The 72,089-nt window shown below is 38.7% G+C and overlaps 1 protein-coding gene, 2 non-coding genes and 1 pseudogene across 3 annotated transcripts; 3 read left to right on the plus strand and 1 right to left on the minus strand.

The window, feature by feature from the left end:
• The first annotated feature begins 12,407 nt into the window (after positions 1–12,407).
• On the plus strand, positions 12,408–12,514 carry LOC145580494 (small nucleolar RNA R71). Its single transcript, XR_014099523.1, has one exon. It is a non-coding gene; the product is annotated as a small nucleolar RNA R71 (small nucleolar RNA).
• A 6,675-nt stretch (positions 12,515–19,189) lies between these two features.
• LOC145580453 (small nucleolar RNA R71) lies at positions 19,190–19,287 on the plus strand (annotated as a pseudogene).
• Positions 19,288–31,394: 12,107 nt separating this feature from the next.
• On the plus strand, positions 31,395–33,677 carry LOC145579074 (elongation factor 1-delta-like). The gene is made up of 7 exons (XM_081636350.1): positions 31,395–31,532; positions 32,237–32,326; positions 32,450–32,566; positions 32,676–32,763; positions 32,874–32,997; positions 33,123–33,236; positions 33,344–33,677. Exons 2-7 carry the CDS (start codon positions 32,241–32,243, stop codon positions 33,505–33,507), a joined length of 693 nt encoding a protein of 230 aa, XP_081492476.1. The 5' UTR covers positions 31,395–31,532; positions 32,237–32,240; the 3' UTR covers positions 33,508–33,677.
• A 36,765-nt stretch (positions 33,678–70,442) lies between these two features.
• On the minus strand, positions 70,443–70,548 carry LOC145580393 (small nucleolar RNA R71). The gene has a single exon (XR_014099448.1). It is a non-coding gene; the product is annotated as a small nucleolar RNA R71 (small nucleolar RNA).
• Positions 70,549–72,089: the final 1,541 nt, after the last annotated feature.

Here is a 72,089-nt window from a genome sequence, read left to right on the forward strand (position 1 = left end):
CAACAATTAATATATGACAAACATAATAAAAAATCGTTAGAAAATTAATAGAAATAAAAGGAACATGATTCCTTACTTTGATTTTGTTTGCTTCCAACTACAAAATAATAAACGCGTTAGTAACTTCAAGGAAATTAATAAAACAATAATTGAAATTAAATTAAATTAAGGTTGATTTGGGGCCAAACCCTCAAACAGTTTGTTCTACCTTTCACGCCTTGGTTTAACGATGGAACCTCGGGTAAAGTATGGACTCCTTGGAGTTCTTGGGGGAAGTATTGTGAGAGAATAGGGTAAGCTAGTGTTTAGGCTAGAGAATAAAAGAGAGAAGAGAGAATTATTTGATGCCCCGAACTGCAGAAATGAAGCTCGCATTTATAGAGGAAATGAATAGGGGATGCACGGAACCCTAGAGATGCAGATAAACCCTAATTTGGGCGCCGTGACACGGCAATGGGCACCGTGTCACGGTATTTTCTACCGTGGCGCGGCACAATGTTTTGCACTAAATACGTCTAAATTGATAAAGCTTGTGAAGGGTTGTAGGCGGAGTGTACGCAGAAAAATCCCGTGTCAAGGTATGTGTACCGTGACACGGCAAAGGGCACCGCGACGCGGCACTGTCCACCGTGGCGCGGCATGTGGCACCATGTCACGATGTACAGTTTTTCTAGAAATGCGTCCAAATTCACTCTTAACCTAATTAAGCTCGGTATTTTTAAGTGTCGTTTCAGAGTTTCGGGCTATTTAGGTTTATTATTCATTAATCGGGCTCGATTAATAAATCTTACAAAAGGAATTAAAAATGGTTCGGGCCAAAATACAAATTGGACTATGCTTTGACTAAACATTAGGACTGATCCGTTGACTATTTTGTGAGCTTAGTTTGATTGAACATGGATTTTAAGCACTCCCGGAATTAAATACTCGACCCGACCAATAGTGGCGATGAACGATTGTTCATCATCGGGTTTGGTTTCGGGGAGACATTTTTAGGTGTCTACAATACCAAAGCAACCTAAGTTATGCAAGTGAAACTTAGTTGTTTACCTTAGTGGATGACCTTGCAGCCTTCTAAAAATGTTCCTTATAAATCTCACCATAGAATTTGGTTTTGAAGTTAGACCATATGTGTATACAACAAAACCTAATATCAACATTACGCACTACACTTTTAAATACATCCAATAATTCTTGCAAACAACAACTTGTAACATAGTTATGAATGAAGTAAGGCAAATACAACAAATTAACTTGGCATGACAGATTGAGCTACTGAATCAAACATTTTTTCTGTCAAAAATGTAGGTCAAAGCTTCATTTTCATGCACCCATGTGACAAATGGAGCAACTGGTTCTATGTCTTTCACCATTTTCAGACTCAACTACAGCCCAAGCAACTGGGAATATGTTGTTATTCCCATCTTTTCCCACTTCTGTCAACAAAATACCAGGATAAGGTCCTTTCAAATGTCCCCATTAACACCCAAAATTAGCTTGCATCCAGCAATTAACCCTTCCTTACAAGGCAACAAACATATGTACATCCTTTGGAACAGGGGTGGAGGGTTTTCTATGCCTAGAACCTTGACAACTGTTATACTACCAGGGTTTACATTTGCAAATTGCAGCTGCTTAGTCCCATACCCTCTCATACTCTTCTACACCATCACCAAACAGCATTCTCAGTGCTAGTTGTATAGCTCTTTAAGCCTTATGATACCTTATCTCAGCTTGTACTTCTCTGGTTGCTATGCTGATGAATGTTTTCATCTTCATAATTGGATCATCTCTCCAATCTTCAAGGTATATTTCAACAAGATATTGGGAGCTGACCTTTGGATTGACATGTTGATGTCCACAAATGTGTTCAGGCCTAAAGCTCTTAATCTGAAAGTTATCCTCTCCTTTCACTTTCCTGCAATGAACCCTAAATCTACACTTCCTCTACACCCCACAAACACACTTGTACAACTTCCTATTTTTCTGCCATGGGCATGCACGCCTCTTAGCACAAAAAGCAGAATCTCTCAGCTTTGTGTTATGCAAAAAATAGTAATCATAGCTATTTTCAATGGCATGGTTCCTCAAAGCTTTTCTGAAGCATGTGTTTGATGGAAATTTAAGGACGAATTTGAAGTCTATTTTCTGCTTAAAGTCTACTATTGGGTTGAATATGGGGTAGTCTATTCCCTCATCATCAGATCCAACTATTCTCACAACCTCACCATCAGTATCATTAAGCTCATCATCAGGTTGCATGTCATTTATGTCCTCCTCATTATCTTCAAATTACTCTCTATTCAACTCAACTGCTATCTTTTTAGACGCCCCCTAAACTTTCAAACACTCTCTCACTAATACCAGCATCAACATGTTCAGCAAACAAGTCATCATCACCTAAGTCTTCATAGTCATTTTCACTAAAAATGGCATCACTATTGACGCGGGTGAAACCTAGGTCGTTGGTTACTAAGATTCCCCAATCAAAACAAAATTTATAAAACCAAACCCAACCTAGGTATAGGGGTAAGTTCGAGTCGAACCCAAGGGAATGCTGTATTTGTTAAGGTCTCAAGCTAAACTATTCCGAAGTATTTAAACAATGGGTTAGTCTAAGCTATACTATCAAATCAACTCCATCAAAACTTATCAAATAGAATTTAAATATCAAAGCACAAGGGAATTTAGGATCCACATGCACTCATGATAAACTTGCTAATTTGTCGGGAATTTGATCGATCAAGTAATGCGAGGGAAAACGATATTTGCAATCAAAATCACTCAAAGAGCTATTTTCTAGGGTCAAGCTAGATGTCTCTACAAATGACTTCAAAGGAAAATCGCAAAATAAGATCAATCGATAATAATAGCTCCCAAATCAATTTTTCGTGTCATTGAAAACTACTATACAATCTAGCTTGAAAATCAAGGTTAGCTACTCCTCTTCAAATCAAACACATGCACAAATTTCATCAACCAATTTAATCACATCATCAAATCAATCAAAAACCCCAAATTAGCTATAGATTATCACTTGTACGTGCTTCACCACTTCCCTATCAAAGAAACTACTCACTACACATTGTAAATTTGAAAAGCATAACAAAAGTAATCATCAATTCCATAATCAACATTGTAATCCCAAATATCAACAATCAAATCAAACAAAACTAATGAAATTCAACAATATATCAAAATCAAACATAAAATTGCATTGAAAAGGAAAGAATTCTTACAAAACTTTAATCAATATCAAAGAGGGATGAAGATCAAAATGTAGAAATCATCAACACCAAGTTTCTCTCTTTACAATCTAAGAACAAAAATCTCCAAAAGTTTGAACTTCTCTCTCTAAAATTCTAATCAAAATCTAATTCTAATTCAAAACTAGCTTCATTTTTTCTATAGAAATGAAGAAATTCTATATATAGTAAAACTAACTAAGGAGAAGTTAGTTAGACATCCAAAAAGAACCTCAAACGGCGTGGCCTCTCATCCCATTGTGCGGCCGCAACAAAATGGGTACGGAATAGGGGGAAAGGGCCTGCACGGCCGCTCCCACCACCTGCGCGGCCGAGCCACTACCTTACGCGGCCGCTCCTTCCTCGCGCGCGGCCGCGCCTGGGAGCAGGGGAGAGGCCTTCCTAGCGCTCGCTGATGCTCCCGTGCATTCCACATGATACATGTTGGGGGAGGAAATCACTAGAGGCCTTCACGATGGGTTCAACACTGACTTTGATGTCCACGCAGCATGAGAGCGCGGCCTTGAAGACTTAGCTTATGCACTCCTTCACTTTTGAGCTTCAAGAGGAGGACCAGGGTTGCATCCTAAGCTTTGTATACCCCGAGAGAACGCCAATGAGCTTCTCGAACATCACCATTCCCCTAAAATCAAAGAAAAGCAAACAAGTAAAGGAGAAAAGGCATAATAAACTAAGAAATGCAAGAAAATAAGAAAACAACTAAGGAAAATGCAAAATAGAGAAATTACAAGTAAAACTAAAGAAAAAGAGATAAAAGCAATGAAAAATCATCCTAAAAGAAGCTAAATGAGTGCCATAAATGACACTCATCAAACTCCCCCAAGCTAGACCTTTGCTCGTCCTCGAGCAAAACAAAAGCAAGAAGAAATAGCATGAAAGATTTATTCAAACAAGAAAAGATAAAGAAAGAGATAAGAGTGTACACTAAGACTCACTTTCTTAGGAATCACGGTTGTTTTTAGCTACAACAAGCCCTTTAAACCCCGACGCCAATGAGGACGAGTGAGGTCTCGTAAGGGTATCCAAAGAGTTTGACCCATAACTCTTGAAGGTAAAAATGAGGCAAATCAATAAAAGAAAGTAAAATCAAAAAGGAAAAATTCAAACAAATAGCCTTTGAAATGGACTTTTACAAATGATCAAATGCAAGTGAATAAACAACTTTCTATACAATAAGGGTATGCACGTTCCAAGATATCTAAGGTTGATTGAAACATAGGATATGCTAAGCATAGAGAACTAATGAAACACAATTCACCTTCATCTCACACATTCTTACCACGTTCTCCCAATTAGCTTCAAATCCACCTTTAGTGACCATCTCAATGATTCTACGAAGGAACCGGAAAAAGAAAGAGATTTAAGGCTACTCGACATCTTGACTAATGCACATCGCTCTATAGGCTTAACTCACATCTCCTTCCACCGACTTGTGACTCAACCACAAAGGTCAAAAGGTCTTGAGAAGATTTGTAATGTAAGGGCGAAAAGGGTGAAGGTAGGCCAAAATTTTGAAATTTGTTAGTACACCTAAATTGTGAAGCAAAAGGTGATCAATCCTCAACACCATAATCAAGCAATCACCAAACAAAAACACCAACACCCCCAAGCTTATTCAAAGCCAAAATCACAAACACATATACAAAAAGTGTAAGAACGCTTCCCCCTAAGCTAAAAAGAAGCATTGTCCTCAATGCTTAAAATAGGGAGAAAAACATTTACATCAGAATATTTCTGAACTTTTCATTTTTCACATTTTTTCATTTTTACTAAAGCTTTTGAATTTCCCTTGCTTTTCTCATATTTTTTTTTTCATTTTTCAAGTTTTCACATTTTTTCAATGTCCTCGCCTCTTTTAACTATGGACGGCTTTTTCAACTTGGCATTTGCCTTTTATTCACAAGATATTTACAATACAAAATTTCATTCATTATAAGAACCAATAATCAACTATCCACCATAATCTCCAACAATGATCAATTGCTTCACAAAAACTAATAATGGAAACAAGAATGAAACAAAGGGCTCAAAATCTACAAATATGGCTTGAAATGAAGGTTTATGGCTCAAATGGTTAGCAAGTAGGAAAATGAAAACCCAAAATAAAGAAATTGAAAAATATCCTAGAAAAAGAGAAATCATCACCCCGAAAAGATTCTTTGTCCTTCCTAAATGGCTCGGTCGCGATCTCGAGAGACAAGAGTCAAATTCTAGATAAAGCATATAATAGTCAAGGATCCATGTGCCGCTCATGCAAAATATGTAGAAGGCTTGAAAAGAATTGAACCTCACATGGTTGTAGCAATAACTCACTATTAGTTTCAAATTCACCAAAAGGGAGCAACACCAACTTCCCACAAACAATTAGAATCTGGATTCAAGGTCCCAAAAGTTCTAAAGACACTACCTTAGCATACTCTATCCTAGAGTCAACCAAAGATACTCTCAAACTGTGCACACCGATACCACATAGAAACCATTCATTCAAAAGCAAAAGTTCGGATGATATTATGTCCATAACATAAGCATAACACAAAAAGAAAACGAAAAGAAAGCCTCAAAATCATATTTTTGGATTTTGCATTTTTGAAAAGAATGAAATGAAAAAGGAAAATAGAAAAGAGAAGAAAAGGAAAAGAAAGGAAAAGATTAAGAAAAGTGCAAAGATGCATGCATGTCATATAAATCCCAATCGTCAAACAAGTGGTCATTCGACAACATCGCTAATGACCCCAAATACCATTGGTGTTACAAAGTAAACATCCTCGAACCATTCAACTCTTCCTAAACTAATCCTATTCTATGAAAACAATGAAAGAAAAGAAAGAAAAGAGGGAAATAAGAAAGATCTCACCGGGAATCCAAGCTAAGCTAAGAAAAGCGGGGTAACGAAAATACCACCTCCATGAAGCTCCAATCAAGCATAGCAAGAATTGTTAAAACCGAGTGAGAATGAAAAAGAGAAAATGGAACTACATACAAAGAAAAAGGTTAGTAACTTCAAAACAAAATAATAAGAAATCAAAATCAAAAATAGAAAAACAAAGAAGCAAAATCGAACTAATCAACAAAATCAAATCAAAACAAACCAATCAAAGTATCAAAAACAATTATACACTTAAAACAGCAAAATCAATTGTACACCTAAGCTACAATCATTTGGATCAAAGGGATTTGGATTCAAGGGTTTTGGATTTAGGGATTTGGATTCAAGGGAGAAAAATTACCAACTCATCATGGAAGAGAAATCATCATCAAAATCAATCATCAAAATCAATCATCAAAAGATTTTCAACAAGAAAAACATGATATGATCATGGAAAACAACAATACTCAACAACATCAAGTATAGATCAAGACAAGCAATCAAAAACCATCAAGACATGAAAAATCAAGGACATCCAGCAATAACAAAATTGGCCACCGAGACCCTTCTATAAGACTAGTGTTCCCCCAAGCTAAACAAAAATACATCTCAACATCCCATCAATACAAAACTAGTTACCACTAGGCCCGACACCATCATCATCATCCTCCCTATCATATGAGAAGTCGGATGGGGGACCATAAGGATCCCATCCCCCGGTGTAGCCGGGTGGCCAACCATAATGACCCCTAAAGTTATCTTGTTGCCAAGGGGTCAAGGGAGTAAATTGATCGGGCAACTCAAGCGGCAACGGATGGGTGGGATCGACATAGGGGTAGTTAGGATCACCCCTATAGTCACTCCCACCGGGCACACAGTAATCATAGTTATCGTGCTCATTCTGAAATGAGCGAGTCTCGGTGTTGGACCCTTAAGGTCCTTGCCAATATGGGTAGATAGCCCTCCCATCATCTCCCCAAGAAGGTACGGGACCGAGTTAAGGAGGAAAATACGGGTAATTAACCGGGGGAGTGATCTCCCCACTGTTAACACTCGCATCATAGAGGTTTTGTTATTGGAGAAACATACCTTGTTGCATTTCGGAGATGTCTCTCATTTGGTTGTAGATCGCCTCAAAGTCTTGATCATACATCCCCTCCAATCGAACTTGCATGCCCGCCATTTGGGCACTCAAAGCCTCCATGTTGTGGTTGGAGAATCGATATTTTTGAGGTTGAGGCACGTCTTGCTCTTATTGTTGTTGTTGTTGACGTTGATTTTGATTTTGTTGGATTTGTTGCTCTTCGTTGAGGGCATCTTGCATGTCTTCATCTTCACCGGGGATGCGGTTGCTAATGGGAATAAACCACACATTCGGGGCATGTCGGGGGAGGGAGGTCAAGGAGGGGTTCGAAAGATAACACCGATGAACATTCCTCACTAGCCAATCAAACACTTCATCATCATTGCCCTTTGCTATGAATTGCACTTGCCGGAGTTGAGTAATGTCGAGGTAGAGGGTGTCGGCGTCCCCCACCGGAGTGCATGAAATGAGATATCTACCATAACCAAAGTTGATAGCCAACCTAGTCACCATGCTACCACAAGGGATATCTCCCGACTTCTTGCCCCGCATATCCATACAATTCCTTAAGAATATGTTCCTAAAGTTCAACCTCCCATGCAACTCTTCCCTAGTTGCCATCCAAAGAACTCGCAACTCAGCTTGCGACATCTTTCCCAAGTCTTGCTTCAGGAAAATCGAGTAACCCAATAACTGACGAAGCACTCTAAGGCACGGTTGGAAAATGTCGCTTGCAAGAGAATAGCGAGCGGTGAACTCATCCAACCCCGAGATATCACGCCACCATGTATTTTATGCGTACCCATCCAAATAATCATGCTCGGAGAAAAGGATGGCCGCATTGAATTCGGCCCCCGGATTGAAGTCAAGGGCCGCATGGCCGCATTGAATTCGGCCAAAGATATGTGATGCTCCACATTGAAGAGTTGGAAGGTTATTTAGTAGTCCTTGGTACTAGCCGGAATAGTAATCTAAGAAGCCAAGAACTCCCTAGTTGGCTCAAGATAGGTTCGGTAGCGTTTGTTGGCGAAGCTACCCAACCTAAGGTTGTCAAATAAGACCCATAAGTCCTCATCAATTCCCAATTTAATCATGCTTGATTAATGATAATGTCGTGAGGGATTTATGGTTCTTTCCTTGAATTCATTCCAAAGTGGTTTATGGTTTGGATTGACGAATCATGTTTTGGGTAGTGGAAGAGGGTCTTCATTTTGTGTTTGGGAATAAGGTGTGTTTGATGGAGAAAGTTCTTCAATTGTAAAGTTTGTTTTTCTCTTTTTGGAAGTGAGGGCTTTCATGATCTTAGACATTTTTGCTTCACCAATTCACAACCAGAAATCAATCACAACTTCTAAATTCACCACAATCACAATACAACCACAATACTACCGCAATACTTGGTTCAACCAACCAAAACTCCAATTACCACTTACTACCAACAATACCAAAATTCAACCTTCCACAAATTGCAACCAAATTTCACAAATAAGCTACACAATCAACAACAACACAATGTAAGGCAAATTTAATCAACAACAACACATATAATCAACCAAATTACTCAATCGATCATCAAAATCGACCAAAATGATACTACTACTATTCACAAGTATGTACAATCAAATTCTTGCTACAAACTGATATAATAATGTAAAATAGAGGTAAAGAAGATGATTATACCATACAAGAAGCAAGATTGACCAAGATTTAAGCACCAAAAATTCACCACACCAAAAATCCTCAATTTGCTCTTCAACGGAGGAAAGAGATTGGAGAAGAAGAAATGGAGGAAGGTAGTATGATTTTTAATGAAAATGATGAAATTTAAGTAGGAATTTGTTGATTTTGAGAGTTATTTGGATGATTTGAGAGATGATTTTTTTGTGTTTGAGGAGTTAGGGTTTCGGTTTGGGAGAGAAAGGGGTGCGGACAAGGATGAGGTTGAGGTTGAGGTCGAGAGTGAAAATAAGGAAAAAGAAAGGAGAAAGAAGAAGAAGTAATGCGGCTGGGCACCTGTGCGGCCGTGCAGCAAAGGTACGCGCCCGCGCAAGAGGCCCGCGCGCTGCTGACATGAGAGAGTCGTATCTCCTAACCAAAAGAATTACCTAAGTCCTCTAAATAAAGTAAATAGGGAAGTAGGGTCGAACAATAGGAAAACAAGTCAATTTATTCCCAAGTAATTAAAATAATCTAAATTATTAAGTAACCAAATTATTGTTGTAAAAAGAATTAAACTAAGGAGATTAAATTAAGGGGAAATCAATTAATAAAGACCTAGGGTATAGGTTGACCAATAAATAATATTCTAGGGTAAAACATAATAATCAATCATCAATGCATCAATTAACCAGATCATAAAGGGCTTTCGCTATGTATTACAATCACAGAATTAATCTACCGGTACTGAATCGCGTCTCTCGAATCTTGACTAAACCATTTATAAATTAATCTGTCTATTGAAACTAAGCCTAAACCTCAATTCTCATCTCTCGAATCTCGAATCAATATTGCAAAACTCATACAATTAAACCATACCTAATCTAATTGCATAGCATTAAAACAATCAATAGGAAATTAATCAAGCATTGACAATCAACAATAATAAATTACCCCTTCATATTATTTATGGATCCCCACAAACCCTAGAAAGAAAACTACTCACACATAATTAAATCTAAACTAAGCGAAGCAAATAAACAAGACATGATGAATTGAAGAAATTAAAATATTGAAAATAATAGAGAAGAAATCGTTACCAAAGTTAACGGAAATTATGAATTGAATTAAAGAACAAAGTTGTGGAGAGAGAAAACAAGAGAGAAGTTTAAGCTAGAAACTAAGTAGAGAGAGAAAAGCTAAGAGAAGAGATAATTGTATCAAAACAACTAAAAACCTATTTATACAAAGCTCCTAAAATCCTAATTAGAAACTAAGTAAAATCGCCGGAAATAATCCTCCAAGACACGCGCCCGGTCGGGCTAACCACCGCCCGGCCAGGCCCGCCTTTTTTTCTTCATAGAGCATCTCTCGCGCCCGACCGGGCGCGAGACAGGGCGAAGTATGCCCTTCTTCCTCTTCCGCCCCGCCCGGTCGGGCGCGCCTTTCGTCGAGGCCCTATCCGGACGGGCGAATGCCTTGGGCTTCCAATGGACTAATGATTGGGCCGTGATACTTAACCCAATACAAATTTCCTCTAAGGGGCTTGAATACTCGGTCTATAGCCTCGGCTTCTCATGTGTCGAGCCCTTAATCACCGGTTTGATGACTCCAACCGGCCTTGGGCTACGAAAGGTAGTCGTGCTCTTCCAATGCTCGTAGTTGCTCCAAATAATCCCGGAAAAATGCTCCAAGTGTGCAATTTCCTATAAAACTCAACCAAAACTACGAAAACACTAAAAAACACAAATTAGTAACAAAAGTGGCTCTAAAGAGCCAAAAATACTACTAATTATGACTAAGGGACGGGGGTAAATGACTATATAAAATAGACATATCAAACTCCCCCAAGCCAAACCTTTGCTTGTCCCTAAGCAAAGAGCTCATCAATGAATAAATAAAATATGCCTCACCCCAAATAATCAAAATCAAGAACAACAGATTCAAGGCAAATCTAACAAACATGCTTCAACATCAACCAATCTCATCCATCCAATCACTCATCCTCCCTAACAATTGTCAATTAGAGCAAACCATAAGAGCATAAAGAATTCAAGACTAGTGCTCACACACTCAACTCTCATTTACGTGGCGAGTAAAAGATGTATTCGATCGCTCACCATCCAACCCCTTTAATGTGAACAATGCCCTCCCAACTCACGCACTCGTGTGTTTAAGAAAACATGCACTCAACCTAATAGCCGACTCAAAATATATCAAATTATTCTTTGCATTAATAAACAACTAATTTGATATATTTGATATATTTTGAGTCGGCTATTAGGTTGAGTGCATGGGACTAGTAGCCAATGGGGCTAAATCGGCTTGTAATGCGGCTAATAAACAACAAAAGGTCAAGGCAATAACATGGGTAGCAAGAAGGGAACAAATGTATCTAATTTTCTCTAAAGGCCTCCTAAAAGAACAAATGCCTTCGTCCTCCTCAATGTGCATAATAATGAGTCATAAAACACCACTCATAATTGCAAATCAATACTCAAATTCATTGACATACCAGGAACTAAAACACATTCCTTACCAAATCAACTAGTTAAGCACTATATTCACAAGCAGTTGGACAAAATTGACGCATGTTATGGCATCTAAGCAATCAAATATCAAATCATGGCATCCACAATGTTCATAATCATTACCAAGATTCAAGACAATTTTTAAGTATGGGGCACAGGGAAGCATGATTTACAATTCATTAGAACGTATTTTTGTATTTTTTTTATTTTTTAATTTTTTTGTACTTTTTCATTTTTTCAAAGCAATGAAATCTATACTAAAAAAACAATAACCTATACTAAAAATATCAAAAATAAAAGAAAAAGAAGAAGAAAGATACCATACCTCAATCCAAAAACTCCCCCAAGCCAAAATCAGCAATGTCCTCATTGACTTAGGGATTAGCCTAGTATGGCTAAGCGCCACCTGCTTTAGAAAGAGAAAAGGTAAAGAGGGAAAAAGATAAAAAGAAAGAAAAAATAAAGAAAAAGGAAAAGAAAGAAAAAAAAACAGAATGGGGGAAAGGAGGGGCGCGCCCGGTAGGAAAGATATGGATGGTTCCGGAGGCCAGGATTATAAGTGTTAGAGTATGGGTTATTTTTCCTATAGGTTTGGAAGGCATTAACTTGCTCCATGGAACTCCTACAATCTTGCTCCCAATGTCCTACAATCCCACAATTTTCACAAAAAGCTTCATTAGTATTATTGACAGCAAAAACATTAGCTACAGAATTAGGAATAGTAGTAAGATTATCTAGTTTTTGGCAAATAGATGATAACTGAGCCTGCAAAAAGGATAAACTAAGCCTGGAAAAAGGATACGGAATCAACATTATGTTTTCCTTTGTTAGCAAACCCTCTAGGATTCCCATATTGGGAATTATGAATTACCATATCTTCGATAACTTAACCCGCATTATCAACATTAAGATTCATAAACCTCCCACTAGTTGTAAAATCTAGAATTGTTCTAGATGTGTTTCTAAGCCCAACATAAAAAGCTTGAATCAACTGCCATTGTGCTAAATTATGGTGGGGGCATTCTCTCTGCAGATCCTTGAACCTTTCCCAAGCCTCATATAGAGCTTCATCTGGTTCTTGGGCAAAGTTTTGAATTGCACTCCTTAGTAAAGTTGTTCTTTCTACAGGGTAATATTTATTATAAAAATTTATAGCAAGAGTTTCCCAGTCAGTAATACCAAGTGCAATTCTATTCAAACCATTAAACCACATTTTAGCTTTTCCACATAAAGAAAAGGGAAAAAGAATCTCCCTGATTTGGTCTTGCGTGACCCTAGCTTGCCTAATGGTATTGCAATACTGACAGAAATCTGTAATGTGAAGATTAGGATCTTCACCCTTAGCTCCACTAAATAGCTTTCTTTCTATCATCATGATAAATTGGAGCTTGATCTCGAATTGCACTCCATCAAGAGCTGGAGTAGGAGTAAGATATGGAAAATCCGTCAGTGGCGGCTGCGAATAATCGCTAAGCTTGCGAGCTAGAGGAGGTGGTGGTGCCGTCATCTCTAATTCAGGTTCTGAAGAAACTTCCGAATCACTAGAATCAGATGGGGGTTCCAAAGGTGGATTACCTTCAGAAGTGTCTCGTATCTGTCCGTAAAGGTTCTTCTGTCTATGAAAAGATCGTTCGATTTCAAGATCGAATGGAATGTAGCCTGATCTATAACTCCTAGGCATAAACACAGAACTGAACAAACAAATATGAGAAATTTGTCTCAAAGAACTTGTGTTCTCTGAGACGGGAGAAAATAATTTAGACTACAAAAAGAATCAGAAATAAAAAAAAAACGGTTTCCTCGGCAATGGCGCCAAATTTTGACAGGATAGAGTCGTATCTCCTAATCAGAAGAATTACCTAAATCCTCTAACTAAAGTAGATAGGGAAGTAGGGTCAGACCACAGGGAAACAAGTCAATTTATTCCCAACTAATTAAAATAATCTAAATTAGTAAGTAACCAAATTGTTGTTGTAAAAAGAATTAAACTAAGGAGATTAAAGTAAGGAGAAATCAATTAATAAAGACCTAGGATATAGGTTCACCAATAAATAATATTCCAGGGTAAAACATAATAATCAATCATCAATGCATCAATTAACCAGATCATAAAGGGCTTTCGCTACGTATTACAATAACAGAATTAATCTACCGGTAATAAATCGCATCTATCGCATCTTGACTTAACCATTTATAAATTAATCTGCCTATTGAAACTAAGCCTAAACCTCAATTCTTATTTCTCGAATCTCGAATCAATATTGCAAAACTCATACAATTAAACCAGACCTAATCTAATTGCATAGCATTAAAACAATCAATAGGGAATTAATCAAGCATTGACAATCAACAATAATAAATTACCCCTTCATATTATTTATGGATCCCCACAAACCTTAGAAAGAAAACTACTCACACATAATTAAATCTAAACTAATCAAAGCAAATAAACAAGACATGATGAATTAAAGAAATTAAAATATTGAAAATAATAGAGAAGAAATCGTTACCAAAGTTAACGGAAATTATGAATTGAATTAAGAACAAAGTTGTAGAGAGAGAAAACAAGAGAGAAGTTAGCAAGAAACTAAGTAGAGAGAGAAAAGCTAAGAGAAGAGATAATTGTATCAAAACAACTAAAAAATGTATTTATACAAAACTCCTAAAATCCTAATTAGAAACTAAGTAAAATCGCCAGAAATAATCCTCCAACACACGCGCACGGTCGGGCGAAGCACCGCCCAGCCGGGCCCGCCTTTTTTCTTCATAGATCATCTCTTGCGCCCGGTCGGGCGCGAGACAGGGCGAAGCATGCCCTTCTTCCCCTTCCACCCCGCTCGGTCGGGCGCGCCTTCAGGCGAGGCCCTATCCGGACGGGCGAATGCCTTGGGCTTCAAATGGACTAATGATTGGGCTGTAATACTTAACCCAATACAAATTTCCTCTAAGGGGCTTGAATACTCGGTCCATAGCCTCGGCTTCTCATATCTTGAGCCCTTAATCACCGGTTTGATGACTCAAACCGGCCTTGGGCTACGAAAGGTGGTCGTGTTCTTTCAATGCTCGTAGTTGCTCCAAATAATCCCGGGAAAATGCTTCAAGTGTACAATTTCCTACAAAACTTAACCAAAACTACAAAAACACTAAAAAACACAAATTAGTAATAAAAGTGGCTCTAAAGATCCAAAAACACTACTAATTATGACTAAGGGACGGGGGTAAATTACTATATAAAATAGACATATCACTTGCGCCCCTGTTGCTCTTCTTCCTTTCTTGCTTCTTGTTCTTGGTGCGTTCATCTATAGTCTTAATGATCTTTATCATCCCGGGATTATTAAACCCACTAAACGCATCAGTTACTAAACCCCTTGACAGTGGGTTCAACATCCTAAATTAATAAGAGCACCATAATGAACCCACCAAGCACAAATTTGCTTCTCATTGAAACACAACTTTTCCAATCTTACCTCTTTGATAGCCTTACCCATTCAACTCGAAATTCAATAATATCGAGCATACTCTCATCAATTACCACGAAACACCTTCCCATTGTGCTCATGCTCGTTTGAGGGGGGTCCAATGCCCATAAATTTAACCTATTAATCCAAACACAAAACAAGTGAAAGAAAGAAAAACAATTGAAAGAAAACTAATAAAGATATATAGAATCAAAAGAAAAAGTTAGAAAACCGGGTTGCCTCCTAGGAAGCGCTTACTTAAGGTCCTTAGCTCGACCCTTCTTCCAAATCATGGAGGGTCAAAGAACACCATCTTGTTCAAAGTGGTAGAGGAAACAAACTTCTTTTCATTCCTTGGCAAATTTACACCATTGTTGGATGTACTCTCATTTGTTGAAAATTCCGAAACAAGTTTACTTTGCTTCAACTTCATTTTCTTCTTCATAAAAGCTTTCTTTTTCTTCTTTGTCTTCTTGTTCCTTCTAGTGGACGGCTTCTCACCATCAACACTCTTGGAGTCAATCTCATCCTCTTGAGGGTAGAGCTCAAACCATGGAGGAACATCAATCACCTCCTCATCCACAAGCTTTGAAGGCTCCTTGTTGTTTTCACTAACCTTCTTGCTTTCAACACTCAAAGGCACATCATCAAAAACCTCAAGAACATTGTTAGTTGAAGAAACAATCATGCATGCATTATCATTGGAATGAGGTGAATTGATGCACAAAATTCCATTCACAAGAGACAAAGATTCATGCATCGATTTAAGCTCAAAACTAGCCTTATTGTTACCAACCCTCAAAGTAATAAGGCCACCCTTCACATCTATCAAAGCTCCTGAAGTAGCTAAGAAAGGTCTCCCTAAAATGATAGGTATGTTGTCATCTTTCGCTATCTCAAGTACAATAAAATCAACCAAAATTGTGAACTCTCCTATCTTGAGGGGGACATCCTCAACTCTTCCCTTTGGAAACTTAATAGATCGATCGGCCAATTGCAAGGTTATGTTGGTTGGAAGAAGCTCACCTAGGTTAAGCTTCCTAAAGACCGAATAAGGCATGATGCTCACACACCAAGATCACATAGAGCATTTTGAAATAATTTTCCATTGATTTTTCAAGGGATAGAGAAATTACCCGGATCTTTCATTTTCTTGGGTAAATCATTGTGAATCAAAGCGCTACAACATTCCCCAACCTTTACCGAGTCAATCTCATTGCACTCTTTCTTGCCACTCAAGATTTCCTTAAAGAACATAGAATATCTTGGCATTTGGGTCATGGCTTCGATGAAAGGGATTGAAAGATGAACTTCCCTAAGCATGCACTACTACAAAAATTGGCAAAGAGACCCGTTGAAATATGCTTGATAGACCGCCTCACAACGGGTCTCTATCTCAGGGGTCTGTTTGGTAAAGAGACCCGTCATTAGTGGGGGTCTGTTTTCGATGACAAAGAGACCCGTTGTAAGTGATGACAGGTCTGTTACATGAGTTATAAATTTAATAAATTTGAAGAAAAAGAAACCCGTTATTAGAGATATGGGGTCTGTAAAGTGGTACCAAACAGACCTACCATGTCAAATAACGGGTCTCTTTGTCCATTTAATTTAAAAAAATATATATTTTTTTTTATTTGGTACGGTTTTGGACGATTTTCATTTGAATTTTGAATATTCTAGTTAAATGCTATGTAAAAATTGGCGAATTATTTATAAATTGTAAATTAAACTCTAAGAACCCATGAAATAGCAACGGATTAAATTAAAATTGATACAAACAGATCATCCAACATAAATTTGCAAAAAGATATTAATCCTATGAATTTGGTGAAATTTTACAATTATAATAACACCATATTTTCTTGAATACTCCATTCCCAATCTCCTCTGTTCGAGAATTTACAACTCGTATGACGAAATCACACAAACCTGGCAAAAAAATAGAAAAAAAACAAGACAAATTACTCTTAATGAAATTGATATAAAACAAAACAAAACAAATTCATTTACAAAACAATATACTACATGTATAACATAGTTAGTTACCCACTTGAGTATAATCTCGGTGGACTCCCAAAAAATACAACAACTAGCTCCGCAAAACCTTCATTAATCAGCCCATCAGAGAAATGACCCGAAGGTGAGACCCGAAATAGGACTACAACCAAAATTGAAGATAAGTTGTAATTAAGAGCCGTAGCAAATGTAATTCATAGAAATACAAAAAAATTGTAATACTTTCATAACATTCAAATCATAAAATTTGTTCAATTTGAGAAAAATTCAATTCAAAAGTTTAATAACAATTAAATCATAAATATAGAGACAATTTAAACTGAAAAATCAATGTATGGATCGATTACCGTAATTTTAATCGGAAGTTCAGTCATAAATTAGACAACAATTCTTCATTATTTGCAGATCTATTATCGAACATCATCGGAACTTAGCAAATAGCGATATTCTCAAACTTCGCGAAAATAAGAGGATAAAAGGCAAGCATGTAAGAGGAGAGAAATAGCCCATTTTCACCATTCTTTGAATAAATGTAGTGTTTTGATTTAATGAAGAAGAAGGAGATAATATTGTTTTAATGGAGAAAGGAAGAAGTGACAGCGGCATATTCATAAGGAAATGATGAGGGTTTTAATTATGGGTTGGGCTTGCATTGGGCGGAGGATTTAAAGAGTGAGAATAGGTGAATGACTTTTGGGAAATAATGATAAAATAAAAATATAATGGTCAGGGCAATCTACTAGCATGAGTAAGAGCAAAGCTAAGAGACCCGTCACACTAGTCTACGGCTCTTTCAATTTCCTTCTCTAATCAGAAGTGTGGGACCTAATAAAATAAGAGACCCGTTAGGAATGATAACAGGTCTCTCATTTCTCTCTCTCTCTTTTTAATACACATAAGAGACCCGTTATAATTAATATTGGATCTTTTATGTCAAAGAGACCCGTTGGTTAAATAACGGGTCTTTAATTGGGGGTCGTTTTTCCAAGTTTTGTAGTAGTGATGTCAAGAAATCTCCCAAATTATTCATCAATTTTGTTTCTCAAAAACTTTTGGGGATATGGAAGTTTGGGCTTGATCGCCTCCTCTTGCACTTTTTCATCACTCTTCTCTTCCTCTTGGGCTTCTTTGCTCACCTTCTTTGACACATCAATCTCTTTTTCCTCACTTGAACCACTCACCTTCTCACCTTCCTCACTCTTCCTAGAAACTCTCTTCAAGCACTTTCCCACTCCTTGTGGTGATAGAATACACGGGTTTCTTAGGTTCAACTCCTTGTGAGAGTAAAGAAGAAGGGCTGGCATTCACACTCTCTTTCAAGGTATTAGCTAATTGAGTGATTTGTGTTTCAAGCATCTTGTTATGTGTCATCATCTCATTGAACTTTTTGTCACTTACCGACATGTAAGTGTTCAAAATTTTAGTTTGGTTCTCGATGATCTCTTCCAAGGTAGTTCTAGAAGATGAAGGTTGAGCATAGGAATTCTCACCATTACCTTGAGTTCTTGGAGCAAATCCGGGTGGGGGTCCCCTTTGATTGTTGTTTTGAAAATTTTCTCGGTTTTGGTTGCTCCAATTACCCCAATTTTTATTTTGGCCATTGTTTTGGTAGTGGTTACCATAGCCTTGACCTTGGCTTTGATTATTATAGCCTTGATTATTATAGTTTCCTCGGAAATTTTTATTTCCTTTAGTTTCTATAACCACCGTTGTTATAATTATCAAAGTTCCCTTGTTGGTGAGCATTTCTATTCCCAAAGTTCCTTGGACCATCAAAACTTTGTCCATTGTTGTTATTTGAAACAAAATTCACTTGCTCACAATCATTATTATCAACATCATCATAATTTTCAAATGCATGTGGACAATTAGAAGCATCATGGTCATATGGCCCACATACATCACAAAACACACATCCATTTGGCATATTATTCGAAGTAGAAGGAGGAGTAGAGTTAGAAGATGTACCTCTCCCCTTATTGTGGGAGGGAAGAATTGGTGCTTGTGAAGAAGCACTTTCAAGCTTTGCCTTAATTGAGGTCATCTCCTTTCCCAAGTTTGAGATTTGTGAGGACAAATTGTTTATGGCATTGAGCTGGTCGATTGAATAAACCATTGAACCGCTTTTGCTTGTTGACTCTCTCTCACCGTCTTGGCAATCCATGTGATATCTTACCACATCTTCAATTAAGTCCACCACTTCATCCTCCGTTTTGTTCATGATAGGGCCTCCGGCACCAGCATCTAAGCAAGACTTTCCTACTAGGCTTAGACCTCCATAGAAGATTTGGATGATTTGATAGGTGGGAATCCCATGGTGTGGGCACTCTCTTTAGTACTCCTTATACCTTTCCCATGCCTCATAAAGACTTTCATTTGGCTTTTGCTTGAAGCTTTGAATGAGAGCTCTTGCTTCGGCCGTCTTCTTTTGTAGATAGAACCGAGATAAAAACTCCTTATTCACATCATCCCATGTTCTCAAAGAATTTGGTTTCACCTCTTTGTCCAACCACTTCAGAGCACATCAATAAAAGAGAAAGGGAAAAGTTTAAGTCGAATGAACTCTTGAGAAACCCAATTCACCTCGATGGTATTACAATACTTCTCAAATTCCTTAAGATGGTTGAGGGGACTCTCATGCTTGGCTCCACTATATTGACGCCTCTCTATCAAAGTAATCATCGCCGGTCTTATCTCAAAGTCATTTGCCGGTGTCATAGGAGGAGCAATTTCTCTTTCAAACCTAAGCTCCCAGAGTTCCCAACTCCTTCAATGCTACTCTCGGATTAGCACCCATGCTTTCTCGTTCTTCTTCTTCTTCTTGATGGATTTCCTCTCTTGGGGAACTTGAGCTTGAAGAACGATTAGAAACCCTTATCCTTGTTATGGTCCTCTCAATTCCCGGATCAAATGGCACTAAATTTCGATCTCGTGCCCTACGCATACAAATCTCAAAGTAAAATATCAATAGCACGGCTACAAATGTATCCTAAAAGAAAGAAAATATTTTTGTATTTTTCAAATTAAATGGAATAGACTCAATCAACAATAGCAAATCACCATGCCTTCCTTATAAACGGCGCCATTTTTTACGCAGGTGAAACCTAGGTCGTCGGTTAGTAAGATTCCCCGATCAAAATAAAATTTATAAAACCAAACCCAACCCTAGGTATAGGGGTAAGTCCGAGTCGAACCCAAGGGAATGCGGTATTTTCTAAGGTCTCAAGCTAAGCTATTCCGAAGTCTTAAAACAATGGGTTGGTCTAAGCTATACTATCGAATCAACTCCATCAAAACTTATCAAATAGAATTCAAATATCAAAGCACTAGGGAATTTAGGATCCACATGCACTCGTGATAAACTTGCTAATTTGTCGGGAATTTGATCAATCAAGCAATGCGAGGGTAAACGATATTTGCAATCAAAATCACTCAAAGAGCTATTTCCTAGGGTCAAGCTAGATGTCTTTACAAATGACTTCAAAGGAAAATCGCCAAATAAGATCAATCGATAATAATAGCTTCCAAATCAATTTTTCGTGTCATTGAAAACTACTATGCAATCTAGCCCGAAAATCAAGGTTAGCTACTCCTCTTCAAATCAAACACATGCACAAATTTCATCAACCAATTTAATCACATCATCAAATCAATCAAAAACCCCAAATTAGCTATAGATTATCACTCATACGTGCTTCACCACTTCCCTAGCAAAGAAACTACTCACTACACATTGTAAATTTGAAAAGCATAACAAAATTAATCATCAATTCCATCATCAACATTGTAATTCCAAATATCAACAATCAAATCAAACAAAACTAATGAAATTCAACAATATATCAAAATAAAACATAAAATTGCATTGAAAAGGAAAGAATTCTTACAAAACTTTGATCAATATCAAAGAGGAATGAAGATCAAAATGTAGCAATCATCAACACCAAGTTTCTCTCTCTAAAATCTAAGAACAAAAATCTCCAAAATTTTGAGCTTCTCTCTCTAAAATTCTAATCAAAATCTAATTCTAATTCAAAACTAGCTTCATTTTTTCTCTAGAAATAAAGAAATTCTATATATAGTAAAACTAACTAAGGAGAAGTTAGTTAGGCGTCCAAAAATAACCTCAAACGGCGCGACCTATTATCCCATAACACGGCCGCAACAAAATGGGTACGGAATAGGGGGAAAGGGCCTGCGCGGCCACTCCCACCACCTGTGCGGCCGCGCAAGAGCGATCCTGCTTGGGAGCAGGGGAGAGGTCTTCCTAGCGCTCGCTGATGCTCCCGTGCATTCCACATGATACATGTTGGGGGAGGTAGTCACTAGAGGCCTTCACAGTGGGTTCAACACCGACTTTGATGTCCACGCGGCCTTGAAGACTTGGCTTATACACTCCTTCACTTTTGAGCTTCAAGAGGAGGACCCAGGTTGCACCCTAAGCTTTGTGTACCCCAAAAGAACGTCAATGAGCTTCTCGAACATCACCATTCTCCTAAAATCAAAGAAAAGCAAACAAGTAAAGGAGAAAAGGCATAATAAACTAAGAAATGCAAGAAAATAAGAAAACAACTAAGGAAAATGCAAAATAGAGAAATTACAAGTAAAACTAAAGAAAAAGATATAAAAGAAATGTAAAAGCAATGAAAAATCATCCTAAAAGAAGCTAAATGAGTGTCATAAATAACGCTCATCAACTATCTTCACTGACACTGCCCTCTAGCTCATCACTTTCAAGTATGATGGCTCCTCACTATTTCTTCACTCACACAGGAAACAAGAAGCTTACCCTTTATTTTGGACAGAATTAGGAGTTTTTCTCTTCTGGGTGGGGGTATTAGATCTGTTTTGGGTATATGATTTGTTTGAGGCAACACAAAAGAGTTATCCTGAAACTCAGGGTTTTCAAGGGAATCTTTTCTTAGTGGAGTCCGGCCCCCACACTACTTGAAGATGTCTCACCTAACTCAATCCCTCCTTCTGCTGACTCAACCAAACCAACCCCTCCTCCTGCTGACTCACCCAAACAAACTACTGACTCACTCTAACGTGATGACTCATCCTTGGTAAAGGTCCCACTAGACAAATCTAAATCAGTGTAAAAATCCACCCCTGGTCCATACCTAAGTCTTGCATGTTCACTAGCTAAGTCTTTGGGAGGATGGTACAAGTACAGTAAGTACCAACCATCTGGTTCTTTTACTTCTAAAAAATGTGGTACATCATCATCACTTAAGATTTGTTTTCTGCCAAAGTACAAAGTACACCCTTTCCTCCTATACCAAATCTCCCCAACCTCATCATAACCTAACACACTTTTTATCCAATGTACAAATTCAAAATAGCAAACTTCAAACACATTGGGATACAAACTCACTCCATAATAATTGTGTCCCTCTTATCATATGTGGTTTAACCCTTTTTAGTTACAAATTCACCACCATACTTAAGCCTAATATTAATTGGATCCATAAATTTATACCAAGGCTCAAATATGTTTATCCTACCGTTAAACCTGATACAATAACACACACAAATACCAAATTCAATGTCCCAAGCAAACAACAAAAAAAGGAATAAAAATTTCAATAGCTTACATAAAACACATAATTAAAAATCACGAATTTCCAGAAAATTAAACAATTAAACAAATTATCCAACTCACACCCTACACTAATCAAATGTACTGCAATTTTCAATTACATGCATGTCATGCTAATTCCCAACATTCAATCCCACTTTACTATAATCAATTTCAAAATAAACTATTTTAAATCAACCCAAACATAATAAAAATCAAAAATTGTACCTTGGTTTTTGAACGATGATGTAATTTGTCCCCTCACCACGCTTTCTTGATGATGATGATGATGTAGTAGTTGTCTTATTTTTACCCATGGCAGAAAAGCAAGGACCACTTCAATTAGCACAGAGTACAAACTGTTGAATGCAATAAAAAATGAAAGGAGAGAGAAATTGAAAACTTACTTTCACCTAAGGCAAGCAATTAACCATGAATTGAAGCATTCGATTCGTTCCTGCCATGGCAGAGCAGCAAAGAAGGATTTAATGAGGAGAGGATGAATTCGATTTTAATGGGAAGGGGGAAACAATAGTGACAGAGGAGAGAGAAAGAGAGAGTAATTGGAATCGGAGGGAAAGTTTGGGTAAATTAGAGGAGAGAGAAAGAGAAGATTAGTGGTTTTAGGACGTCACATGCAAGGCACGTGGTCGGGTCAACCCCGGAATACAAGGTCAAAGTTTATTTTCCGGCCAAAGGTGTGGCCTTGCAAAAAATTTTAAGATTAAGGTGTGGTTTTGCGAAAAAAAATTTATAAGGTGGTTTCCTGCAAAAAAAAATGGTTATATAAGGTGGTTTAATACAAAAAATATTTTGTGTTATCAAAAGTATTATATATGACCGTATTTAACATTCAAGTTAAAAGTTTAGGATAATCCGAAAATCGCCTTGGCTTAAAACTAGTACTATATAACCTGTAATTTTTACTCCCTTCGTTTTTAAATACTTGCTCCATTTCTCCATGCGTGGAGTTTTAAGAGAAATTGTAGAAAGTAATAAAATATGGAGGTAGCAGTGGGGTAGAGCCGTAGAGGAAAGAATAAAAAATTGTAAAACATAAAAGTAGTTGAGAAAATTAGAGGAGAGAGAATATAAAATTTATAAAATATGATTTATGTTGGGTTCACTAGGTGAGAGAAATGAATTAAATATTATAAAAGATTTCCAAATAAAGAAATTGAGCAAGTATTTCTAAACGATCGAAAAAGGAAAGTGGGGCAAGTATTTAAAAATGGAGGGAGTATATATTTTCTCTTCCTTGAATAAAAAAAAAGTTTATACGGAGTAGTTTCCTAACTTTGATAATCCAGCCGTTGCCTTATTCTCTCAAAATAAACCAACCTTTAAATTATTCCAGAATAATCCAACTCTTATACCCCTTCTTCCAATAATGAACTCAAATGACCGGTTACCTAAACAACCAGTCATCCCTTACTTTCTCCTCCATCCCACCATCATCTTCCATTACCACCACCGAAAGCTCCACCCCCATGACCAAACCACCACCCCACCACCAAACCACAACACGCAACATCTCCATGCAAATTTGCAGCACCACATCCCCACGACAACACCACCGAGCACCACCACCGTCAACAACACCCACAACAAAAGCCCACCACCTCCAAAATACCACCACAACATACCACCATAGCAACCACAAGAACTACTTTCCCCCTCTCCGCATCACCACAAATTAATTTCGAATTCAACCAAACAAACATCAGTTCAAAATCAAGGGAAAAATAATTATGAAAATCCAAATTCAACAAAATTAATGAATTAATTTAATAAAAATGCATAATTACATACTCCCTCCGTCCCATAATATAGTTCTTGTTTGTGTTTTTCCACGGTATTTAAGAAATAGGATGAAAAAGTGGATGAAGTACATTAATAAAAGTGAAAAGTACAATCATAGACAAAAGTTAGAGAGAGAAAGTGGAAAAAGTACAAAGCATGTGCAAAATTCAAGGGTAAAATAGAAAGTACAGTGAATAAAGGTAAAAAAGTGGGGAACAATGGACTTTACATACTATCCAAAAATAGAAAACAGAAACAATATTTTGGATCTCCAAAATAGGAAAACAAGAAGTATATTATGGGACAGTGGAGTATAACATTTCTAGGTACTTGAATAATTAGCTTCAAATTAAAGAAAGGAGAGTAGGAGAGAGTGAGAACATAGTACACAAGAGAAGGTGGTGGTTGTTTTAATGGTGGCCATGGATGGTTTAGGGTTCGTGGTTTTGGTGGGTGGGTACGCTAGTTGAACCGCGTCTAATAGACTCCCTATTTTTCTCATCCCCTTCATCAGCTATGGTGGGGTGGTGGTTAAAGGGAGTACGTGGTGGTTGATTTTGGTGTTGGTGGTAGTCAAAAAGTTTGAGGATGACGAAAATGAAGAAGGGTGGGGATCTTGGCCAGGTTTGTGGTGGGGGTAACGAAAATAGAGGTGGGTGGTGGTTGTTGTGGGTTGTAGTGATGTTGTTTGTGGGTAAGTGGGAGGGGAGGTAAGGTGGTCATGGAGAAAGAGAGAGGAGAGAGAAAAAAGTGGGGTGGTTTTTTTTAAAAAAAAATGATAAGTAAAAAATAAATCAATACAAAAGTTACATGTAGGCAAGGTAATCGGTTATACCAGCTTGGTCACCTACTTGGTTCGATATGGAAAGATGGGGTTCAAAGATTGGATTATTGTGGAATAATCCAAATGTTGGTTTATTTTGGGAGAATGGGGTAAAAGTTGGATTGTTTATAGAAAATTTTTTCTTTTTTTTTTTGGAAAATTTATAATTATTAAGTCAACCTTTTGGCCATCCGCTTTTATTACGTCAACCTTGTACTACCATTAGCTTATATTACGTATATTTATTGGTTACCTGTTAAACCCTTAACGTTGTTTGAACTTATGGGATGAAAAATCTGACTTGGCATTTTAACCCCTTAAAAAAATGGAAAAATTCACATAAATAATCCAAACTATGAGAGGTCTTCTCATATTAATCCAAACTATGAGTTATTATTGTATAATCTAAACTTTAATGTGAGTCTTCTTTTATTACTCCATTAAGACTGATTACCGGTTATGCAAGTAAATAGAAGATGTAGTGTTCAACTCCCTCCAAAAATGATTTACTTTTACATAAAAAAAAATAAAAAAAAAAGTAAAAACAAAAACAATTTATAACCTATACTTGCCCCACTACCCCACCGTACAATGTAAAAAACCCCAAAAAAAAATCAAGTTCTTCCATTTGACAAATTTTTGTTCATTCTTCACGCACAACGAAGAACAAATTTTTAATTTCATGGTCTACAATTATGCTTTTTAAAGGTTAGTTTGCAATTTTAATTTTTCCTTTTTTTTTTTAGTTATTTGTTGAAATTGAGTTGTAAGTTGCTTAAGGTTGATTTTATCTTATTTTTAATTTGCAGGGGTTTGTATTGGTTGATTACGAGTTACTTTGATTCGTTTATTACCTAAATTTCCATATAATTGAGTTTTATTTTTTGTTTAATTTGGTTTGACAATTGAGTAGAACATGGACATTGTGGTGACTTTGAAAATGTGGTGTGGTGGTTCATTCAAGAAGGATAATGGGGTATTGCAATATTTTGGGGATGAATGTAGGACCTTTGAACTTGACTCTGATCAATTATGTTGGTTTTGGCTAGAGGAGTTTGCTAAAAGTTGTGGTGGGGAATAAAAAATTGAGACAATCTACTACCTAATTTCCAGGATTGATGGCTTAGAAAAAGGATTAAGGAGGGTTTACAGTGATGATGAAGTCAGGGAAATGAGTAAGATAGTTGTGAAGGATAAATGTGTGGAGTGCTATGTAGTATATGAGAAAGATGAGCTTGTAGAATTAGTATCTCCGAAAAACAGAGTTAGTAAGGGAAAACCATGCACCCCTAGAAGAAATAAAAATGTGAGTGGGACAATATGTGATACTTTATTCTCAAAAGATGACATAGAGTCAACATTTTTGCACATGACCCCAACTAGCCAAACAGACCCCACCAAACAAAATTGGCAAAATAGTTTTTTTAAATTTGCTCACTTGTAACTCTTCCATAAATACCAACTTTAATGAATTGAACACAACAAAAGATGTTCTTCATCCAAAGAATAGCCAAGCTCCACCATTAACCCAAACACAACTACATTCACCTATCCAAAACAACCATGCAAAACAAAGAGACCACTGTATTCAACCTGTAGATCCTAATTATAGTTAGGATGATCCAAGAGACGAGGAAGCAGTAGATTGGGGAACCTTTTTTAGTGGATATGAAGTAGATCCTGATGATTATGACAATGATGATCCAGATTATGAAGTTGACTTTGATTTAGCAGGAGGATTGGTAGGTGTACAAGGAAAAGAGCCTAATTTTGAAGAGGATTTTGAGGATGAAATAGAACATGAGGTGGATAATGAAGCTGGAACTGAATATGAGGAGGAATTAGAAGAGAAAATACCTCCATCTGATGGTAGAACCAGTGATGAAGAGTATGTGAACACAAGAGAACAATTAAAAGGTTGGAATACCAAGGCAGTTGACATGGCTTTACAGCTTCAAAAAGAAGCTGAATAAGGAAAGTTAGCTGGCCAAAGACAAAATACTCAAAATAGAGAAGGAGACGGGGTGATAGTTAATGACTTTCTGAGTGAGTATGAAGATTCAGAGGAGGAAATAGCCACACCAGATGAGCATGAGGAGGAAGACAACATATTACTTAGAAAAAGAAGAGTAAGAGTTCCTGTTGTTGATAATAGTACAGATTTCAATAAATTACAATGGAAGGTTGGAATTAGATTTGAAAATAGAGAAAAATTTAGAGATGCTGTTGTCAAATATGTTATTGCTCAAGGTAGAAATTTATTCTGGTGTATAAGTGACAAAAAGAGACAACAACGGTTGGGGGCAAGGTGTGTTGGGAATTGTCCTTTCAAGATATATGCTAGCTGGGAAAACAGGAGGTCTTGCTTTGTGGTGAAATCTGTAACACTACAGCATACTTGTAACAGGAATATGGAGTCAAATAGGCAAGTAAAATCTAGTTGGGTTGCTGAACAACTCCTTGAGGTTTTCAAGTCAAGACCTCATTGGCCAGCAAAAGATATCATTGAAACAATTAGATTAGCTTATAAGATAATTGTGAAGAAAAATTATGCTTATAAGGTAAAGTACCTAGCACATAGAAAACTACATGGGAGCATGAAGGAGCATTATAATAAGATTGGTAGGTACATTGAAGCCTTGAAAACAACGAGTGTAAGCAGTACTTTCACCATTAAGACTGATCCTTTTCAAAACATTTATCCACCTATTTTCTAGAGAATGTTCGTGTGTTTTGAAGGTGTGAAAAAGGGTTGGATTGATGGATGCAGAAGAGTATTGTGTGTGGATGGTTGTTTCTTAAAAACCTTTTTAGGAGGACAACTACTAGCTGCAGTCGGTAGGGATGCTAATGAACAAATGTATCCCTTGTGTTGGGCGGTTGTTGAAGCTGAAACAAATGACTCGTGGAGATGGTTCTTTGCTGAGTTAAGGAAGGTTTTAGATGATACCGATGGGACAAGTATGATTTTTATCTCTGATGAAGCACAGGTATATGTATTTTTTAGCTAGTTTTTATGCTTTATTCTAAACACCTATAACATCTTATGTTTGACTTACGCAAGGTTGTATGTATTTTTACAGGCCATTTTAAATGGAGTAGCACATGTATTCCCAAAGGCAGAGCATAAACATTGCGCTAGACATGTCTTTGCTCATTGGCACAGTGGTTTTAAAGGTGATGAGATGAAAATGTTGTTCTGGAATGTGGCTAAAGCATATAATAAGGCAGATTACGAAAATGCACTTGCTCAAATGGAGAAGGTGAGTCCTGCAGCTGTTGATGCTTTCAAGTCATACAATCCTAAATGTTTTTGCAGAGCATTTGTAAAAAAAGACACACGATGTGATGTTATTGTCAACAATATGGCAGAGACCTTCAATGGTTATATCATTAATGCTAGGACAAAACATCTTATTTTTATGCTAGAAGATATTAGATCTTCATTAATGCAAAGACTTGTTTTGAAAAAACAAGAAATGGAGAAAATCAGAGATGAAATATGCCCTAGAGTTAGGATTATGTTGAACAAAGAGAAGGCATTAGCTGCTGAGTGTACTATAATGCCTTCAACAATCACTCTATTTCAAGTGTCCTACAAGTTAGACACAGTTACAGTAGACTTGGTTAACAAATCTTGTACTTGTGGGAAATGGGATTTGTTAGGGGTGCCGTGTTTTCATGCTTTGTGCTTGCATTTTTTTCATTCACGAGGAGCCAGAAAAATATGTGGATGCATGTTACAAAACAGAAACCTACTTGAAAATTTATTCAGCATCAATCCCGCCTTGTGTGGGGGAAAGATATTGGCCTAAAGTTGATCTCCCAATTAACCCTCCTCCAATTAAGATTGGTCCTGGTAGACCGAGAAGGAATAGAAGAAAAACACCACATGAGCATCCTAAAATTCCTGGAAAATTGGCTAAACATGGGGTAGAAATGAGTTGTAGCGTTTGTAAATCAAAAGAGCACAACAAAAGAAGGTGTCCAGACAAAGACAAAGGCACTCAAATTCCACCTCAGCCAAAAAGAAAGAGAGGAAGACCAAGGGCTATGGTAGTACAACATAGCAGGGATGACAATGGTGAATCAACCCAGAACATGCATCACCAACAAACTGCTGAACCATCTACAATTGGTAGGAATGGGAGGATAGTCATAAGAGGAAGGGGTAGAGGAAGTAGAGGAGGTGGGAGGAGTGGGAGTGTTGATGGTGGCAGGAACGAAAGGACTGCTGGCAGCGGCGGACGGACTGGTGGCAGGGGTGAACGGGCTGGTGGCAGAGGCGGAAGAAATGGCAGTAGAGCTAGTAGGATTACTCATCAGGTACTACTCTTATTCCATCTAATTTTATTAATCAGGTTAATTATTAAAGGTTTATCAAAGGTTATTATTTTGGAAAAATTATTTTTAACTAATCCTTTTCTTTTTTTATGTATTAGATCCCAAGAGGCGTGGGGGTGCTATTTGATGATGGTGGCAATGTTCTACAAACTGGAAGCAATTGACTTATTGGAATTTTTTTTTTTTTTTTGACAATCATGTACTGGAAGTAAATGATCAAGTTTTTGGCATGTTATGTTGGTTTTTACGATGCTAGTGATTGTAATATTTATGAAACAAGATAATTGGTACTTTTTTTAAACAACTTTATGTTGCAATGATTTTGATTGTTAATTAAAATCGTGATTGATTTTTCCTTAATCAACTTAATTTCATCATATGCTACATAATACAACCAATATGTTTTTTCATAAACAAAATAAAGTTGTGTAAAAAAAACAAAACACAAATAGTTGTTTAAAAGTAGTACATCACAACAAATAGAAAATGAAAATATTGATATACAGCAAGAGCAAAATCAGTAAGAGTAACTAACAAATTTTTTCAAAAAAAATAAAAATAAAAATAAAATTAACTAGCAATTATATTAAAAAAATATAAATAACCTGTTATAATAGGTTAAACAAGTAAATGGAGTAATAAAAGAAGACTCACATTAAAGTTTAGATTATACAATAATAACTCATAGTTGGGATTAATATGAGAAGACCTCTCATAGTTTGGATTATTTATGTGAATTTGTTCTAAAAAAATTAAAATTGTCATTTAATGATGCCAACTCATCAAGACTATACTCCAATTTTACAAAAAAAATAAAATAAAGAAGACTAGTAAAATATTCCAAATTTCCAAACTCACGGTGCCTCCTTTCACCATCCTCCTTTCATTCATCATCATAATACTACTCCATTAAACACAATGCTAGACGATTCTTCCTTTAATTTGACTTCATTCCTTTGATCACCTTATATTCTTCTTTTCTCTTTAAACTCCATTAAAACACAATCCATACTCCAGGTGGCTACTGGTGAATGCTGTAGAAGATGTTTTGAGCATATATAATTGGGCAAATTTTAGGGTTAGTTTGCGAAATTAAATCTCCTAATTTGTGCGTTTAATGTGTAATTGGTGTAGTTGTTGATATTTTATGGTGATTGCTTATTTAAATTGCAAAAACTGGGAATTAGCTAGGGATTTTTGAAATTGGGGGAAAATTGGGAATTATGGATTATGAGTACACGATTATAATTTGTGATGTGAAATTAAGGGAATTCAACTTAGTAATATTAATTGTGTGTTAATTTTTATTTAATCAATCTGATTTTGAATCATATTAATATCAATTTGGGTGAAAATGGTGGACCAAATATTTACTGTTACATTAAGGTTATCATTAATGCTATAAACATTATGCTCTAGTAGTCTATGTTACTTGGACTCGGGCACCAATGTCCGACACGGGTACGTGTTCAAGTGTCTGACTTGTCTATTTGGTGAAATTTTTTTATGATTTTGAACTAAAAGTGAAGTTTCTGGGTGTCAAACCCATTTCCGAGTGTCGAGTCTCCGACCCGGGTACGTGAGTGAAATGAAGAGTCCGGGTAACATAACTAGTAGTCTAGTTTGTATCTAATTACATCAGCAGTTTTACCTCCACCTAATACTCCACGTAAGCAATTAACCCGCTTTTGCAGGTCATTTTTGATTTTAACATACTGTAATAAAAATTAATGGTAATATAAGGTTGACGTGTTTAAAAATAATCAAAAGGTTGACGTAATAAAAGCGAAAGGTTGATTTAATAATTACAAATTTCTCTCACCAAAAAAATAATTACAAATTCCCCTTTTTTTTTTTTTTTTTTTTTTTTACAAAGTTTTCGTAACTTTAGTGGGAGATTTGGAGCTATTTAAAAAAAAAAAAAAAAAAGAAAAAGTTTCCTAACTTTAGTTGGAGGCTTGGAGCTTAACCTAGTCAGTCGTCTATATATATATTTGAAGCAGCCGCATTGCAATACACTAAGAAAATACAGAACTTCACTGTCTTCTTGAATCTACAATTCTCCGTTGAATCGGCTTGTCAGTTTTCTTCCTTTATTAAGGTAAGCTGTTTTATTAAATCATCGATTATCAATCTAACTTTAATCGTTAATTTAATTCAATTTAGGGTGAGAAATTTGAATTGAGTCAAATTAAGATATTCATATTCTTAAGTGAGAAGATTAGAATTTGATAACTGATTGGATAATTTATTTTAACTTTTAGGTTTCTTGTTTATAATTATTTGTTCTACGGAGTAAATTACTGGGGTTTTAGCGGTTTATGAATTAATTGATAAATTCGTGTGTTTTACAACAAAATCTGATTAATTCTGATTAAAAATCCGAACTTTCTGGTTCTAGATCAATGGCAGTTACATTCTTCGATTTGATTTTGATAATTGATTGGATAGTTTATTTGAAATTTGAAATTTCTAATTTATAATTATTTGTTGTACGGAGTAAATTATTGGGGTTTTAGCGGGTTATGAAATAATTGATTATTTCGTGTATTTTATAACAAATTCTGATTAAAGATCCGAACTTTCTGGTTCTAGATCAATGGCAGTTACATTCTGCGATTTGAATTTGATAATTGATTGGATAGTTTGAAATTTAGGTTTCTGATTTATAATTAATGTTGTACGGAGTAAATTACTGGGCTTTATCAAATAATTGATTAATTGAATTGCGGTTTATCAAATAATTGATTAATTCTTGTGTTTTATAACAAATTCTGATTAAAGATCCGAACTTTGTGGTTCTAGATCAATGGCAGCTACATTCTACGATTTGAGCTCTGATGCTGGTTTGAAAAAGCTCGATGAGTACCTCCTTAGCAGGAGTTACATTACAGGGTTAGTCATAATTATTGAATTGCGTAATTTCATAGTAGAATATTGTTGTTTGAGATAATTTTAATCTTTATAACATATTGTTTGAGATAATTTTAATCTTTATGATTGTGTTTAATATGCTAGTTACCAAGCCTCCAAGGATGATCTCACCGTGTATTCGGCTGTCCCGAAAAAATCTTTGGATTCATATGTGAATGTATTTAGGTGGTACAAACACATTGATGCGCTTTTGAGGATCTCGTGAGATTTTCTTGCTTTGATCTACGATTTCATGTTTGATTTGATTGAGTTGGATTAGAATTATTTGATTTTTTATAAGATTGATTGAATATTGTGTTGTTTTTTACAGTGGCGTGTCCGGTGAGGGATCAGGTGTTACATTTGAGGGAAATGCTCCTGCCTCTGATGTCGCTACGCCTCCTGCTGCCAACACTAAGGTGGTATCACATTATTTTTATGTTATTGGATTCTTATGGTATTTCTGTGAAAGTTTCCAATTATGTCTGATTTGATGGTTCCTAATCATATAATAATTGGAATATGTCAGGCATCAGCTGCTGATGATGAGGATGACGATGATGTTGATCTCTTCGGTGAAGAGACCGAAGAGGAGAAGGCCGCTGCTGAAGAACGAGCAGCTGCTGCTAAGAAGTCTGCTAAAAAGAAAGAATGTGAGTATCTTGTGTTGTCTTGAATGGTTGAAGTTGTACATATACTTGTGGATTAATGGCTGTGAATGCTTATACTTTTTTCTTGGCGTTTACGTAATATTGTTTATCTGGTTTTGATGAAACAGCTGGCAAGTCATCAGTTTTGTTGGATGTGAAGCCATGGGATGATGAAACTGACATGGTGAAGCTCGAGGAAGCCGTCAGGAGTGTTCATCAGGAGGGTTTGCTATGGGGAGCATGTATGTTTACCTTGTGTTACAACTACTAAAACTCTTTAACACTTTGTTTCGATTTATTTTTCATTGTGGCTAAACCGTTTGACTCGGGTTTATTTTTTGCTTGACAGCCAAACTTGTCCCAGTTGGGTATGGTATCAAGAAAATGACCATCATGATGACAATTGTGGATGACTTAGTCTCTGTTGATGATCTTATCGAGGACCATTTGACAGCCGAGCCAATCAACGAGTATGTTCAGAGTTGTGATATTGTTGCCTTCAACAAGATTTGAGAGGGATTATGATGTTCTGCATCTTTAATCAAAATTTTATCTATTAATTTTGTTACTGTTTTGTTTGGGATCTAATTAAGTTCTCAGAGAAAGTGGCTTTGCATCTATGTCGAGCTGTTTGCTTCAAGACTTGTAAGAATTAGCATGATACTATATTTTTTTGTTGCCTATTTTATCCCCGTAGTTTGAATTTGTTTAAACTGCCTGCTTCGGTTTTATTGTTTTGGTGCAAAGTTCTAATTCGTCCATTTAACACCAATTTGACACGATAGAATGAAAACAAGGTTGAACTTCTAAGTTCTACGCCTTTTACAAGTTTGAGTAAGCTCTTAAAATAAGCAAGTTTCAAACCCCAAATGAATATGTTAAATTTAGCAGTGGTACTGTGCATGGGTGTTGTTAGTCTTATTGTCTCTGCACACTGTTTAATCCATTAAACACATAAGTTTAGGATTCGTTTGGCATTGCTGTAGTTATTTTTTTTGGTTTTTTGTTTTTTAAAATCAATATGATGTATATCATATATATGAAACAAAAATTAGTCAAACTTATTAGAATCATGTTAATATTGATAACCGACAATAGAAAAGTGAAAATACTAAATGATGGATTTGACAAGTCCATATCAAATGTTGGATTTGGCACAGTCACTTGTTCGGGAAACTAAAAAGTATGGATTTGGATTTCGGCCTAATTTCACCTACTTACTAAGGGCTTGTTTCGATTTACTAAAAACAACTGAACTGAATTGATTGGAGCATAACTGAACTATATAGACCTGAAATTAATTGTTTATGAGAGAAGAAAATTAGGAAGAACAGGTCCATTCCATGACTTCAAACCTCAAAAAAAATAAAATAAATAAATAAAACGACTCATCATCGTCATAAAAGATTAGGCGCTCTAAATTCTTTCTCTGCTATTGAAGGAGTATTTTTGATTAATGCTGGTTGAGCTTTGAGTTTTCTTACCATTGATGCAACATTAAAGATTTGAAAGGGTACTCTAAATTCTAACTAAATCGATAAATAAATGAAATCGTTAATTACAACATTTTGTTTTACTAGAAAAATATCAGCACATATGAAAAATGGAAAATTGAAGAAATTAGGTAACTTAGGATTTCTCGCTTTATTTTCTTTTTCAAGACCAAATTTGTTTCAGGTGTTTTTGTGATTTCCCTTGTGACACTGGTCGCGCTCTCTAGATAGACAGCCCGGATCCCTGCAAAAGAATGAATATCTCGTTGCCAGAATATTCGCCTCCGACGGTCAAGTTAGTAACCGGAAAACGGAAATGCTAGAGAGAGAAAGTAGAGAGAAGTTGGAGCTATTTTAATGCTCTATTGAATGTTATATCACAATCCACCCCTCCCATCATAAATGATTGAGGTATTTATAGAGATGGGAATTGTGCCCTTTTAGGGTTGTTACCCTAGAATGACGTGCTCTGATTGGTGGCGCAATCAGGTATGGGCACTTGTCCTGATAAGGGTGCCGTTTTACGGCTTTCTCGGGATTTTGGCCTCTTGATGTAAGGAGACCATTTTATCTCTTTTTCAGGTTCTCTTTGTAAGGCTTGCATACGTGTCGCCCGTTGATTGGACCACACGTCGCCCTTTGATTGGGCCACGTGTCACTATGGGATTGATCCACGTTTTGGGTAATTTTTACTGTAAACATTTGCCCCTCATAGGGGATGACTCGTACTCTATGAGCCGCCTTCTCTGATTTTTTACTCGTCCAGATATGTTTGAGTGTTCGTAGGATTTTTGAGCATATCTTTGGTATGCGGACAGTACTGTCCATCTTAACAAGAGATTCCTCCCTTGGGTCGGATGCTTTGTTCAGTTCGCCTGAAATTCCTTTAGGGGACATTTCTGGGTCTTGAGGTCGGACGGATGGAACATGCTGACTGTCCTTTGGGGAGGACCCCTGTCGCCCGAGATTTCGGGGTGGCAGTTTGAATTCTGCTGACCTGGCCGTCTATTTTGACGCGCCGTTAGCCCGTTTGCATCCTTTTCCGTTTATAATGACGGAATTGGTTTTTAACCATTTGAATTCTAGGTTAACTTTTTCAAAAAGTAACCGTTCAAATTCTTGGGCGGGAAAGACGGATTTACCGTTTTGCCCTCATAAATTCAGCCTATAAATATAGGATGTTTGACTTCATTTTGTTACTTTGGAACTTTGAGAATTTTAGAGAAGAGTCAGAGCTTTTTAGAGAGAGAAAGTGATTCCTCTCTAAATCTTCAAGAGCTCCGCGATACGTTTGAGGTTTCCGGTTAGAGTTTTTAAGTTTTCCGGTCAACCTTCAAGACTTTCCAACATTCTCCAAGTTTTCTGCACAGACGAAGGTAACCGCATGCCCTTTTTACTTCTTTTACTTTGCTTTGTTTTTCATTTTTATTTTTAAATCTGGCTCAACACACGGCTTCGTCCGTTTCTCCTCATGAGGTCGGCAGTTCGCCTAGGACTGAGGAGTCTAGAGTGGATGAGGACGAGTCGTCTCCCTCGTAGAGTGGGTCCATTTATAGTGCATACCAACTCACCTCCACCTATTCTTCTCTGTCCCTACAGTCACAAATGACACGGAGCATGCATACGTACCATTAGTACGCTGCCAGAAATCCAAACGACAGTTTGGTAAACTCAAGGGTCCCCTATGATCCGAGTAACACGGATGGGGAGACCGCAAACACCACCACAAACACAAACACAAATACCGCCACGATTAGTGGCAGCGAATGTTCGGTGGTCAAAGTGGCCGCCTCATTCGAAGAGCGCCAAAGGAGGCAAGGTGTCTCTTCTGCTAGGGAAGCGTCTGAGCAGACTCTAGGTCTTCACTTTCCTCAATTTGCCAACTTGTTCATTAATCCGGCCGAGTTGTAGTCCTTGAAAGAACATCAATCCTCTTCTCAGGCGGACGTTGGGGCGTCCGCCCGATTTTCTGAACTACCCCCATCACAAACTACCAGGTCAGCCAGGCCTAGGACAGGCATAGTAATTGCTAAACCAGCCGACCTGCCCTCTCGCAGTGCTCCTCCTCCTGGAAATTAGGCGGATGCTAGGAGGAAGGACAAGGGCAAAGGGCCCTTGATACCAGAGGGCGTCTCCACCTCCGAAGGCGGCCGGGGCTCCAAGACTAGGAGCTCGGCCGAGGCTGCTGAACTGGACACAGTGCTGTCCTCAAAATTTGGGGCCGCCCCTCACCTTGATGAAGGGAAAACGGACAATCAAGAGGTTGAGGAGGCCAATGCGGACAATTTTAAGGATCCGTACGCCTGTCCGGTTGGTGACACGGCCTTGGGCTTCCTCAATGACGGGCTGGAGGACTTCAAGAGTATCCTCATGCTAGGAGAGGGATATGAACTCAAGGCGCCGAAGCGCTTCCACTCTGTGGCCGCCTAGGAGGATGAGCGGCCGCGTCGGCAGCGTTTACCGCGCTGCCTTGTAGGTGGGACTTCGCTTCCCTCTTTACTCATTCGTCCAGGAGTTCCTGGACGAGTATGACATTGCTCTCTTCCAGCTGATGCCGAACAGCTGGTTGAACATCTTTGGGTATCTGGTGACGTGAATTTGGCAGGGCTTTAAGCCGGACGTCTCAATTTTTTGTGAGATGCACTCTATGGTTTGCTTAGACTCGGGGACGGACGGCTAGTTCATATTGAACACCACTAAGAACCTGGTGGTGATGGGCAGGCCATCCAAGTGGCGCGAATAGAAGAACCGTTTCTACCACATTAAGACAAAGAACGTGGAGTTCGACTTGCGGATGAATCAGTTTAATGCTAAACCCATCCAGCTCGGCCGAGGGCAGCACCGACCCTACAAGCCACCTGTCCACTCTGACTATGCGTACCATCTTAAGTATTTTGGAGTCAAGAGGGTGATTAGGGACGGCAAGTCGGTGGCCATGCCAAAGAACTGGATTCCCTTGTTAGGGACCCGATATTTATGTCGGCATGCGGCCTGTACCGAAACCTTCCCCATGGTGGAAACTCGTACCTTTGCCACTTGCAAGCAAATTGTGTCAAAACCTTTTTAACTTTTTTCCTCTTTCTTATGCAGACAAAGCGCTCGCCATGCTAGACCCAGAGCAGAAGGGGGAAGTGGACATGTCCGAGTTGGACTTAGCTCGGTACAAGGCTCGACAGCAGTTGTACGAGCAGACCAAGGAGGTACTGGCCGTCCGCTTATTATTTATTTATCTCTCTTTTTTTTCTATTTTTCTTTTTTTTCTTTTTTTTTTGTTTGTGTGCTAAGGTGGTAAGTTGGAAGAGGAGTCCTTCCACTACTAGAAAAGTGCCGTTTTCCGACGGAAAAAATTCCTCGAAAACACCCTGTTTTTCATCGGAAATAGGGTTTCCGACGGAATTTCGTCGGAACATGTCGTCGGAAAACCATTTGTAGGAAAAAGGGCCTTTTCCGACGGAATTTCCGTCGGAAACACATTTCCGACGGAAATCATGCATCGGAAGACATATTTCGGCTCGGAAAATTCCGTCGTAAATTTTCGACGGAAAACAAATCCGTTGGAAAATTCCGACGGAATTTCCGTCGAAAACTTCTACTAAAAAAAAACAAAAAACCCACCCCACCCCACACCACCACCCACCACCACGTCCAACCCCCACTACCACCCCACAAGCCAAAAAAAAAAACCCACCCCACCCCACCCCACCACGCACCACCACGTCCAACCCCCACTGCCACCCCACAAGCCCTAAGCCAAACCCTAAGCCGCCACCACCACCTTAACCCATTCAACCCTAACCCACCTAACCCAAACTAACCCACCCACCAGACCCACCACGACCCTAACCCAATAACCCAGATCTACCACCACTTTAACCCATTTAACCCTAACCCATAAAAGCCACCATATCCGATCAAACCACCAGATCCGACCACCCACCTAACCCATAAAACCCATAAAACCGACCTACCCACCTAACTCATAAAACGAAACCACCACGGCACCAACCCACCACAAAAAAAATAAAATAAAATTAAAGACTCGAAAAACATACCTTATTTACTGAAATTGGCTTCGAAATCTTGAAATTTGGTTTAAATAGGCCAAATTCAACCATGAAAAGTATAGATCTACACTTTTCATGGTCGAATTTGACCAAAGAAACCATTAATTTCGATTTTCGACCATAAAAACACCAAGAAATAGAAGAGAAATGAGGAAAGAGAAGAAAAAAGGAGAAGATGGAGGACGAGAGAGGAAGAAAAGAAGCGAAGGAGAGAGAGAAACATAGAAAGAGAAGAAGCACGGAAGAGAGAGAAAGAGAAGCGCGGAAGAGAGAGAAAGAGAAGCTGGAGAGAGAGAAAGAGGAGAGAAGGGCGGATGAAATGAATGGGGGAGGAGAGAACCCTAGGGGTTTTTAAAAGGCCGGTTTTTTTTATTATATATAATTATATATTCCGCCGGAAATTTCCGACGGATTTTAATTCCGTCGGAAATTTAATTTCTAGACGGAAAGTGTATATATACCGACAGATTTATTTTCCGTCGTAAATTTCCGACGGAATGTTAAAATCCGTCGGAAATAAACGACGGAATAAAAATCTGTCGGAAATTCCGATGTTTACGACGAAATTTTGTGTCCGTCGGAAATCAGCCTTTTTCTAGTAGTGTTCCTAGTTCAACTCGGACGATCCTTGTTTGGTCCTCTGTCTGGGTTGGGACTTTGGAAGGGGCTTCCTTCCTACGTACGTTCGCACGCTTGATTTTAGCTTCACTTAACTTTAAAATTGCTTTCTTTTAGTTGGCCACTCTTGCTCCAAGATCGAAGAGGAAGCAACCGGCCTCTACTTCAAAGGACGGGAAGCCGTCCAAGTCTAGGAAGTCTCCTGCCACAAAAGTGACGTCTTCCACCCAGGCGGCTAAGACCACGCCGCTGACTACTTCAAAGTAGTCTAAAGGAGAGCCACCCCACCTGTCATCTAGCGGGGCCTCCAAGTCCGTGGATCTGATTGTTGAGTCGATCCATGAGAAGTACGTCCATGCGGATGATGGGGTAAGTCGTCCCTGGAAAAACCGACCGGTCCGGTCTCGACTCCGCATGTCGAGTTAGTGAAAAAATCTGATTGGCAGACGGCTGCCTCTCAGTTAGCCGAAGATCAACTCGGTCGTAAGGACGAAGAGGAGGACGAACCTTTACCTTCTCCTTCTTTCAACCTTCCCACCCCACTGTAGACGTCATTCAAAGCGCGCCTACGTTAAAAGCATGTTGTGAATATGCTTGGCACTCATAGGAAGTGGGAATTAACATATACGATTAGGGACATGATTAGGGACAAAGCAAAGTAGGAAGCCGCCAACAAGTTTTTAAGGAACTTGTAAACCGTTCACGGATCATTTAAGGCAACCACGAATAAGGGACAACTATAGGTAACACCGATTGACCCGTGAAGGTTACACCCCATTCATAATCCATGAGATTACTAACTCCATATGGTTCGGAACCACGAATGGAGGATCGGGGATGATGGTACGAAGTAAGTCATGGAGTCACATTCACCCGTATTAGCCTCTACTTGATTCTTATAATGAAATGTGATTCCCGTGGCCTCAAAGGCATACAAACAAAGATTCAATTCACTCCAAACTATTATTATGCTAAATTCATTGAATATTAATGCAACATGTAATTCTAAAATATTGTGATCACTTTAATTAACAACAAGATTAAAAAGGAACCTAAACCAGTCGTCCAAATTATCTTATTAGGCGTGATTTTTGATTACATATTCCCTTTAACATGTAATATGGTGATCATAATAACAATAGAATAAACATTAATATTGGAAGAAATTTAACAATAATATCATTAATTAGTCAAATCAAATAATAATAAACCTAATCATGATACTAGCAATATTAAAATAAAATAAATAATTAAATTAATTAATTACTCACATTTCGCACGTTCCTTTAAATTGCTACATCATGAATAAATTGTTAGTAACTTCAATAAAAATATAAATCAAATTGAAACAATTAAATTAAATAAAAAGTAGAGTTGATTTGGTCTAAACCCTTAGTTAATTATACCTTTCACATCTTGGTTTAAGGACGGAACCTCGGGTCAAGTATGAAATCCTTAGAGTGCTTAGGGGAAGTATTATGGAAGAATAAGGAGGTTTGTGTTTAGGCTAAAGAGGGAGAAGAGAATGATTTTTGGTGTAAGGAGAGAGAGAATGATTTTTGGTGCCCCGAACTGCAGAAATGAGGGGGGTATTTATAGAGGAAATGAACAGCGGGATACACGGAACCTTAGAAGAGATAAGAGCAGCGAAAAAACCCTAATTGGACACCGTGTCACAGTGTGTGTACCGTGACACAGTGCTGCCCCACCGTCGCACGGTGAAGCACACCATGTCGCGGTGTACAATTTGTCTAAAAATGCGTCCAGATTCATAAGCGCGTGAGAGAAAACACGGAGAAGACACGTGAAAGCGCTATGTCACGTTATGTGTACCATGACATGGTGCAAAATACCGTGTCACGGTACAAGGCACCGTGACACGTCAGCTTATGTCGCGACGCGGTGTTTTAGCTGTTGCGCGGTAATTCCAGTTTTTTACGCGTTTTTAAAACTATGATAACTTTTGATCCATAACTCAAAATAAGACATATAATATATCGTTGGAAATCTTATCAAGTGTAATTTCCAACCCAATTAGAATCAGTTTAAAATCCTTTGTATATTTTAAGATATGGCAGTTTTAGTGAAAGGGTGTCGGTTTAGGGCCGAGTTTAGTATTTTGCTCATATCTTCTTCGTTTTAAATCTGAATTGGGATTATGATATATCGTTGGAATGATTATTGAAAGGCCTATCCAACCAAATAACATTTGGATCAAATTATAAGGCCATAAAATCATTTCAGCTCGGTTTTGTGAAGTGGACACGAAAAGAGGAAAATATGTTATGGTTTGGGGAAAATGGGCTAAGAATTGGGTTGATTTATGAAATGTATTGGGTTGAACATGGATTCAAGTGCTCCAAGGATTGTATATCAACCTGACCAATAATGGCAGGGAAAGGTTGTTCATCATCGGGTTTGGTTTTAGGGAGACATTTTTAGGTGTCTACACCCACCATCTTTCTCAGATGGTAAGTTGAGTTCTTGGCTTAGTTTTACGTGTGTTTTTTGCGAACTTATTTTGTTCACTCTAACCCTTTTCTTGGCCGTGTGCAGATATTGTCGAGGAGATGAATATTAAGATACCTGGCCAGTCGCTTACGGGCGCGGACCGAAAGGCTATGAGGAAGGCCATGCAGCGGGCCGTCCCTCAAGAGCAGCGGGACAAGTTCTGCGGGATTAATGATGGCTTCCTCGGCCCCATGATCAATTTTAGTGCCAAGGTAGTTTTATTTTTGACTTACGCGACCGCTTTTGATTCTATACTTAGAATATTTCCCACTTTTCATGTTTGCTAACCTTCCTTCGTTCGAATGCAGCTCTTCCTTCGACTCAGCGCCTTCCAAGATGGAAGGACAAGGAGAATGCGAAAATCAAAAAGGCTTGGGTCCAAATCATGAAGGCAGAGGACGCGAGCACAGTCAACGTAGCCCTCCTGAAAATTCATTATGAGACGACCCTTGTCTGATAATGCTGATGGGCAAACTGAGGACATCGTCAAGATGGGGAAAGCCCTTGAGAGGGAGGAGCTGGCTAAGCAGGCGCTCCAGGTGGAGCGGGACGAGGTGGTCACAAACGCCTCTCAGTGGAAGGAGGGCTTTGAAGCCTCCGAGAAATTGAAGGAAGAGCGAGGTATCCTCGTCCTAGAAGGCCGTCAAGTCCGCCCAAGATGAGGTGGCCTCCCTCAAGCTTAAGGTGGAGGAGCTGAACAAGGCCGTTGCAGACTTGTCCGTAAAGTTGAAGGCCCCTCGGCCACCCAGTGCAAGGGAGATCGTCCGATCAGATTGATCTGGATCAAGGATTATGTCTGTATGATCGCCAACCGGCTGTGGCCTTAACTCTTCTAGCCGGCTAACGACCGTTGGCTGCTATGCTTGCTCTTTTTTGATCGAACTGCGCTTATGGTCGACCTGGTGTGCTTAGAGTGACCCTTCATCTAAATTTGGTTCGAACGATCGTGGTCGTCCTCTAGATGTTGGCTTCACGGCCAGTTGATTGCATTCCTTAGACATTTTTTGGTTATCATGAATGGTACCAATTTTTCCCTCCGTCTGCTCAAACTTCATCATCATTAAGTGAGGGACGATTACAGCCTTGGCTGTTATTAAAGTTGGGTGGCCGAGAATAACGTTATAGCCCGTGAGCTCTTTAACCACCAGGATGCGGACAACCATGTCCCCTCCCTCTCCCTTCTTTCGAAATCGGATGGGCAAATCAATTTGTCCGACTGGGTGAGTGATACTCCCACCAAATCTAATAAGTAAATGGGATATATCCTGGAGGGCATCCTCTGGAATCTTCAAAATTTTCAAACATCCTAGGCTGATTTTGTCGGACGAGTTGCCAGTATCTACCAGCACCCAACTGAACTTCAAGACAACAACTTTCATGATAAACACCATAGGGTCATTTCGAGGGGCTTTTATCTCGCCTCGGTCTGATTTACAGACCGTCACTTCCGGGAGGGGCTCATCCTTCACCCCCTCGGCGTGCATCACATTTCCCAATTTTTAAGCATCTTGCTTGATTCCCTTCATGGTCGGGCCGCCTGATATTACAGCCACGAACCCTGAGTCAATGCTGTTTCCATCATCTTTTTCTTGGTCATTCTTCTTCTTCTCGGATTTGTTGTCTGTCCGAGTGTACGTGAATTTTGACTTCAGGACTTACAAGTTCAGCATGCCCTTCTCGGCCAGTTTTCTAGCAATCTTTTCAACTTGTTGGATTCATTTGTGTCATGCCCCACGTCCTTGTGTTAATGATAGTACTTGTTTTTGTTGCGTACTAGGCCGAGCCTCTCAGTGATTTGGGGCTACTTGAACTCAAATTTGTCTTTGATTTCCATCAGGATTGAGTAATAATCCTTGTTGAACTCATACTGCGGCTCGTACGTCTTAGCTTTCTTTGATTTTGTCCGTTGGCAATCGGCCACCCAAACTTCTTTCTGCTTGTTATTTCCTTCTTTTTTCTTCCCGACCGAGTCTTGCTGAGAAGATTGCTTCTTCTCAGCCCCCTTGGCCGGTTGTTTCCGCTTTGGTGAGCGAACAAAAATTAGACGCTTTGATGTAGGCTTCGGCCTCCCGCAGCACGCTTGCGTATGTTCAAACCTTCTTTCTGACTAGATCAAACTTAAAACCATTATGCCTTAATCTCCGGAGAAATTCAGAGTAGGCCATTTCATCCGGCAGATTATTTCTTAGTTGAATCTCTACACATACGAACGCAATCCTTCGTTCTTTCCTTGGACGATCGTTGCCAGGTTAAGACTGGTCTTGCGAGGAGGTATGTTGTATGAAAAGTTTCCCACAAATAACAGACTGAGAGTAGTGAAGCAGTTGATACCCGGCCGGAAGGCTGTTAAACCAATCCTGCGCTACGTCCTTATCGGTGGCTAGGAAGCATCAACACCATGTGGCATCATCCAAGCTTTGAAGATACATTAAGTTCCTGTACGAGGTGACATGCTCTTCTGGGTTGCGCGTACCATCATAGGCACCCACAAGTACACACTTCACCTTTGCTGGTTGAAGAGAGTTGAGAATTTCTTGAGAAAACGGAGGTGGCTTGTCCCCAAGATTTAACATACGCATTTTCCAATCAATGGGTTGAGGCTGCACGCCGGTCTGGCCAGGTAAGTAGCCCGGTCGAACGGCTGGACATAATGCTCGTACTGAGCAAAGATAGGGGGATTAGGCGGCAGAATTGCATTAAAATTTTGGGGCACTTGATACTGAAGTGGCTGAATTGGAATTGGAGTTGGAGTATAATGAGCTTGACTTCTGCTGGTCTTAGCCGAGCTGGTATGCTTGGAGAGGGTGTTGTTTGAGAAGTCATCCGGCATAGTTGGAGTAGAGGCCGTGTCCGAATAGGCTATTCGTTCACCCTGGTTATGCCGAATGTACTCCCTTGCATCCTTCCAGCGTCGAGATGGCTCAGCTGTCCCCTTATGAGGCTTCTTGGTATGCCCCTCAGCCGATTGCGTTTTCTCGAGGAGCCTGGATAGGTTCGTCCGCAGCACCCTCGGTGATCGTTCATGTTGGCGAAAAGGGGTATTCCCGGCGTCCTCAGCATTGGTCGCCTTGCTTTGAGCTTTCTTCTGAGTGCCCTCTCCTCCTCTTATGGGCGGTGGCTTAGAAGAAGAAGGCATCTTGCTCTCTAGCTGTAGGAAATTATTTCAAGCATCCCACACTTGAGCCCCACTGTGATCATACACTTAAGCATGGTGGCATCTAAAGGGAAGGAAGCTAGAGCAAAAGAATCGCCAACAAGTTTTAGGAACTTGTAAACCGTTCACAGGGTGAAGGTTAAAACCCTTCACGATCCATGAGATCGCTAACTCCATAGTGGTCCGGAACCATAACTGGATATTCGAGGAGGAAGGTACAAATTCAACCTAAAAGAGATTGAACCTGCCCTAAATAGGCCTCTACTTTATTCTTCTCATATTCATGTGCTCTTTCTGACTAACATACAATCAATATATTAACCCTTAACCTGTTTAATCTATGTTGGTTGATTATTAATGCACAAACATACCTATTATTGACGATTACTTGAATTAAAATCATATTAGCCAAAATAAAATTATTAATTATCTTATTAAGCGTGATTTCAAGTACAAATTCCCTTTAAACCTGCAAGAAAGGGTGTGATCAAGCAATAACAATAATCTCAAGAAACATAAAAATATTGATACAACAATCATCGTCATCATAATAATATTCAAAGCATAATAATAATAGTAAGATCCTAGGCATGATACCAACAAGATTAATAACAAATCCTAGCATGTCACTAAATCAATAAAGATCAAATCTTTATCCCTAACATGTTACTAGAGACATACATGATATTATAAATATTAGTTATTACCCTAAACATGATACTAGGATTCAATAAAGAACATCCTAACATGATACTAGGAATTAATAGAATAATCTAAGCATGCTTTCTTAAGATATATAACAATGAAATTACTCACTTTGTTGCCTCGTGTGTCTTTCTATCAAAACAATACACACGTTAGTAACTTCAATAAAAATATTAAATCAAACAATTAATTTAAATAATTGAAATAGGGATTTGGGATCAATCCCTCAGAAAATATCAACCTTTCACGTCTAGGTTGAAGGCAACTTCGAGCTTGATTATGTGTGTCTATGTCTCTTGATGGACGAATGGTGTTTTGAAAAGGGAAGGCTTAGAAAAAGAAAGAAAGAATAAGCTTCTAGCTTTAAGAGAGAGAGAATAGAAAGATGATTGTTGATGATTGAAAATGGGGAAATACGACCCTATTTATAGATAAAAACATCCGGAAACGATCAGAGAAGATCGAATTCCAATTAAAGTAAAACTGCACCCATCACGGCGCGATGGACCTGTCGCAGCTTGATGGTGCCGCTGGATAATTTTTGTCATACGGAATCCTTTTTCCAATATAATTGGATAATTAGGGTCCATAGTTTATCATTTAAAATTAGATTAAATCCTTTAAAACACTTGTTTTATTCTCACTAAAATTCTTTATGTTTTCTAAAAATATAATTATTAATCCTAATCTCTTTAGAACTTAAAATAATCACCTAGATTATTCTAGAAAATTAAAGTAATTCCTAATGACTTTAGGAATGATAATTAACGGACCCTCCACTTGATCATTAGGTCACCCTTAAAACTCATTTAATATCCAAATTAACATTTGGGCCATAACGAACTTCCTCATTATTCATCGGAATTAGGCTTATAATATATCGCTGGAAAGCTCTTTTCGAGCCCCATCCAACTACACTATTATGGACCCATATCATGTACCAAACTGAATAGGATTGGATATTTTTCATAAATAGGGTATGAAAAGAAATATTTTCAAAAACAGAAAGAAGTATTTTTATTAAAAACAGAGGCATCACGAGACTCTTTCACAGTTCACCTCGTTCGATAATCAAATGACGTGAAAAGTACTCATCACTGGGTTTGGGTTTGGGGAGACATAATTTGGTGTCTATAAAAGCCCCCACTTTGACTGAGTTTGGAGAAACATAAGTTTCGAAAACAAAAGTCAAAGTAGTGATTGGGACGGAGAATGATTCAGAACGTTCTGCGATCCTAAGTCATTCTCTTAACGCCGATACCTGCAAACTAGTGTTAGTTAAACAGATAAAAGAGTTAGAAACGCGTATCTTGCACCGTCGAGCACACATCTCTGGAGTAACCGATTTCTATTGCTGCATTTTTGTTGTGACGACCTTCCACAAGCTAGGGAATGCCATCATTAAAGGTGGGATTGTATCCATCTTCAATTCTGTTTGTGACAATCCTCCACAAGCTAGGGAACATTGTCGAAGATTGCTGCTTGTAGCTATCTTCATTTGTTGTGGCAATAACTTGCCACGGCAGTACCTCGCCGCTGTAGACAATATCCTCTGTACCTCGGGACATCGTCGAAGACCGCTGCTTGTAGCTTCCTCCAATTTTGTGGCATTACCTCACCACGGCAGTACCTCGCCGTTATAGAAGACCACTGCTTGTAGCTGTCTCCAAAATCTCGTCTATACCTTGACTTGATTATTTTGATTGACAACTTTTACACCTAAGTGAAAGTCGTCGAAAACCATTGCTTGTAATGATCTTCAATTTGCTAATGCTTTGCTAATGCTTTCTTGAACGTTTCCTGTGTTGATGCTTTGCTTGAATGCTTGCTGTGCCAGTACCTCGGCGCATTTGTAGATGTAATGAGCTAATACTTTGGCGTTTGCGTTTGCCTGTGAACCAATACCTCGGTGCTTGCGATGAGCCAATACTTAGGCGCTTAAGTGAAGTGAGATGACCGTCGTTAGGCCAATCACTTATTGCGATTGTAATCGAGCCAACTACGAATCATGTCAATTTGCTTATAGGGGCTAACTGGCGTACCAAGGAACCCAAAATGTTGACTAAAGTCCACATAAGCTATTTATGGGGCCCAAGAACTGCATCGCTGAAGAAAGAGAAGCCGACGCGTATTGCCACGTGCCATCTCGACGCGATGGAGTCGCGTTTTCCGGAATAAAACCCCTTCTTCCTCATTTTCGCCATTTGCTGCTCATTTTCGTTCGGTTTCGCTCGAAACTTCACCTCGGTCGTTCTTGCTCATTTCTCAACCAAATTCGCTCAAATTTCTTGCAAATCGAAGCTATAAATCTCTAGTTTGCCGATCTATGTAAATTTTTCTCAAATTTCTCTCAATTTGGAAGAATTTCGTACATGTTTATTTGCGGATTTAAAAAAAAATCAAAAATGTTCTTGTTTTGCTTTGTTTATCAAATTTCTTGCCATGAAATTGCTTGTTTATGTTTGTATTACACCTTGGGAATGTTTTGAGACTTGTTTGACTCAATTTGGTGAAGAAACAAACGTTTTGCCATTGTTGGACATCTTGAGTTCGTGACCAAAATGTGGCTTGTTCTTCATGTTTTTGCTTGCTCTTTGTGCTTAATTTGTCACAATATTTGTTATAATATTGTAAGAAATTGTTTGATTGCTTCGAAATGCTGTTATTCCTTGAATAAAAAACATGCTCTGTTTTAGTACTACGTATTCTTTTTTTTTTACGAACATAATATCATGCGGCTAGGCGATCCTTATATACTATAGAACCCTATAATTTACTTCCTTTATGTTGGAACATAATTAGTATGGCTCGACGTTGTGCTTCCGGCTCACGCTCTCGTGGGGCTTACCGAGAGGACGAGCCTGTCGGCGCAGGCGAGGGTACGTCCACCAGTCTTGGGGAGTTCCCTGAGTGGGACAGGCGTACTCTGTACTTTACGCCCACCTTTCATATTTCGGAGTGCGTTCAACGTGGTATCATCGATGATCGCGTTCGTTGCCATGGCTCGGGCAACAGTAACATTGAGCGTCTCTATGACACTTACTTTCGCAACAACGCGGAGCTACGCACGCTTTGGGAGTCATGCGTTTTGACTCCTCTGCTCCAGACTACGCAGACGCTTCATTCTCAGGAGTCGAGTAGCTTCCTAGTGCGGGCTCTGGTGGATTTCTTTTAGGACACCACCAACACGTTCCATTTTCCTTGAGGTGAGATGACTGTCACTCCCCTCGACTTCCCGGTTATCATCGGATTGGAGTTCCGGTCGACTGCTATTCCTCTTGGTAGGGACCTTACTTTTTCTTCTCCTGAGGTGAAAGAGCTGTTAGGTCCTATAGTCGTCCGAACTCGTGCTGAGTCTAGAGAAGGACAGCTGAGCGGTCGATTTGTCCACCGGTCTTTGCTAATGGCGGCCTTCCGAGATGATGCGACCACCCGGAGCAGTAAGTATGCATCTTTGTTCTGATTCTTCTATTAGGGAGCTTCTCCCCTGACAAGGGAAGCCGAGCGTTGCTCTACTACCTCCCTGCTCTTAGCGACCTTAGACAAGTCGGGACTTTTGATTGGGCTAGCTTGGCCTATGCTGACTTCCTACTTGGATTGCGACTCGCCTGTCGCCATCGGAGCTATAGTGAGGAGGTCACCTTCTCTAGCTTCTGGAGGATTGTAGAGGTATACTCTCATTTTCCTCTAATTAACTATTCCGTGCTAGCTAGTTTTTTTTGCTGATTTTTCCTGTTATCACAGGTTTGGTTCTGTGAGTACTTTCCGACCTTGTCTCCGGCTAGGTCTTTGCCTCGAGGGCTCCCTATTGTTGCTAGTTGGGGAGGCCATTATCTATCCTGGTACGGTTGCTACCGGACTCGTGTGAGAGTCGATTCCAGCGGTATGAATCACTTATCATTATTTTCGCATATCATTCTTTGTAGGATTATGCCTTATGGATATCTCTTTTTACAAGATCCTAAGCATGTTTTTCGTCCATGGGTCGGATTGGACGTTCCTATGCGGGTTGTTTAGTATACAGTTCAGCGGCGCTATTTCCAAGGGACGTACAACACTATGGTTTATTTGGGAGAGAGGGTTGCGATTCAGCACTCGTCCGCGTTGTTCATCGTTTTGACTCGTCCTCCACGGCACATGATGGAACAGGCAAGTCTTAGGACTTATGGATTCGTCGCCAACTAGCGTCGATTGGCAGAGTTTCAGCCACTTGACCCAGATTACGCTGAGAGGCTTTTGCCACGTTTGGATCCACCACCTTCGATATCGAAGGAAGCGGAGGTGTGTTCTTGTATCTTTTAATTTTTACTTTGGTAGCCCCCAATGATGTTTAATTTGTCGGAATCTTTTATTTTCGAAGGCTGAGGCTGAGGCTGCGGAGTTTGTACCTCCGAACATGTGAATCACTTATTAGGGGTCTTATGGGCCGGTCGAGGAGATGATACCCCCAGATCTAAAGGAGTGGCGTCTAGGGGAGAGATCGATCCCTCGGTGTCAGACTTGGGTAAGTTTATCTCCTATTTCTGTTTGTATGTATATTTCGGTTATTTCTAATCCTTTTTCTTTTTACAGTTTACTCGCGAGGTGATGACGAGGATGGCGAGAGCTATGGACGCCTTTTGTTATCAGCCGGTGAGGTTGAGCCATCAGGCAACATGCCGTCGGGATGGTGGTGCGAGAGAGGTATGTCTCTTGTCTTGTTTTGTATTTGCATTTCTGTTTCTTATTTGATTTAGCTTACTGTTTGATTTCAGCTTGTTCCTCCGTCTCGTACTCGTTTGAGGCTATAGATTAGGAGGGAGAGATCCGGATTGCGGCATCGTCAGACCTCAGTGGAGAATCGGGACGGTCGTGAGGGGTCGGATCACACTGCTGTCTTGGAGGACTCCAGATCTTCTTCCGAGGGTACGGCGATGAGACCACCTGGTCAGGGTACGCCGACACTTGCCCCTTTCATGGTTGGTGGGAAGTACGAGGTTGGCTCGTCGTCGCAGCAGTCACAGCGGTAGGAGCCTCAGTAAGGTAAGCCAGGATGGGCTGGCCCTACTCTTTCTATTCCTACAGCTGGAGAGGCTGATGCTGGTCATGAGGTGACTCCACAGACCTTGCGGTTTTACGATACCTTTGGCATTCATCCTCCGGGATCATAGATGTACCTGTGCTTATTTCTTTTGACTAGATAGGACTTTGCATATTATTGACTCTTATGCGATGTATATACATACTAGTATTACTATGTAGTTTTATCTTTTGCATTTTTATTTTTCACTTTATGCATGTGTGTGTGTGAAAGGAATGTGATAAATTTTGCGCAAAAATTTCTATCATTATTTTTATTATCTTGGAGGGTATCCGACTTTCTCCCAAAAAAAAATGAAAAAATAAAATGAAGTTTGACTAAAATAAGCTTGATTAAACTTGAAATAACCAATCATGGAAAAAATGCCAACAAAATTACTTAAGGGTTAAGAAAACCATAGAGTCAAAGTACAAATTCGAGCCAAAGTAGAAAAATAATGCGTTTAGCATAGCGCGCTGTTCTATCGCAGAGGATAAAGGTTGTCGCGGCGCGACAGCCTTGTCGCTGAGCGATAGTTTTGTTTTTTTCGAATTCGACTGGAATTCGATTTGCGTCGATTTTTGTTCATAAATAGCCCCCAAATCTGCCAATTCCAGTACAATTCAAACCAACCAAAAATTTAGCTTGTTAATTCCCAGTCAAGTAGTTATGGCTAGGAATTTTTGTGATACAACCCGGGAGTGGTGTCGTTCTTTGACCTCTAAAGAGAGAAAAGAGTTTGAGCGACTTTTTAACCTCAAGGATAATGATTTGAAAGTCATAGTTGACGGCACTGAAGTTGATCTTAAAAAGTTTGCATCTTTTTACTTTAATATACCAAAGTCAGAATTTTTTCATGTTTACAAGAGAAGGGCTTTCCTTTTTTGTATGTTTAGCCAATATTTACTCACTAATGGTAGTATGCATAAAGGTCAAGCTATCTTAGCTTGTGTCATGGAGCAAGTGGATGCCGGGAGAAATCCCATGCCACTAATCGTTGGAGAAACAATGCTTAGCTTAGATGAGCTAAAAATAAAAGAGATCCAAAAGCACCTCTTCGAGGCTCTCTAATTTTATTACAGGTAGAAAATCAATATTTTAATTACAGAAATAAAAAATATATAACTTTATATAGTAATAATAATTTATTGCACTGATTTTTTGCAGATTTGGCTAATGGAAAGGCTAGAGCTAATTAGCCCTCCTGATAATATGGAAAAATATACTCCTAATTGTTTTGTAAGAAGGAAGAAACGCTTCTCCATAAAGATGGGGCGTCGAGAGTGGAGTAGGTTCTTTAAAACTCGCGGCTTTTCCATCAAGTGGATTGTTCCTTGGTGGAGAATTGAGAAGATGATTGGTGTTAATGCTCAACCCTTTTGCCATATTCCAAGTTTATCAAAGCTAACTTTTTATTGCCCCTCTAGGGTAAAGAGAAAATATGGTCATGCTCAAACCATTCTTTCTGGAAATCTTCGCTGCCCTTATGAATTTCCTGTTTCTCATGATGTGGAAAAATTTGATGACTATTGGTGCTCTAGGCCTTTATGGGAAGTTGTATCCCACAAAGCTCCTCCTCCTTTATCTAGAGATGTGAAGCAGTGGTTACTTGGCAGATCTTACAAAGACAAGAACAAGGTTCGAAACATGCACAAGGATAAGCGAGCATTAAAGACCGCCTAGGGGTAAGAAAATTCCTCTTAAGGATTGCCTAGGTTCAAGAGTTGAATTCAAGACTCCTATAATACCTAAAAAGAAAAGTATTGCAAAAGGCAAAGAAAAAAAGAAAAGCTGACTCTACAGAGAAGAAAGCATGGGTTGAGAAAAAGATTGGTGTAATGGCTAAGGGGGAAACTATCTCTACTAAAATTGTATGCAGATCATCTAAGGGATCCTTACTGGTAAAAGAGATGGATGATGAAGAGGAAGCAGACAAGAATTAGAAGAGGGCTAGAAAAGAGAAGGCCGATTAGAGCATTGCTTTACTTCTAATTTTTTTTTAGATAATTTTTATTTCAAGTCAATTTTATTTTAAGCTTTCTTTAATTCCATCAATAATGTAATAATTTTACTTTATTTATTAATGCAATTTTCAGCTTCTAAAAAAAAAAAATTACTTTTATATTAAAATTTTATTTTATTCAAAGCAATGGAAAACAACTTGAAATAATTTCAAAAAAATAGTTCGAGTACGGTAGTCGAAATTTTCCGAAATTCCCCGAAACTTGCCCAGATTGAAGAAAATATTGCGACGTTGGAAATAAAAATTCATCGCGGCACGACGCCCCTGTCGCGACGCGATGATGCTGTCGGGGCGTGACAGTCTTTGTCATGGCTCGATGGCTTGGATTCTTATGTGATGCTAACTCTGGTTCAGCGTGCTGATGTAAACATCCGATATTTGTAAAATTTAAACTGGCCGCGCCCCGTAAAGGGTTACCTATACTAAGGAGGGTATGCCCATCGTAGAGAATCCTTCTCCTTAAAGGCCCATGGCTCTTTAAAAAGCCTAGGACTTTACACTTGTTAAAGTGTATTAGGATTTGAATTCCTGACTGTTTGGGGGACCTTGAATTAGAATTGATCCTATCATTACGCTTTTTTGTGAGAAACAAGTAGGAGTCGCCAATGAGTTTTAGGAAAACTCATAAACCTCGTCCATGCCTTTCTCCCAAGTAGAGTTCAAGGGATATTTAGCACGAATCGTAAGTTTACCCATGCCCAAACTGGTCTACGTGTACCAGAAATGAGTTCGGGAGCGAGGGTACTAAAATAACGTTCCTTTTAGGGGGAATCACTATTCTAGCCCTAGTGCGGCCTCTACTAGCTCTTCCTTTTTCATAATTTCATCACCAAACAATATATGCAACGTGATACCTAAAAACTAAGTTAGTTGATTTTATTTACACGCGTCAATCATGTAGGAATTACATTGCAAAAGTCGTTATTCTTATTAAATCAATATTCATGAAAAGAACAATAAATAAACAAGATTCGTCTTGACTTAGGTGATCAATCAACAATTAATTATTCAATTCTATTCTTTATTTAACACAAGATACTATGTGGAATTAATTAATGAAAAGTTCGTTTAAAGTGATCAAACAACACTAATTAATTGATTAAAAGTTATTTAAACAAGAAAGTTAAAGGTGATTGATCTAAGTGCTCGGGAATTTACCACTTCTCCTTGCTAGATCTTCGTTTAGAACACTTATGGACTCCTTGTTCGAGAACCTCCACATTAGTAACAAGTATTGAGGGGGTGAGTGTTTATGACAAGTGGGTAAAGAGTACACAAGTTCACAAAGTTTCTGCCAGAGTTTCAGGTCAATTTCTGTCTATTTAAGCCTCTATTTATAGGGAATGGATGCATTTAGGGTTTCGAGTGTTCTGCCGCAGTAGGTTTCGCACGCATCTGAATGGGTTGCGCTTGACTGCCCAGCGCAAGTGATTTAGATGCGCTGCTAAGGGCAGCGTAACTGGATGTCTTTCGAGCGATATTATGGTATGATTCGATTTTATATTTTTATGAAATTCTGAATCTTCCGCAAGCGCATCACTAGAGGTTGCGCTTGGTGTCTAAATTGCGTGCGCCAGATCAGTGCGACTCGTTGAGATGCGCATGAATTTTTCTGCAGCAGCTTTATTTTTTAACCTAGGCGCCTCTAAATCCGTCAAAATTAGGTTTTAACCTCGGGCTTAAGCCTAATTATGATCGGGCTTACTTAATTTGGGCTTTAATTCATTTTGTTTGGATTAGGCTAGTCATTTTGCATTCTTGTGGCTCAATTAGTTCTCCATAAACATTCTTCACGTTGATCCAACACAAAAATGGTTTTATTTATCGTCATAGCACTTTCAATCGGGACAGGAGGCTAAAAGTAGATTTCTACAGTTAGCCCCCACTTTGATCGAGTCTAGAATAGACGAGGATCAATGTAGCCAAGGAAACAAATCCGAGACTCATTATGCGAAGTTCTCTAAGAATGGAGAATCTTTCAGTAATGTTAAGGATGTCGAAACAATCCTTGATTTGCTAATTGTTTGAGACAAGTAGCTATTAAGGCTAGAAAAAGTAATTTTCTAGTCTTAACGCGCTAAAGAATCTAGATTGATCCTTTGCAATTGTAGAACGCTTTTACAAGTAAAGGCTGTCCTGGGTGATGTCATGTCATGAGAATATATCGATTTAAAAAGATTAAAGAGGATGATATCCTCTCAATTATGGCATCGTTGATCTAAAGTCCCTCGATAAGTCATCGAAACTTTAGTCTATGATTTTAACAAGTTAAAAGATGATAAAAGAAGAGGTGTTTCAGCATTCGTATCCTAACACGTGAATAAAGTTCTTGACACTCGCTTGCCAAAACACAGTATTTAGTGTCCACAAGATTGAAATACATGTCTCATGACTTGAGGCATATATCTAAATCCAGTAAGAGATAAGAAAATCGGCAACTCTCACAGTAGTTTTGTCCACAAGATGAGAACACGTGTCTCAAGACTAGGGGCACGTGTCTAAATAGATGCAACTTCGAACATCGCTATTTATACAGGGGGTGGACGGACACCCGAACTGTTCGATAAGCCAGTAAGCTCACTAACTACCGTATTTGCTTCCAATCGAGAAGTGTCTGTTCTCAAATAGTTCGGCGCGCTAGTTGACTAGTTTAGCTAACGCCTACATAAAGACAGAAAATTCTACCGTTTTAGTTACGGAAGGTAGATGACGTTGCTGGGAAGAGGTGAAATTTTACGCAACACCTACGCCATACAATTTTACGCTGTACACGCCGTCCTTTTTGATGTGGACGCCAAAAAGAAAGAAAAGAACGTGACATTTCTAAAGTCAGTATAGTAAAATGACAAACCTGTCTATGGGAGCTTTTACGTAAAGCACCACTACGGAACATTTTAAGACACGCTTACGAAAAACGTCCATAACGTACGCTTAGGGTAGGCACAAAGCACGGTGTGCTGATGATGAAACTACAAGATGAAAAGCAATTAAAAGATTCCGATAATTTGCATGCCATTACGTCTAATAACGAGCAAAAATCGTTAGAAATAAATCAAATGGATCGAGATCAAAGTACCAGTCTTTTAAGTGACTAGTATCCGCGCGTGACTCAGTGGATCACGCTAGCCAGGTGCGCGCATCGTTCTGAGTTGCGCTGGGCTGTCACGTGCAACAGACTCAGTTGCGCGCGACATTTAAGTTAGTAAAAGAGAGATCAAAGAGCGCGATTTCAGTTCGCTCTCTCTCTTCTCTTTCTTTCGCCATTTTCATCCCTTTCTCACTCTACAAAGCTCGAAAATCCTTGCTCTTCGAGGCTAAAGGAAGCAAATCTCATCCCCTATTCATATTTGCCAGTTTGCCACAATACAATGTAAGTTTTTGCTTGTTTTATTCCATATTTTGGCTGAATTTGAGGAATTTTGAACCATAAAACCCCAAAATTCGAATTTGGGGGTTTCCGATTTTCTCCATAATTCTTGAAATTGTTTGTTCCATATTGTTATGCTATGTTTAACGAGTGTTTTGCAACAAATTTCATGAAAAATGGTTGAGTATTGAACCTTTTATGAGCATTTCTTTGTTTAAATACGTTCTTGGCTTTTTTTCTTCGAATTTTGTTCGAATTTGTTGTTTTTGTTTGCTCATTTGGTTATACTTGTTGATTATGAAGTGAATTATAGTATTAGAACTACAATTACTTTCATGAATCATATTTCGAAATTTTTGAATCCGAAAAAATGGCGCGAAGTATACACTTTAGCTTATTTTAGCCATGTTCGAACCTCAAGATTGTTTGGTAGACGATAATTATGTTTATGTTATTATTATTTGAAATTTAGGAATCTCTAGAATACTTTAGTTGAAACTGGTATAAGATGGCTTTTGTGGGTGTTAAAGCCCCCATTTACTGAGTTCAACTGCAGGTATCGTAGCCCCCAAGCGTGGGTGGCATTCGATTTTTGTGTTTTGCCCTTTTGGCAGCCGTTATGCTGCCGAAATGAGTCTTGAACACATATACTAGTCTTTGCAGAAAAAACAAACTAATAAGGAATTTTACCCGTTATAGCATGGATTCCCCTCCATTCGTCGATGCTGAGGAGGACCTAGGATTGCCTATGCCTGACGAGGCGGTTCGTCCTCAAAAGAGGGTGACACGTCCCCGTGAGGAGGTTCGAGAACGACGCGTTGGGGCTGATCGACATCGTCATGAGGATGTGGTCTGGAGGCTCCTCCCAACTGGGACCCTCAGGTCCTTAAGTGAGACCCGGACCATCATGTTTCGATTTGGAGTTGGCACGACATAGTGAGTTCTTTTGCGCCTTTGTCCTTTCATCGTTTCTTTCTCTTTTAAACAGTCATGACCGTATATTCTCGTATATTTTCTTTTAGAGTGAGCCTAGCATGCGTTTGTACTGCTCGGGCGACTTGAGAGGCCGTTTCGAGAGTTTACCCAACGTGGTAAAGGAAGTGGTGGAGCTTTCGGGGATCAACCCCCAACTGGAAGCTCTTTGGGACTTGTCAAGTCAGCCTGCATCGCCAGCTTTCCTTCGTGGGTTGCTGGAGTTTTGGTGGGATTCCACCAACACTTTTCACTTCCCATGGGGAAAGATGACGATTACCCCTTTTGACTTCTCTATGATCACGGGTTTTCCTTTCGGAGGTGAGCCTGTGGTTATGAAGACCGTGAAGGGGTCAGACGAGAGGTTGCGTAACCTCGTGGGGGACCGTCTTGCGGCGGCCCTTCATATGTATGCGCAGTCTTGTCCGTACTCAGTTCCTGCCGACGAGCTGTCCGTTGTCGAGGTAGATCAGCAGTGTACACCTGAGCAACTAGCTCGGATATACATTTCCCACGTTCTTTCTGTCACTATTCTGAGTGATCGGGGAGAGCGTTTCGCTATCAGGTTACTCATTTGCCTCAGTGATTTGGGGCAAGTGAGTAACCTGAGCTAGGCGGAGGTGTCGTATGCTAGTATTCTTACAGCAGCGACGCAGGTGATGGATTCTGCGGCAGCTACTAAGGTGCCTCGGATCTCCATTTCGTGGCATGGTTGTATCCTCGAGATGTGTATCTTAATCTTTTATATGTTTTTTCTTCACCATTTTGGCTTTTGATTGATTGTATTCTTTTCTTAGGCTTGAGGGTATTCGTACCTGTCTTTTCTAGCCCCCAGGATACTTGGGGAGGCTCGTTTTCCTATCGGCCATCGTTTGGTCACGATTAGGAAACGACGAGCAACTTCAGCTGACGACTTTCGGCAGAGGATTCTTTCGGCGACTCGTTTGTCGGTGAGTATGATTATGACAACACGCATTTCCATGTATATATTTTTTGAATGATTTTCTCATGTGGTCGTGTTTTGTAGATCGATCTCCGTCCTTAAAGTTTGATCGTCGGGGTCCCTGAGGTTGTTCGGGCAGGTATGGTTCGCTGCCGTTTCCTGGCCCTTTATTAGGGACTCTCTGTGCTCTAGAGGACGGACGCTTGGTTCTTCGGCGAGTGCGTCTTCTGGCAGTCCTTGTCCGAGGAGCCTTTGGATCCCGTGGACCCTTCGATCCGGATGCTGCGACCGGACCTGCTGACTACCGAGGATCGAGCTCAGGCGGTCCTTGGTTATCCAGCGGAGCAGCTGGTGCTGCCGGGTGCATCTTACCCGACGTTCGTTGCATCCAGGCTGACTCCTTTTCCAGCTTTCGTTCCGGTTAGTATTTTTCTTTTCTTTTCTTTTTCTTTATCTATTGTTTAGAACTTTGACTCCTTTATTATTGTATTTTCACCTTGTCCAGCTGGGTGGTTGGGTGCCTCCCACGGCGGAGATTATGTATACCGACGCTTTCGGGTCGGTAATTTCGTGAGATTCTTCCAGCGATTGAGGATGAGGACATGCCATTTGTACCGAAGACGGTTGAGTCGGTATGTTTATTCTAGACATGTATATTTTTTCTTTTGTTTTATAATTGTCCTTTATTATTAATATTTTTTTTTTTTGGAACAGGTTCCACGAGAGACCGTGAACGGCATGGGGAGGACTATGCGTGCTTTCCAGCTGCTTATCGAAAAGCCCTCGTGGCTTTGTCATGCCGTGATCATCGGATGGTTGCGGTAAGTTTGTTTGCTTATTTTTTTTTTTGTTCAAAGTTATTACACATTTCGTGTATTAATCTTTGTTTTGGATTTTGCAGGATGTACATCAGCCTTTTGGGAGTCGCCAAGCATCCTGACTTTCACTTTTATTATATATATATATATATATATATATATATATATATATATATATATATATATATATATATATATATATATATATATTTTTGCTTATGGAAAATGTACATATACATTTTTTATTTTTTCTGTTGTATATATGACACACATTTTTTTGTATATATCATATTTTATTTCCATAAGTGTTAAAAAGCAATTTTCGAGGGAGGGAAAGGGTTCCCGACTTACCCCCCTCGAAAAAAAAATTACAAAAAGAAAAGGAAAAAAAACGAAAAGAAAACCAAAGGGGAAAGAAAAAGGTAAAAGGAAAAAAAAGAACTTAAAAGAAAAATAAAAAAGAAAATAAAAAAGGAAGTTAGAAAGAAAACTAAAATAAAAAGAATGAAGAAAGGAAACAAAATTAACAAAGGTAAGCGTATGGATTAGTCATAAGATTTTGTTGATATTCCACTATTTGGTAGTCCGAAATACGGAAATAAACCAACCAACAATTGCGACAGAACAGGGCGCGCGCAACAGGATGGGTTGCGCGCGGCTGTCGCGCGCATGTAAATTGGTTGCGCGCGCCACCTACGGGTGAACTTTCCTTGGCTGTCGCGCGCATGTAAATTGGTTGCGCACGCATGTAAATTGGCTGTCGCGCGCATGTAAACATGGTGTCATGTAGGCTTTTGATCATCTCACATTCGTTCGTATTATAAAGAAAAATTATTGCTCTCTTTCTCCACATTCTTTTCCTTTTTCTTTGGTTTGAACAATGGTCAAAACATTTAAGCAACGTCTGAAACAATGGGTCACTTCCCTTTCAACTGAGGATAAAGTAGCTTTTAAAATATACCACCTTGACCCCTATTAAGCTATATGAAACTCAAAATAAATTTCGGTTTCCTCCATGTTACAGTTAATCATTGGGACTCGAACCACCATGTTTTCCTCTTTAAAGGGGATGAAATTGTCCCATTACCTGGCGAGTTTGAGGCTCTCTACTAGGCTTCCCTGCAAATACTCTCCCCGTGACATATGCCCCTACCTTGTCAGATTCCAATTTAAACCTGTGTTTCAATGATTTTTTGGCTTGAATGACAATGATATGGCCAAAATTGGGACAGAAGAAGGCGTGAATTTATTAATTCAATTTATTGAACATTTCATCGCCCCTCGTGACAATTTGATTAAACAACGTTTTAAAATTCGTGCTTTGTGTTTTTATCTTGTTGTCAATTGTTTGCTTAGGATAGGTAAAGAATATGGAGATTATTCTATGGTGTCCATAATGGAGCAAATAGAGGGATGTCATTCACCCACTCCCTTAGCTCTGGCGAAAACCGTACTCTGCTTGAATCGCCTCATAGGAGACCCAAACGAGAACGATTTCACGGGAAGTCCACTCCTATTACACGTACGTTTTTTTTACGTTGTATCTCAGCGCAGCCTTAAAAGTTGTGCGGGTGTGACCAGCGCGATCTTCCAGGATACGCGCAAGTGGCGCGCACAACTGATTGTCATGCGTGCGCCACCTGCTAGTGTAATGTCGCAAATTAATTTTTTTTTCTTTTTTCGTATTGGCTCATGGAGCGTTTGCGAATTGTTGATCAACCACAAAATCTTGAGGCTAACGGTGTGAGAACGTTCCCTGGTCATCGCATTCTTTACAAACATAAGAATTAGGAAGAATGAACGTCTTTTTTCTGTCATGAGGTTCCTAACATACGCTTTGTGATTCCTTGGTGGAACATAAGTAGTATGATTGGGAATAGTTTTAATTGTCCCTACATTAGGCTTTTAGGCTCTCTAGTACTACTTACATCTTTCCTTGCAGGGTGATGAGACAGTATGGGATAAAACAAATTATTCCCCCACAGGATTGTGATGCGCCCTAAAGATGTGAATTTTAAACCTGAAAGGATTCCTCGTTGGATGGAATATTGGTCTAGCCTTCCTAGGTGGGTGGTACAAAATCCCACAGCAAGCATAGTACTATCTTCCTTTTACAAAGCTTGGATAAATGCGGCGGACAAGGGAGAGTTAAATAAGGCACATCAACAAAATCAAGCCGCCTTGGCTCGCAATCCACCCAAGCCTTTGATGCATTCGACCACTACTACTCCTTCTAATGGACAAAACAAAGGACCGAGAAGAAAGTTAGACTTCTCCTCATCACCTAAGGCTCGTTCAAGGGAACCCAAAAGGAAGGCTCCTCCTAAACCCGCGCAAGAAGGCGTAAAGATTAAGGAACCTTCACCAAATCCTCGCAAGAAGGCTCCAACAAATGCTAAGGACAAGGGAAAGAGAGTTGAAAAGGCCCCTATTCCTAAGTTGAAGAATAACGTTTGGGTCAAAAAGAAAGGCGAAGGGGAAAGCTCTTAGGTCACTGAGAGTACTACAATGGAAACTACTTCTCCGTCAACTGTGACGATTGAGGACATAGTAAAACCTTAGAGTGTTACACAATATTAGTAGTTTAACAATTTTTTAAATTAAGTGTAATCACTACTATTTTTTTTAATTACTTATTATCTAGTTCTATGATGTCTTTTGAATTTTGTTTGGAATAAAAATGAGCTCTTTTTTTTATATGACCGAATCATAAAGATTGCCTACGTATTCTTATTACGAAATCAGGTCTTCGTGTAGTTCTTTGCAAAAAAGAATTATTATTTTTATTTTTTTTCTTTAATCCTACTTGTAGAAATTAAATGAAAAATTAATCAAACTTTGTTTAATAATTTAAATCAAAGTTTAATTCTGTTGTTTTCCGAGTATACATAATGTTTTAAAAAAAAGCCCTTATTTTATCTCTAGCAAAAATCAAAATTCTATTCAAGCGTAAAATTCTAGGTTCGTAGTTCGTCATCAAGTAGCGCGCAACTGAATTTATTGCGCGTGACAACCGCGCGCAACTGATTTAGTTGCGCGCGACATCTGTGCTACGAGTGTTTTAAATTTTTTTTTAATCATTATTACTCCCCCAAGTGTGAAAAGTTTTTTCGTGATGTTCGAAAAAATCTGAACACTTTGAACGGTATATGTTTTTTTATTATCCCCCCAAGTGTTATGAACTTTACCGTGTGATTTGGTAAAGTGCATAACACTTAGAATCTTTATTTGAATGCTAAGAGACATGATTGCTAATTATGGATGAACGAGTTTATCCGAATTTTTATATGTAATATTTTTAAGTCGATCAATGTTTATTAATTGACGGATTTTATCGCCACCAATATCCATTAATCGAATGGCTCCTCCTGATAGAATTTCAATTACGCGGTATGATCCTATCCAATTAGGTTTGAAATTTCCCTCTTGGATCGGTTGATGGACCTCTAACCTCTTTTAGTACAAAGTCACCTTCTTTAATATTACGGGGTCGTACCCTTTTGTTAAAGTGTCGCGCAATGCGTCGTTAGTTGACTTGTACATGATGCAAAGCTTTTAATCGTCATTCATCAAGGAATAAAAGCTCTTCATACCTTGATCGTACCCATTCAGCTTTTGGTAGTTTACTTTAGAGTACGATGCGTAGGGATGGTATTTCTAATTCAACTGGTTGAACTACGTCCATGCTGAAAACTAAGGAGTATGGAGTTACTCCTATTGATGTTCGTATGGATGTTCTATAACCCCATAAAGCGAAGTGTAGTTAGTTCAGCCAATCCTTATAGTTTTCTGCCATTTTCTTAATAATGACTGTAATGTTTTTATTCGCCGATTCTACTGCTCCGTTCATTTGGGGTCTATATGGAGACGAATGATGATGTTTTACTTTATAACGAGCTAACAGGGTCTCAACTTCTGATTTGAATTGAGATCCCTGGTCACTAATTAGTTCATGTGGAACTCCATATCTACAAAATATGTTTCGTTCGAGAAACTTTGCGACATGTTTAGAAGTGATATTAACGAAAGAAGAGGCCTCAATCCACTTAGTAAAGTAATCAATGGCTACTAGTACGTATTCGTGTCCTCCTGCTCCTGTTGGAGAAACTTTACCAATTATGTTAATTCCCCAAGTCGAAAAAGGCCAAGGAGAAGTGAGATTATATAGTTCGGATGGTGGGAGGAGTTGTAAATTAGCGAAAATTTGGCATTCTGGACATTTCTTGACATATTGTATGCAATCATGTTCCATGGTGGACCAAAAGTACCCTTGTTGTGAGATTATTTTGGCAAGCTTTTCCATTCATGTGAGGTCCACAAACACCTTTGTGAGTATTCTCCATAAGGCGCGTGGATTCAAGGTGGTCTGTACATAATAAGCTTTGACCATTGGTTCCTTTCTTGCATAATTGACCATTTAATAAACCATATTGGGTTGCGAGTGTTCTCAAAGCTTGTTAGTCTTTTGATGAAGTATTTGCAGGATATGTGCCATGAGTAATGTATTGGAGGATATGATCATACCAAGGACTTTCTTCTTTGATGTCATTTATTTCTTCTATTGCGTTGCAATAAGCCGGTTCGTTTCTTCTATCAACGCACAATGGCATTATATTTAAGTGATTTGGAATGTTGATCATTGAGGCTAATTTGCTAGTGCATCGGCAAATTAATTCTCATCCCTTGGGAGGTACTTGAAGTCAATATAATCAAAATGCTCGATGAGTTGCTCTAGGTGTGCTTGGTATATATCATTGTGGAGTTTAATTTTCCATTTTTTAAGTATATGATCTATTATCAAGCTTGAATCTCCATATACCTCTAATTGTAGCACACCTATGCTAGCTGCTGCTTCTAGTCCAATAATGCACGCTTCACATTACGCGGCATTATTAGTAGCCTCAAAGTCTAGTTTGGCAGAGATTGGAGTATGTGCTCCCTTTGGACTTATGAGTAACACTCCCACACCACATATTTTTTGATTGGATGCACCGTCGAAGTACATTACCCACTTGTCATGTTGTGTCATGAGAATTTCTTCATTCGGAAGATGAGTAGTTTCTGCATGACTTGTTTGAATAGGATGTTGAGCCAGAAAATCGGATATTACTTTTCCTTTTATTGATTTTTCAGGAATATATTTTAGTTCGAATTCGGCCAACATTACCAACTGTAGACACCCAAATGTGTCTCCCCAAAACCAAACCCAGTGATGAATACCTTTTGCGTCGAATCATAATCGAATGAGGTGAAAGTGTGAAAAGTCAAGTGTTGCGGTTGGTTTTTATTAAAAATTCTTTCTTTTTGTTTTCGAAAAACAACTCTATTTTATGAAAACAGCCAATCCATTTTACTTTGGTCCACGACAAGGGTCCAATAATAGTGTAGTTGGATGGGGCTTGCAAAGAGCTTTCCAACGATATATATTATAAGCCCAATTCCGATGAATAATGAGGAAGTTATGGCCAAAATACTAAACTGGGCCCGGTTTGATCTTTACATGCGGCCCAATGATCTAGGGGAGGGCCCAATGTTAATTATTATTCCTAAAGTTATTAGAATTGATTATGGACTTCTATAATTCTCTAGAAGGTTCTTTTTAATCCTAATAGAATTAGAATTAATAATTAGATTTTGATAAGTTTTATTTGGAATAAAATATTATTTTATGAAAAATACGATTTCGGTTTTCATACGGACTTTATAAATCGATTTTGATTCATATGAGGACTCCGTGTTTGAAAGCGCGTAGGAATCCAGGATGTCGCCAAACGACAGGCCTGTCGCCACGCGACAGACCCTGTCGCCTGGCGACAAGGTCGGTTTTGCGGCGACAGAATGGAGTTTTATTCCCTATCAAATTCTACCTATTTCCGGACTGTTTTCTTATAAATAGGGTCCTGAACCTCTGTTTTTATTCATTCATAATCATCATTCACAAACAATCATCAATCATCTTCAACAATCATCTTTCTCTCTCTAAAGCTAGAAGCTTTCCTTCTCTCTATTCTAAACCTTCCCTCTTACACAATTCCTCATACATTAGCACTAGACACACCTAGCCAAGTTCGAAGTTGCCTTCGCCCTAGACGTGAAAGGTTATAATTTCTGAGGGTTTGATCCCTAATCTCTATTTCAATTATTTGATTTCATTGTTTGATTTTATTATTTTCCTTGAAGTTACTAACGCGTGTATTTTGTTATTAGAAAGAGGTACGAGGCATCAAAGTATGTAATCTTATTGCTCTATTCTTGTAGAAAGCATGTTTATTATTTATTAATTCCTAGTATCATGTTAGGATGTTATTATTGCTTTCTAGTATCATGTTTAGGGTGCCTTTTACTCTATCCTAATAGCATGTTAGTGTCATGTTAGGGCTAAAGTTTTGATTTTTTATTGCTTAGTGACATGCTAGGGTTTGTTATTAGTCTTGTTAGTATCATGCCTAGGATCTTGCTATTATTGTGCTTAAACATGATTATGATAATTATGATTATTATGATTGTTATAATGATTATTTTTATGATTATGATTATAATGATTGTTATTATGTTGCTTGATGCTTATTTATTGTTATTGCGTGATCACGCCCTCTCTTGCAGGATTAAAGGGAATTTGTACTTGTAATCACGCTTAATAAGATAATTAATAATTTTGTTTAGGCTAATATGATTATAATTCGAGTGATCACCAATAATAGTTTTATTTGTGCATTAAATTCAACCAACATAGATAAACAGGTTTAGGGTTAATCTATTGTTTGCACGTTAATCAAAAAGCGCACATGAATACGAGAAGAATGAAGTAGAGGCCTATTTAGGGCAGGTTCAATCTCTTTTAGGTTGGATTTGTACCTTCATCCCCGAACCCTATTTGGTTCAAGACCTTTTGGAGTTGACGGTCTCATGGATCGTTAAGGGGTGTAATCTTCACCTTGTGAACGGTTTACAAGTTCCTAAAAACTTGTTGGCGACTCTTTTGGTCTAGCTTCCTTCCCTTTGGACGCCACCATGCTTAAGTGTATGATCACAGTGGGGTTCAAGTTTGGGGTTAATGGCTTGAAATATTCCCTACACCAACCATTTGAATATTCTTCCTTATATGGGTGGTTGTTCAAACAAATACTTTATCGGATTTTGTTGTGAAATCACATGAGTGGTGTGGGGTAGCATATAATGTCGTAATTTTTTGGTTGCCCACACTAATGCTAAACTTGTTTTTTCAAAGGTGCTATATTTTGTTTCATATTGGATGAATTTTTTACTTGTATAATATATTGCACGCTCTACTTTTTCTACCTCTTGTGCTAACATGGCTCCTGTGGTCGTATCTATAACGGTGATGTATAGCCTAAGAGGTAGTTTGGGTACTGGTAGTGCTAAAACTGGTGGACTTTTGAGATAATCTTTGATTTTCTCAAAGGTCTCTTGGCATTGATAGTCCCATTCATGTTTTTCTTCTTTTTTCAATTTTTTAAATATTCGCTCACAAGTCATTGTCAACTTATTGGTAAATCGACTAATGTATAGTAGTTTTCCAAGGAACCTCCTAATTTCTTTTTCTGTTTCAGGGGGAGGCATATCAACAATTGCCTTTATTTTAGAGGGATTGATCTCAATACCACGTGTGCTTACTACGTATCTGAGTAACATGTCGGAAGTCACTCTGAAGGCGCGTTTTTGTGGATTCAATCACATTTTATATTCTTTTATGCGAGTGAAGAATTTGCGTAAAGCTTTTATGTGTCCCATTCTACCTTTGGACTTCACGATCATGTCATCCACATATACTTCTATTTCTTTATGCATCATATCATGCAAGAGAGTCATAGCCGTTCTTTGGTACGTAGCTCCTGCATTCTTTAGACCAAATGGCAAGACATTATAGCAATATGTACCCCAAGGGGTAATAAAGCATGTATTTTCTTCGTCTTCTTTTGCCATTAGAATTTGGTTGTAACCTGCGTAACCATCCATAAAGGATAACATCACATGTTCAGCCGTGTTATCTACCAATATGTCAATATGAGGTAGAGGTAAATCGTCTTTAGGGCTAGCCTTGTTGAGGTCCCTAAAATCGACACACATGCTACCTATTCTGGGTAATTACATACGCGAATGAAGCCTGCGTCTAATTGCTTTTGTACTTCCTCTTTTATTTTTAAAGCAATGTCAGGTTTCATTCGTCGAAGTTTTTATTTCACTGGTTTAGAGGTAGGGTTCTAGGGAATGGTATGTTCCGCGATTTCCCTATCTATTCCAAGCATGTCCTTGTATGACCAAGCAAACACGTCTTCGAATTCTTTGAGCGTCGATATGAGGATCGATCGCTCTTCCGGATTTAAGGTTAAGCCAATTTTGACTTCCCTTTTGTTTTCATTGGTTCCTATATTGATTGTTTTAGTTTCTTCAATTACAGGATTCTTTTGTTCTCGTTCATTCATTAATTCAATCAGTTTGTTAATGTTATCATCTTCATTAGATTGATTATTATAGCATTCAAAAGATTCAAGAGAAGGCATTTACTCGGAAATAGAGCTTATATTATTGAAATCAAAAGAAAGTACATCGAGAGGAGAATCCTTTTTGGGATCCTCATCCTTAGAACTAGAAAATAAAGACTCAGTAATGGCCACAAGGCCTAAATTTTCAGCTTCCTTAAAATCTAGACTAGACTCATCGTCAGATTCTTCAAACATCTCCCCTTCGCCTGTGGTGATCTCCAGCTTGTCACCTTTATGGTCACTTGAAAGTCTTTCTCCATCCATGCTCAAAGGTTTCGTTGAAAGGGGTGATCAACGAGGTTGGGTAAAAATCTTCATCTTGGATGGCATTTTAATTAGTCATTGTAGCAACATGGTTTTGCTCTATTAGTCCAAATAGCAAGTTAAATGCTTGCCTATCATAGCACCATCGAGTTGGGTGTTTTGATTGAACGATATTGAAATCGTCATTCAAGAAGTAGCAATCGTGGAATATTTCGAATCCAGGCTTCTCTATACCTTCTAGAACTAGTGGTTCTTGAAAGTCATAACATGGGTAATCTTCTCCCTCCCTAACGAATTGTCCATTGAGAGTTTGATTGTAGGATGGGAGTAAAGAGATTATCCCTTTCTTGTTGTTGTCTCTACGTGCTTTGATCTTAGCATCGTGAGACTTGAGTTCTTCTTTGGTTGGCTTATATCCCAATCCAAAAGAAAAGCTTTTCTTTGGGATAGGAAGTAAAAGAGATTTCTTTATTCCTATTCCCAAAGGCATCCCAGGAAAAGTAACTACTCTTGAATAAGATGTTGTTTACTATTGGGGTGGAATATGGATCAAGCTTGAATGGTTCTTCAAGGCTTTTCTCCATTTCTAGTGTACAAATTGCCTCCGCGATGAATCCCCACATGTCCTCTTTATCATTATCATGGTTTATTTCCAAAAGTGATTGATCATTTATCGCTATTTTAAGAGGAAAAGCATGTATAGTCATAGGAAGACCTTGATAGTTCAACCTAATCATTTGATGAAGCGAAGATGGTATTGCTCCAAGCTCATGTATCCAAGGACGTCTAAGAAGAAGGTTGAATGTAGGTTTAATGTCCATGACATGGAATTCAACCATCTTTTGTATTGGTGATGAGCGTCATTTATGGCGCTCAAAAGAATAAGATTTAGGTTCATTTTCTTTATTTTCTTTCATCATTTTCATATAATTTTCTTAGTTTTATTTGATTTTCCATTTTTATAATTCACTTTGATTCTCGATTAGTTTTTACGAGTTTTTCATATTTTTAGTTGATAATTCATAGTTTTTGTTTTAGTTTTATTTTGTTATGCTTTCTCTCTTTGTTTTATTTGTGTTTAGTAGGTGAATAATCAAGTCAATTTGCTCATTTTGGGACCGCGTTGCTCGCAGGCATCATCTCGAGTGCACTGATGATGGGGATGCTCGGGAGCGCGGAGTTTGATCAAGCAAAGTGAAGAAGCCAAGGCCTCGTGCACCACACAGGGGTGTGCGCGCGCGGCACAAGGGTGCGTGCGCGCAGACCCAGTTGTGCCCGCGCGCGGCTGGTGGGTGCGTGCGCACGGCCCTATGCAGCCCCTTCGCTTGATTTTTTTTCTATTTATAGCTTTTGACTTTCTTTTCTTTTGGAAGACGACTTAAATTTTGTACTTTAGATATAATTTTCCAGAAATAATAGAGAGAGAAAGTAGAGAGAGAAGCTTAAGATTTACTTGTTTGTACTTGAATTTGATCTTAGATTTCAATTGGATCTTGAAATTCCTTCTTAAATTCAATGAAAGTTTGTAAGATTTCTTTCCTTTGATTTACTTTTAATGCAATTCTTTCTAGTTTCTTGAATTTTGATTGAGATTACATTCCTTGCTCTAGAATTTGTTGATTGATTGATTTTCTTTTGAATAAGCTTTAAATGAATATGAATTTTAAGTTTTAGTTGCTAGGGAGAAGGGGAAGCATGCTTGATTGATGACTTTTGCTAGTTGATGATACTAAATTGATTGGATTGTTGCAATTAAATTGGTTGACATAGTTGTGCATGTGATTAATTAAACTAGGAGTGATCAACCTATAAGATTAATCTAGATTGCATTGCAAATTTCAATGACATGAACCCTTGATTTGAGAATTGCTTTAATTGATTGAATTTGATTGTGATTTTCCTTGTTAGCCATTCATAGTGAACCCTAGCTTGGCTTATAGGAGATAGCTTTTGGATTCCTTTGATTGCAACTATTGTTTGTCCCTTGTGATGTTGAATCGATTGAGGATCTAAAAATTAGCATAATCATTGAGCTTGCATGTGGAACCTATATCCCTATTGTTTAGCATATTGAATTCTTCGATTTTTCTAGCTTCTTGACACTTTAGTTACCAACCACAACCATTTATATTCTTCGAATTAGCTTGACATAGGCTATAGCATCGTTCCTACTCATTCCTTTGGGTTCGACCCTTGACTTACCATATTACTTGTATTAGGTTGGTCGAGTGTTTACAAATTAGGTTTGGCTCTAGGGAGAGGTAGATAACGACCTACATTTTCCTCTTGTAAAAAATGACGCCGTTGCCGGGGAGTGATATTGGTGCTTTGTTATAGTTGTTGAGTTTATTTCACCTTTAGTTGAAAATACAAAAAGATTTCCTTTAGGCTACACTTGTAGCCGTGCTACTAACCATTTCTTTTGAGATTTTATGCATAGAGCACGTGGTCATTCACTAGTGCCATTTGATCCGGAAATTGAGAGAACTATTGCAAGGTTGAGGGGTGCTAAACGATCTTTGAGCCCTAGCATTTCAAGTGAGGAAGAACCACAATTAGAAGAACAATCAAGAATGGGAGAAAATCCGAGAATGGCATTGAAGGAATTGGGGATTCCCGGTGCATATAGATTTGAGAGTGGGATTGCTCCACCTACAACACCGGCAAATGATTTTGAAATAAGGCTGGCAATGATCATTTTGATAGAGAGGCGACAATTTAGTGGGGCCAAGCATGAAAGCCCACTAAACCATCTCAAGGAATTCGAAAAATATTGCAATACTATCAAGGTGAACGGAGTTTCCCAAGAATTCATCCGCCTCAAGCTCTTTCCCTTTTCTCTCATAGGGCGTGCTTTGGAATGGCTAGACAAGGAGGTTAAGCCGAATTCTCTAAGGACATGGGACGAGGTTACCAAGGAATTTCTATCCCGTTTCTATCCACAAAACGGCGGAGGCTAGAGCTTTGATTCAAGGTTTCAAACAAAAGCCAAGTGAGAGCCTCTATGAAGCGTGGGAGAGATATAAAGAGTATCAAAGGGAGTGTCCTCACCACGGAATTCCAACCTATCAAATTATTCAAATTTTCTATGGAGGCCTAAGTCCCCAAGGCAAGTCATGCCTTGATAGGGGAGCCGGAGGTCCCATCTTGAATAGGACGGAGGAAGAAGTGGTAGACATCATTGAGGACATGGTGAGGTACTATAGAGATTGGCAAGATGGTGAGAGGGATTCAACTAGCAAGAGTAGCTCTTCGGTGTACTCGGTTGATCATCTAAATGTAATCAACAATCTCTCCTCACAAATGACAAACTTGGGGAAGGAAATGATTGCAATCCGGGAAAAATTGGAAAGTTCTTCTTCCCAAGCTTCAAATCCTCCCTCCCAATTTAAGGGGAAAGGTACATCTTCTAACTCTCATCCCCCTCCTTCTTCTAGTAACATGCCTAGTGGTTGTTTGTTTTGTGATGTGTGTGGTTCGTATGATCATGATGCTTGTAATTTCCCACATGCTTTTCCAGATAGTAATGATGATTTTGATAATAGTGAGAGTGAGCATGTGAACTATGTGTCTAATAATAATAATGTGCAAAGGTTTGATAATCAAAGGGGTCAATGGAATAGGAATTACCAAAACAAAGGTAATTTTGACAACTATAACCGAGGTGGTGGTTATAGGAACCAAGGGAACCAAGGTTCTCGAGATAACTATAATAATCAAGGTTATAGTAGCCAAAATCAAAACCAAAATTATGGTAATCAAAACCAAGGTCATGGAAATCATAATCAAGGTAGTGGTAACCATAATCATGGTTATGGTAAAAATCAAAATAGGGGTAATTGGAACAATCAAGGTAGGGGCAATTTTCAAAACAATGTTCAACGAGGCCCTCCACCCGAATTCGCTCCAAAGACTCAAGGTGATAATTCCTATTCACAATCCTCTTCCTCTAGGACTAATTTAGAGGAAATCATTGAAAATCAAACAAAGTTGTTGAATACTTACATGGCCGTATGTGACAAGAAATTTAATGAAATGATGACTCATAATAAGATGCTTGAAAACCAAATTTCTCAACTTGCTAATGCTTTGAAAGACCATGTTAAGTCCTTCTTCTTTACTTTCCCAAGGCCTAGATCCCAAGAGACTGGTCAGTGCTATTGTCACAAGGAGTGGTAAGGTTCTTGAGGAGAGTTTTCCTAGGAAGAGTGAGACCAAAGAAGGTACAAAAGAGGTTTTGGTTGAAGATGAGGGAGACGGTGCATCTTTGAGGGAGACGGTGCATCTTTGAGTGAGGTTGAGATTGAGAATCCTAGTGAGGTGAGAGTGGAGAAAGAAATTGTGAAACCTAAGCTTCCTTATCCACAAAATTCATGAGACACAAGTTAGATGAACAATTTGGAAGATTCATTGACATGCTCAAGCAATTTCACCTTACTCTACCATTTACAGAAGTTGTCACCCAAATGCCCAACTACGCAAAATTCCTCAAAGACATTTTGAGTGGTAGGAGGACTTGTGATGTTGTAGAGACGGTGAACTTGACCGAGAATTGTAGTGCAATCATAATGAACAAGATGCCACCTAAGCTCAAAGATCC

Source organism: Chenopodium album, chromosome 14 (genome assembly GCF_948465745.1).
Source record: "Chenopodium album chromosome 14, dcCheAlbu1.1, whole genome shotgun sequence".
In the NCBI taxonomy this organism is placed as follows: Eukaryota; Viridiplantae; Streptophyta; class Magnoliopsida; order Caryophyllales; family Amaranthaceae; genus Chenopodium; species Chenopodium album.

Excerpts from the sequence above, each read along its gene's own strand:
- LOC145579074 (XM_081636350.1), top strand. The coding sequence starts at position 32,241 with ATGGCAGCTACATTCTACGATTTGAGCTCTGATGCTGGTTTGAAAAAG. Across the intron at positions 32,327-32,449 it reads AGCAGGAGTTACATTACAGG|TTACCAAGCCTCCAAGGATG; the intron begins GTTAGTCATAAT and ends TTAATATGCTAG. Across the intron at positions 32,998-33,122 it reads GTCTGCTAAAAAGAAAGAAT|CTGGCAAGTCATCAGTTTTG; the intron begins GTGAGTATCTTG and ends TTGATGAAACAG.